Genomic DNA, 72,089 nt, shown 5'->3' with positions numbered 1-72,089 from the left:
TATTTTCTCTTTATATGCTGAACATCGCGTCGTTGTTCTGTTTGACGAGAGAACTATCATAAGCATCTGTTCATTTTGTCTCGAGTAGCGTTCACAGTCCTACAAAACTTTTTAAAACACATCACCATTGTAGTCTTCGGCTGTTGGCATTATTTATTTATAAACTTTGCGTTGCAATTTCAAGTGGAATATTGTCAAAATTCCTTGTTTTAGCACATGTCATAAATCATCAGACAGTGTACGTACTTCATCGTCACAAGAACCAACTCCAGTTGCTGTGCACATAACGTTTACAGTATACTTTGCATAAATATGTTTGAGATAACGAGGATGCTTGACGAGAACCTTCCTGTGAAGGCTGTTGCTTGGGCGCTGCACAATGGCGAGGAGCAGTGAACCACGTGACTCTCCGACCAACGGCTTCATCCTGCTGCGTCCACCTGCAACTTGCTCTTCGGGGTGCGCGTGTATAACATTTAGTGTTGATTTTGTTATTATTTTATGGATGCTGAAGGTACTTCTGCCACTATATTGCTAATTATGTGCGAGATAATGCAAGCGCTGCAAGTATTACGTTGACTGGGTCCACATACTGGGACCAACGTTGGTGCGAACAGTGTTGGTCCAATGTGTGGATCGATGAAATAGTGTTGGACCCAACGTTGCCGCCATTGTTGGTACGTCCCCGTTGCTTATCGGTATTTTGACCAGACATCAAAGGTAGGGTGACTATATTTTTTTCGGACAAAAGTGGGACTTTCATATATTTCCTTGGCCAAAAAGTGGGACAATTTTTATTTCTCGTTAAATATCACTTTTAATACTAACATTTCTTCTTCCTCTGCAAATATAGCCTTCACTTATATTTGTGTGTGTGTGTGTGTGTCTGTACAAAACCAAACAAAGAATGGAAAGACTGGAAAGAACTACATTTCAAGTTTTCAGAAATTTAATTATTAAGAAATGTAACATTTATAACACAGAATGTAGAAAGACGTACAGTTACAATCACTACAAAAAAAGTTCTTAGTGAACACAAGGAATTTATGGTTTTGTGGATTCCACACTGCAATCATATTTCTTCGAAGATGAAATTTCGTTCAGCAACTCAGGTTTGCCTAATAGGTATGAATAGAAGTCAGTGCAACTGTATTTACTGAAATTTAAACAGGTCAGTAAAATACACTTAACGCTCCTCACCGTAAATCTACTCCTCTCATCTGTCCCCTGTGACGATAGTAAGCTGAAAACTCTTTCAACATTTGCATTGTGGGCAGGGAGTGAAAAGAAGTACTGCGCTATATTAAGCGATACTCTGAACTGTTCATTACTCTGGCAAGATCTGAAAAACCTACACCATTTCTCATCTGCCATCAACTGGTTCCATTGTTCACTGCCTGTTTCCACCTGTTGTTTTACAAATGACTGTATATGAACTATTTCATCGAATAAGAGGCTGTCATTTACTAGAATGTCCTTTTCATTTAGCCAAATTAAAGTGTTTTAAACTACTGACCATTCTGGTGTTTCTGTGAGCATCATCCATGAGAATACAGAAAACTCAGCTATTCCCTGTAACCATGAGGATAAATAGTTGACTGAAGCATCATAAAACGTTGATACTGGTATGTCAAATTTCTTAACATACTGTTCATCACAATCATTCAGCAGTTTCTTTACACGTAGTGGTACAAAATGTTCATGTTTCCTTGAATTTAGACTTGTCAAAGCTTTATTTAAGACTGCTAATACTTCACATATGGAATTATTATGTTTCTCAGTGCTCAGAATGGATTGTTGGAAAACTCATTTGTGAATGTACAAAAAGTAAATAACATTCATTTATAGGATCACTGAAAAAACTCTTTAAGATTGCAGGGCACTTTGAGTTAGACTGTGACAAAAAGTAAGATTTCAAAGGTTCATACATTTTCAAGATCCTTTCTATAGCTGGCAACAATGAAAGCCACCTTGTTTTGGAAAAGGAAAGTAAATTTTTGTAAGTGACACCAACAAATTCACAGAATTCAGTGACTTCTGCAACACGAATAGAAAAAAATATGAAAATGGTGGTACAACTTCATGGCAATGCAGTCAATGTCAACAGGTAAAACATCACAAGCACTTTGAAGTGTGTTATGAACAACATGTGCTGGACAACCTATGCCAACAATGTTAGAGTTTTTTAATTTTTCTTTCAGATGTGTGAAAACATTATTATCCTCTTTCTTCATTAACCCCCACAATTACACTTAGTCTTGTCTGCACCAAATGCAACACACTTTGAGATGATACTGAATGACTGTATAACATGAGAAAGATAATTGGAAATTGTTTCGAACTTTTCGTTCTGCAATTCATCAAGATCAAACAATTTCGTCTGCAGTCCACCCTCACTTACAGAAAAATACTGAACTATCACAGGAAAAATTTTCTGATGCCCATGGTTGCTAGCATCAATAGATATTGAAAAGTATTTTGCACTGTTTACAGCAGCTATTACCTGTTTCTGGGAATGTGGAACTATAACATTGTTGATAATTGCTTCACACTTTGTTCTTCCACACGAAACATTTTCTACAATCTTAGAATCAGGAAATTTTTTTTGTTTAGTTGAACACTGCAGTCATTAGAACGATAGCTTTGGTGGTGTTTAACAACATGGAATGACAGGATTCCTTCTGCTGCAGCTACGTTTTTCTGTTCCTGTATATTCGAAGTTACAAAATATCTCGTCATTTTTTGCGAGGAACCTGCCGATCGAAGTTTCTTCCTGTGTTTCTCTGATTCCATATGATGCTTGAGATATGCAGCACCACCATGAGACGCGGATACAGCACAGTTACATACGTTACATTTTGCTGAACAGTCATTGTCTGTAGCAGTGAAGCAAGGAAATTTCCTCGGAAACTCTTTCGAAAACTTTGATTTTCGTTTCGGCATCGCGACGACGACTTCACGAAACTGATACTGAGTGCTGACAACAATAGCAAGCAAAATCAAAGAAAATAGAGTACGCAACAATTATAGTGCTTAAGCTGTACATTATCAGGGGGTACCAACGTACGGAATGTCAGTTTCAATTGATAGTTTATAAAATCGACACTCGGAAAATATTTTAACCACTTTGTAAATGTCTGAAAATAATCCTTGAAAATAGGGACAAATTGCTTGTTTTTTTAAAAAAAAAAGTCAGGACAAATTTTTGAGCCTCAAAAAACAGGACAATCCCGATTAATCGGGACGTATAGTCACCCTAAGCTCAAAGGGTGGTGGGGTCAATACCAGTACACCGACCACATATTGGCGCCAACGTAGCTTTGGTTGCCGTTGTGAAACCAGAGTTTGTTTGTCGCTTGTACTTCCAGGTAGGATTTTTGAAAACACACTGTCTCAGGAAGAATGGAGTAACATGCAAGTTTTTGAGTTTTTGTAACATTAACAGCAGTAAATAAATTTTTGGAATGCTACTATGAGGAACCACAAAAATCGCAATGTCACTGCGGATGCATGACAACCAAAGAGTTACACAGTTGCTGAATCTCTTTTCGGAATCGTACCTTTTAAGGTACAAACATACGCACATATCTAAAAAAAAAAAAGACTTATTATTGGTCTATATATTTTTATTCATGTTCTGTGTCTGTGCTGTGTTTTTCTACGTTGATGTATTTGTTTACTTGCGCAATAAAGCTTGATTCATCCAAGTTCTTCCCATAAACCTTACGCCATTTCTCATTCCGAGAAATTTACGATGATGGAGAATCCTGATAAAGGCTTGCATTATACTTTAATATTTCCGAAACGTCAGGAGCGTAAGTTATCGAAAAATGTTCAAATATATGTGAATTCGTAAGGGATCAAACTGCTGAGATGACGGTCCCCAGACTTACACACTACTTAAACTAACTTACATTAAGAACAACACACACACCTGTAACTTCCTATTAGCAGATAGTATCTAGGCAAAGTAAAAAATGTGCAAATTACTCTATGAAAAACAATGTCGGTAGGCATCTTTTTCTTCGTGGATAGTCATTTTCAAAATTTGTATCTATACAGTGCAACTAATTCAGGAGGAATCTAATGTAGCAAGGCTGTATATTAAGTCTTAATTCCATAAACTTAAGATCACGCAAAAACTACGTTGTATATTCGATTTTCTGGTTGTGTTAGGTCGTAATGTATCTTATCCGGGAGTCAGAGTCCCCGTGTTTCATCCACGTAACACACAGTTTAATTTAAATACATATTTAATCATATTCCACGAACTATTTATATGAATATATTTCAGAATGTTTTTCTCTTAACCTCGTTCTCCGAAACTAATGCCGGCCGCGGTGGTCTAGCGGTTCTAGGCGCTCAGTCCGGAACCGCGCGACTGCTACGGTCGCAGGTTCGAATCCTGCCTCGGGCATGGATGTGTGTGATGTCCTTAGGTTAGTTAGGTTTAAGACGTTCTAAGTTCTAGGGGACTGATGACCACAGATGTTAAGTCCCATAGTGCTCAGAGCCATTTGAACCATTTTGAACCGAAACTAATTTTGGAATTTTTGTGCATTGAATTTATCATACGAAAAACAAAGGAGGTTTTTAAATCATACGAAGACTGATCCTACACTGAATTTTCCAAATTTTCTTATTCTGAATGCCACGCAAGAGATCGTCTGATACTGGAGTATTTGTATGTATTTGTTACAGTTATTGCCCATGATCTTCTTTCAAATGTTTCCGTGTTTTGTTCTCCAGTAACAAAATATAATCGTTCACGTTCAAAACCGCAAATACATCGGTCGGGGTGTGTCCGCCAGACATGCTTACATTGGCTCCTGATGAATTCAACTGAATGTTGGCTCCAGTGTGTGGGGGTTGTCCTATAACTATTCCCGATGCTGGCGCCAGCTTTAGCACCAATGTGTGGACGAACAGTAAGAAGCAGCAGCGATAGTTTTCGAAGCATATAAATTCTTGAAACTTCCTGGCAGATTAAAACTAGGTGCCGGACTGAGACTCGAACTCGGGACCTTTGCCTACCAGTTTCATATCAGCACACACTCCTCTGCAGAGTGAAAATCTCATTCTGGAAACGTCCCCCAGGAAGTGGCTAAGCCATGTCTCCGCAATATCCTTTCTTTCAGGAGTGCTAGTTCTGCATGGTTCGCAGGAGAGCTTTTGTAAAGTTTTTAAGGTAGGAGACGAGGTACTGGCAGAAGTAAAGCTGTGAGGACGGAGCGTGAGTCGTGCTTGGGTAGCTCAGATGGTAGAGCGCTTGCCCGCGAAAGGCAAAGGTCCCGAGTTCGAGTCTCGGTCCGGCACACAGTTTTAATGTGTCAGGAAGTTTCATATCAGCGCGCACTCCGCTGCAGAGTGAAAATCTAGTTCTGGATATAAATTCTTGCTGGATATAAATTCTTGTAGGGAGAGCGAGGAGTAGAAACAGTGGCCCAATGTAGTGCTCACCCCAGCGCTGCCAGTTATCGGCTGGAGGGTGTGGCCTGGAGAGAGAGAGAGAGAGAGAGAGAGAGAGTGGGGGAGGGGGAGGGGGGGGGGGGAGAAGGGAGGGTCGCAGCGTCTCTCTGTGCGCAGAATGCTTCATGTAGCTACCTTGTGTGGTGTACACACCATTATGGCAGCGTTTACATCCCTGCGCGAATGTGGACAGCAATATTGACTATACGGATAAAAGCCTGCTCCGATTCAGATATTCGCGACTGTATCTATGCGTGCGTCCACGAAAATAATTACTTTCTGGTTACGAGGAACAATGTCGATATTACACACTTGTCTTTTTTGTATTACAAGCGTAGATAATATTCTCATTGCCCATTCCGGTCGGAATGCCGCTATATTGGCTTAAATGCGCAACATCCTGGCGATGACGATCTTTTCAAGTTTTCAGCATATGTAGAGATCTGTTTCCTTCGTACCATCAGCTGCTTACATTTCAGTCATTCCTGTTTCGTTTACATTAATGAAGGTCACTTGTGGAATTGCCGAAAAGAGGCAAAAAGCGACATTAAGACCGTTCTAGGATACGAAGTCTATAGAAACAGGTACAAATGTGGCATCGGTTTCCACCCTGTTCTGTTCATTATCTGTCCCATAATTAACATACATTGAATCTGGCAAACCACTATCATTTGCTTGTGATACATTAAAACTGCACACACACACACACACACACACACACACACACACACACACACACACACCCCAAACGAAGTAGAATACTACTTAGCTTTTCTCTATCGTCGTCAGCCGGCGAGATGTTCCAGCGGGTCCGTTCGCCAAGCTCAGCCCCCGCAGGTGTAGTTTCTGCGTCCACACACCAGCCACTGGTGCCAACTGCCGCAGACTCCCGGCTGCTGTTGCTCGTTGCCTCGCGATGTTCAGCTGTCGCCGACTGTCTGACTCTTCTTTGTATGTGACAAGCAGCATAAGTATTCAGTATAAAATGGAGCACACGGGAAACATGTGCCATGCAACGAACTTCTGTCGTCACGCTAGTTGCGTTGTCCGACATAAGTGCGAACACTCACCTATGTCCGAGGCCAGGCAGGAAAACAGTATGTCAATGGAAAGGTACCAAATAAAGTCGTCAACTTTGACATACGTTCTCGAGAACTTTAACGTAGCAGGTTATTACAGGTATAGGAAATAACATTCGATGCAGTAAGGCACACAGCCGTATAGCACGATGGCTTCAGAATGGCTACGTTTTTTTCTTCACTCTGACCCACAGCGTAGCTGACGCTATCAGCCGTGAGAACGGTCTGAAGTAACATTCAGTCGGTACGCAAATTCATACCCCCCTACGAATCTGAATAAACCATAGTAATTACCGTCCGATTTTGTTCAAACTTGGTACGTAATCTTCTGTTATTAAGGAAGGGATCCTGTCCAAATTTCAGATTTTTATCTATTGTAGTTACGAACATTGAGAAAATTACTTAAATGTCCTAAAACCGACACTTATGTTTCAAAACTCAGTTAGGAACAATAACCAAATGACTTTTATTATCATTTGAAGTCATAACAAAGTTCTCAGAATATAAAACCACTTAATTGGAATTTTCTTTTCAAAACTTTAATTACTCTACGTTATATAGTATAAAAATCATTGAAAATTATTATTTGCTTATTATTTTGTTGTGTGAATACATGGGAATGAATGAGTGTGTGTATGTGGAATATACGTTAAAACTTAATGTCATTTTATGTAAAACCTTATCAAACTGAACCGTGGGAGAATTGTGTTGCAACCACGATGCTGATGACGTATGTCGATTAGTGCTTGCTTTTGTAAGAGAGCAGGCAGAATAAAAATCTGAAGCGGAAAAAGTTTCTATATTAATCTAAAGAATATTTTGCATTTCGCTCTATTTTATTAAACAATATATTAGAAATTGAAATTGTAATGACGACTATCTGATTAGTGGTTGGCTAAGGCAAGTTTTGCCGTGAGAATGATCTGGAAGGATCATTCTGATTGGTCATTCAGATCAATAGCCAATCAGAATGAAGTGGTTCCCGCAGACAGATAAATAGGCAGAGAGAAGCATCGAGAGAGAGTCGCTCGCTAACCTGCTTCCGAGTAACACCGTGCTAGATAGATGTCTCCGCGAAAATAGTATGTGAAATGAAGAGCTAGTGAGATCATTTCAAATAGAATGTATGGTGACTAATGCGGTTTAAGTTACGGACTTTTTGAGGAAAGTGTGATGTTTCGGAATTAATTAGTTGAAGTTTTGTAAGCGTGTGATCTTTCGGTCGTAAAGACAATTCCGCGTGGCATATTCCGTGTCCTTTATGGAATACTTTGGCGAGCACTTCTACCATAGAAGACCACTGAAACGAGCGAATGTTCAACTCGCTAATGGTGGTGGGTTAGTGACTGTTAGATCGCAAAATTAATCGGGTCGGACTTGCGGGAATTCGGGCTGATTTTACGTGTGAAATATGTTGGATAAACAGTGAACTTGGAATGATAGAGCATTTGCATTATTAAATACGGACTTGATAGCCATTTCATGTGCTTCCTTATGAATAAAAAAAGACGTTAATAGAATTGTCAAATGCTTACTGCTATTAAACTGCATTCTCCTACCGCCTGAAATTTGTGAAAATGAGCTTACAGGAAATGATTTGCAACTTGAGCTACGCGGCCTCTGTGTGGTCGGTATTAGGTAGTGGTTTCATCAACGCTGCTTTACACTGCCTAGCGTGTATCTACTACTGCAGAGTGAAGGGACGTCGGTAGGTGAACTGTCCGATAAAAGTGACTTTATTTATTTTTATTTCATCGTATGGCAAGGGCCCCCCGTCGGGCAGACCGTTCGCCGGGTGCCGGTCTTTCAATCTGACGCCACTTCGGCGACCTGCAGTTGATGAGGATAATTGGATGATAATGAGGACAGCACAACACCCAGTCCCTGGGCGGAGAAAATTCCCCGACCCAGCCGGGAATCGTACCCGGGCCCAGAGGATTGACAATCCGTCACGCTGACCATTTAGCTACCGGGGGCGGACAATAAAAGTGACTGAGAGAGAGCAAAGGAGACCAAAAGACGACAAGACCGAACCCGCCCCGCCGCAGAGCGTGGGTCTATTTAAACGCGCATCTACGAAGTATTAAATTGGTCTCGAATAGTAGCTCTCTTCCCACAGGAGACGATTCCTGCAACTCTCAAGATGTGTAACGTTACGTGCAGGGCCCATATTTCTCTCGATCCCGGTATGAAATCAGTGACGCTGTCAACGTTTCTCTTAAAAATGCTAACAAGTACATAGCGCAATGGTTATTACATTGACAAGTGTAGCACGTTAACATGATTTAACATTATTTAAACAAACTATATGGCTAACATGTAACAGAATGTACGATGTTATGGCGATTGTAACACGTCTACATTTCACATACCAGTGCTGAAGAACTTATGTTTCAGAAAGTTTTACACAATCCATTTTAGCAATTCGACTGGTAGTTGTAACATAAGGAACGTATCAATAATGAATATGTATCGCTAATCATTATATTTATATAGCATTATGTACAGGTTGATTATAATTTAAGTCAAACTTTCAAACTGCTGTAGAAATAACACCACTGGTCAGAATGACGTGAAATTGCAACGGAATGTTATTGGAGAAAGGGGACAACGTACGGCAGAAGAAAAATAAACAGTTACAAAATGTAGCAATAGAAGGCGCTGTAAGCATCGTAATTTAACTGTAGTAGACTACAAATGACAAATGAATCATACAACAATGCCTAAGGTGTAGCCGGCCGGAGTGGCCGAGCGGTTCTAGGCGCTTCAGTCTGGAACCACGCCACCACTACGGTCGCAGGTTCGAATCCTGCCTCGGGCATGGATGTGTGTGATGTCCTTAGGTTTGGTGGGTTTAAGTAGTTCTAAGTTCTACGGGACCGATGACCTCAGATGTTAAGTCCCATGGGGCTCAGAGCCATTTGAACCTAGTGTGATGTGGACCGCCTAAAAACCACATCCAAGCCGGCCTCCGTACCAGTCCTCGTCGTTAATCGGCGAAGCGGATTCAGACTGGGCTCGGCTAATCGAAAGGATATGAAGATGAATCTCTTAGCATCCTGAACACACTGGCGCAACCTCTCCAGAAGATGAATTCGAGATTGCGTTTTTATTGTCGAAAGGAATCGGATTCCGACTGCTATTTTGATTTTCTGCTAGGTTCCTGGCGTGAAGTGATGGACCCATCAGTAAATATTATGCGTCTACAATCAGTTTGAATTCTTTTTTAAGACGTTCCAACCGTTGTGATTCTACAGCTTCTCCCGACGTACTTCATGACGCGATGGAGCAGACAATCAGAGCGAGAGGGGGAGGAGATAAAAGCGCGGTGCCGGTTCTTCAGCACAGCCGATGATGGCAACGTGTTCGTTTGCCGAAGTATTGTGCCAGTTGGACACTGACAGCCGGTGGTTCACCCGTGAAATATTTCGCTCGAAACACTGCTCATAATTTCGTTTCCGCATTAATTTTTTGCGCAGTGTTCAACAAATCAGGCACTCATCTTGGACAAAACTTTGTCCTCTTTCGTTTCTCACGAAAACTACGGTACCCTTTCTGGTGCTACACGTCAAGTGTTTAACACATTTTCAACCGCTGATCTACAAACACCCTTTTCTACTTTGCGTCAGCTTTTTTTTTTTCGTTAGTACATCTTCATCTACATCCATACTCCACAAGCCACTTGACGGTGTCTGGGGGAGGGTACCTTGAGTACCTCTATCGGTTCTCCCTTCTATTCCAGTCTCGTATTGTCCTTGGAAACAAAGATTGTCAGTATGCCTCTGCGTGGGCTCTAACGTCTCTGATTTTATCCTCATGGTCTCTTCGCGAGATGTACGTAGGAGGGAGCAATATACTGCTTGACTCCTCGGTGAAGGTATGCTCTCGAAACTTCAACAAAAGCCCGTACCGAGCTACTGAGCGCCTCTCTTGCAGATTCTTCCACTGGAGTTTATCTATCATATCCGTAACGCTTTCGCGATTACTAAATGATCCTGTAACGAAGCGCGCTGCTCTCTGTTGGCTCTTCTTTCTCTCTTATACCAACTCTATCTGGTACCGATCCCACACTGATGAGCAGTTGCCATTTTAGGATGTCTGTCACATGGAAATATCGTCAAGGAAAATATAGCACTTTCAGATTAGACCATTTATTTTTTAAACCCTGAAAATGAGGAAAGAGACCGATAAATTACACTACTTGCCATTAAAATTGCTACACCACGAAGATGACGTGCTACAGACGCGATATTTAACCGACAGGAAGAAGATGCTGTGATACGCAAATGATTAGCTTCTCAGAGTATTCACACAAGGTTGGTGCCGGTGGCGATACCTACAACGTGCTGACGTGAGGAAAGTTTCCAACCGATTTCTCATACACAAACAGCAGTTGACCGACGTTGCCTGGTGAAACGTTGTTGTGATGCCTCGTGTAAGGAGGAGAAATGCGTACCATCACGTTTCCTACTTTGATAAAGGTCGAATTGTAGCTTATTGCGATTGCGGTTTATCCTATCGCTACATTGCTGCTAGCGTTGGTCGAGATCCAATGACTGTTAGCAGATTATGGAATCGGTGGGTTCAGGAGGGTTATATGGAACGCCGTGCTGGGTCCCAACGGCCTCGTATCACTAGCAGTCGACAGGTATCTTATCCACATGGCTAGGCATCTTATCCGCATGGCTGTAACGGATCGTGCAGCCACGTTTCTATTCCTGAGTCAACAGATAGGGACGTTTCCAAGACAACAACCATCTGCATGAACAGTTCGACGACGTTTGCAGCAGCTTGGACTATCAGCTCGGAGACCATGGCTGCGGTTACCCTAGACGCTGCATCACAGACAGGAGCGCCTGCGATGGAGTACTCAACGACGAACCAGGGTCCACGAATGGCAAAACGTCATTTTTTCGGATGAATCCAGGTTCTGTTTACAGCATCATGATGGTCGCATCCGTGTTTGGTGACATCGCGGTGAGCGCACATTGGAACGGTGTATTCGTCATCGCCAAACTGGCGTATCACCGGCATGATGGTATGGGGTGCTATTGGTTACACGTCTCGGTCACCTCTTTTTCGCATTGACCACACTTTGAACAGTGGACGTTACATTTCAGATGTCCTACGACCTGTGGCTCTACCCTTCATTAGATCCCTGCGAAACCCTACATGTCAGCAGGATAATGGATGACCGCATGTTGCAGGTCCTGTACGGGCCTTTCTGGATACAGAAAATGCTCGACTGCTGCCCAGGCCAGCACATTCTCCAGATTTCTCACCAACTGAAAACGTCTGGTCAATGGTGGCCGAGCAACTGGCTCGTGACAATATGCTAGTCACTACTCTTGATGAACTGTGGTATCGTGTTGAAGCTGCATGGGCAGCTGTACCTGTACACGCCATCCAAGCTCTGTTTGACTCAATGCCCAGTCGTATCAAGGTCGTTATTACGGCCAGAGGTGGTTGTTCTGGGTACTGATTTCTCAGGATCTATGCACCCAAATTGCGTGAAAATGTAATCACATGTCAGTTCTAGTATAATATATTTGTCCAATGAATACCCGTTTATCATCTGCATTTCTTCTTGGTGTAGCAATTTTAATGGCCCGTAGTGTAAATCAGTTGGCACTGATCATAAACCATCGAAAACTAAGGATTTTATGATGCTACCATAAAGCAGTTAACCACTGTGAACAAAGAGAACCCAACACGCTTACTGTTCAACAAATACAGTCCCCGCAAATTAAGTTGAAACTCGGGGCGGCGGCTGATGTGGCGAGCGGACAGCCATTTCCCATGTACGGTTGTTCCCATCAGCCACTGCGCCGCGAGCGTCAACTTCCTTCGCGCAGAAAGTATATAAATGAAACTGTTGCATATATCAAGCTCACTTGCGCTCTTGTGTAACATGTAGTGGAACAACAGAAACAAAATTTCATGTCTTGTGGTACTATACGAGGCCCGGCGAGAGGAGCTTAGAACAATATAAGAACGCGCCCAGTGATAGTTACATTTTAAATCTACCTGAAGGTGCTCACTTTTTCGTACATACAGAATATTTGCTCTGTTTGCGGCAGATTCTCTCTCCTTCCCTCCCTCTCTCTCTCTCTCTCTCTCTCTCTCTCTCTCTCTCTCTCTCTCTCTCTCTTTCTTCTTCTTCTTCCTTCTCTTTTAACAATTCTTCAACGCACCGGGTCACGACACGCGAGGTTGGTTGATCCCCATTCCCAGTTAACGTAAGCTGTAATCCCCAAAAAACAGACACACAACAGATTACGGGACAACGCAACACATTCCACAGAACTGGCTACTGAAGTCTATGACGACCGTAGGTGTGGCTGCTCAAGGTACCACACGATTAAGCCGAGCTGTAAAACTGTTACTAACAAGATTTTATGTAACCGAGCAGTTTAGTATTAACGCTGGGATGAGAGAGTTAGGAGTTAGTAGACTGTAGTCAGATTATTATTAGATTCTACATTCCGTCCTTTGCATTATCTGACAAAAAATAATTAAAAATATAACGACTTTTCACATTTATAAACACTAGCGTGAGGCTGTGGTAAGAAATCAGAAGGCAGGGAATAATGACAAGAATATCGGAACTTGGCGATTGATACTACAGATTATTTTACTGTTCGTTGTTACCATTAGGCGCTCGCCCGGTTAGCCATGCGGTCTAACGCACTGCCTTCCGGGCGGGAAGGCGTGCCGGTCCCCGGCACGAATCCGCCCGGCGGATTAGTGTCGAGGTCCGGTATGCCGGCCAGCCTGTGGATGGTTTTTAAAGCGGTTTTCCATCTGCCTCGGCGAATGCGGGCTGGTTCCTCATATTCTGCCACAGCTACACTATGTAGGCGATTGCTGCGCAAACACTGTCTCCACGTACGCGTACACCATAATTACTCTACCACGCAAACATTTGGGGTTACATTCGTCTGGTGTGAGACGTTCCAAGCGGGTCCACTTGGTGCCGAACCCCACAATAACCCTGTGTTTGGTGTGGGGCGGCGGTGGGGTGAAGTGTACTGCTGTAGCCTGTTGTGGGGTTGTGAACCATTAGGGGTTAGGGCGGAGACGAAGTCTCTCTGTCGTTTCTAGGTCCCCAGTCACGTAATGTTTCCAGACAGTTACGAAGTCGTTACAAATTCACTGCTTTATCGGGATGACACCAGGCTCCTTTCGTGTGATAAGGACACTACGCGGACACACTTCTGTAGTGTTGTGAGACTTAGGGTCGCAATTAGTGGCAAATTAACTACAATTCATGAGAGAGAGGTACCGAACCACCGTTTACTAGATACTATTATCACACTCAACACCAACACTTAACGCTTGTTTCAGATATCCTCTTTCTCTAACTCTTTGTCGTTATTAATATGTTTTGCTTGTAAATTGTTTGCCTGATAGACTTAGTTGCAGAAACTACTCAGAACTATAGTAGATTTGTTTGCGTTACACCTTGGAAGCAGAGCCTGTAAATCATTTATGCACCTGTCGCTCACAAAGAGGAACATCTAGTTTTCTATTCTCAAGTGAAGCTAATAACTGGCGCACAGGTCTCTTAATTCCAAGAAGATTGATGGCGGCGCTCGTGAACAGAAGACTTTTCCATTTCTAAACCAGACACAGCGTACATTTATGATGTACTAAATTGATGTAACTGCTTGTGTGTCTTCGAGCATGCAGTCGTGGTTTGAACGGCTTGCCAAGTTATTACCCGCTGTATATTGAAACATCATAGTGGACATTTTAAATAAACAGAGTTTGTGAAGCCATAAGCATTTAGTCCACTCTAGTTGGAACGCACCATGATTCGCGACTATTTTAATGTTTCCGTCAAGTGGTGCATTTATATTATTTTAAGAAATACAGCAGCCAGACAGTTTTTAATGTATTTTTCTTTATGCTAATACCCGTTTCGGCTTTCACGCGTCTTCAGTTGGCGTAATACATAATTCAAACTTCAATTAGTACATCGTTAAAACATTGACTGCAGTTTGGATGCTGCATCTGGCCTGTGCAAAATAACAGTTTTGTTTAGCTGCTGTACTTCGCGCCATATATATTTACGATGTATTACTCGTTAGATGTAAGTACTATCTACTGTGGTTGTTGTTCCGATTATCGCATTTACAATCGTTCATTTCTATGTTGCACAAAAACAGTGCAGTATCCAGCGTGTTGCCGACTGACATTTTTGTTTACATCGGAAAATTATATGTATAGGCGAAGTTACATTTTACATATTGATTCCGAAAGTACTATTTTTAATTTAAGCTTTTATATGGCAAAAAATTAAAATTGCATAGCATGAATGAATGTACTGAATTTATACTTCACGCCTCGAAGAAGACACGTCAGTCACAATCCGATGATGTCCAGAATGATAATTCAAATTATGCTGAGTGAATGTTTGACGGCTGTTTATGTTATCTGGAGAGTCAAACGGATATTCTGCTGACCTCCAACCAAACGGACCGGCGCAAGATAAAGATTATACATTTATTACATTTAATTACAGTGAGGACAGTCTATGTTTAAGAATATCGTGGCGCTGTTGCACACAGCAACAAATTTTTACGATTACTGAACCATTCGGAGTATATTCGATATATTTCTTTCAAGACAAGGTTAATTATTATACTGCTAAACAGATTACTTTCTTCTCTTTGCCAAGTAAATTCCCTGGATAAGTAGATGCACTGGATTCTCAAAAGGATTTTTTTCATGTAATGAACTTATACATTCCCACATGATCATCTTTTGGAGTTCAAAATATGAGAAAAGGCTGTGTAGGTAGGTGGAAATATTTTTACTGCCTACGAGGAGATCGGTGTTTGAAACAGTAAGACTAGTAAGTGATCTCGTGGTTTCGAAAAGAGTTACTTTGACATAGAAAGGGAAAAAAAAGCGATGCTTTCAGATTAAGAATACTTTTTACTCCCGCTGACAACGATGCATGTTGCCTGAACTAACACATTTTATTATGTAACGGTGACGTCGTCGTCTTAAACACTTAATACACTCGGGATTGACTCTTAATTGAGGCAAAACCGGTTTGGAGAGGAAAACCTCAACATGACTGCAGCATCTGATTTCAATAAACATGCAAGTCTTGCGGAAGAACGCTGTCCCTAGAGGTGTGGCAGCTCTTTCATGAGCAAGATTACTTTAGTAAATTGCTGAAAACTAGAGTTTGAACACCATACAGGCGGCGTGCAACCAACGTCTTTTGCTGAACTACGTGTTTAGATATGCAAATGATAAGCGTTTCGGAGCAACCACACGAATTAGATGGGAATAACGGAATCGTCATTCTGTTGTTGTTGTTGTTGTGGTCTTCAGTCCTGAGACTGGTCTGATGCAGCTCTCCATGCTACTCTATCCTGTGCAAGCTTCTTCATCTCCCAGTACCTACTGCAACCTACATCCTTATGAATCTGCTTGGTGTATTCATCTCTTGGCCTCCAGTACTAAATTGGTGATCCCTTGATGGCTCAGAACATGTCCTACCAACCGATCCCTTCTTCTAGTCAAGTTGTGCCACAAACTTCTCTTCTCCCCAATCCTATTCAATACTTCCTCATTAGTTATGTCATCTACCCATCTAATCTTCAGCATTCTTCTGTAGCACCACATTTCGATAGCTTCTATTCTCTTCTTGTCTAAACTATTTATCGTCCACGTTTCACTTCCATACATGGCTGCACTCCACACAAATACTTTCAGAAACGACTTCCTGACACTTAAATCTATACTCGATGTTAACAAATTTCTCTTCTTCAGAAATGCTTTCCTTACCATTGCCACTCTACATTTTATATCCTCTCTACTTCGACCATCATCAGTTATTTTGCTCCCAAATAGCATAACTCCTTTTCTGCTTTAAGTGTTTCATTTCCTAATCTAATTTCCTCAGCATCGCCCGATTTAATTCGACTGCATTCCATTATCCTCGTTTTGCTTTTGTTGATGTTCATCTTATATCCTCCTTTCAAGACACTATCCATTCCCTTCAACTGCTCTTCCAAGTTCTTTGCTGTGTCTGACAGAATTACAATGTCATCGGCGAGCCTCAATGTTTTTATTTCTTCTCCATGGATTTTAATACCTACTCCGAATTTTTGTTTTGTTTCCTTCACTGCTTGCTCAATATAGAGATTGAATAACATTGGGGAGAGGCTACAACCCTGTCTCACTTCCTTCCCAACCACTGCTTCCCTTTCGTGGCCGTCGACTCTTATAACTGCCATCTGGTTCCTGTACAAATTGTAAATAGCTTTTCGCTCCCTGTATTTTACCCTTGCCACCTTCAGAATTTGAAAGAGAGTTTTCCAGTCAACATTGTCAAAAGCTTTCTCTAAGTCTACAAATGCTAGAAACGTAGGTTTGCCTTTCATTAATCTAGCTTCTAAGATAAGTCGTAGGGTCAGTATTGCCTCACGTGTTCCGATATTTCTACGGAATCCAAACTGATCTTCCCCGAGGTCGGCTTCTACTAGTTTTTCCATTCGTCTGTAAAGAATTCGCGTTAGTATTTTGCAGCCGTGACTTATTAATCTGATAGTTCGGTAATTTTCACATCTGTCAACACCTGCTTTCTTTGGAATTAGAATTATTATATTCTTCTTGAAATCTGAGGGTATTTCGCCTGTCTCATACATCTTGCTCACCAGATGGTAGAGTCATTCTGTATGTGCGGAAAAATTGCGTAGCATTGTGAGAAGACGGTGGTTAGGCCTCTTGTAAGACGAGACACGTTTCCCTGCACGTGCCTGAATTCGACAGCGGCAGGGTCGTGGCCTTTCCAGTCTGTAGTTTTTCGTTCCGCAGTATTGCTGCTCGTGCTTTTCGAGGTCCCGCGACTGTCTGGCAAATATGGAATCGATGGGTTCGGGAGAGCCACCGTCAACGCCATGCAGCGTCGGCAGGGCCACAAAACTAAAATACGTACACATTTCTGTTTTCCTAAAAAATGAACGCGCGAGCGCATTAACTGTTCAGAACACATGTACTCTCTGGGAAGAGTGTTCAAATAAATTGTTGTTACATTAACCAAAGCGCTAATATACTGATGGATTGCGTGGGAGAGATGAAAAGTAATTCCTGGGTTTGCTGATAGCTAAACTTACAATGAACAATGAAGAAGAGGATTGGTTGCTCTAGACTTACGCGAATCTCAGAGAAACGGTCAGCAATATAAAACTTCCTGGCAGATGAAAACTGTGTGCCGGTACTTTTGGCTTTGGCGAACAAGTGCTCTGCCAGTTGAGCTACCCAATCAAGACCCACCACCCGTCCTCACAGCCTTACTTCCGCCAGTACCTCATCTCCTGCTTTCCAAAGTTCACAGAAGCCGTCGTGGGAAACTTTGCTCCTGGAAGAAAGGATAATGCGGTGTTACGGGTAGCTCATTTGGTAGAGAATTTTCTTGCGAGAGGTAAAGGACCCGATTTCGAGTCTCGGTCCGACACGCAGTTTTAGTCTGCCAGGAAGTTTCATACCAGCACACTCTCCGCTGTAGAGTGAAAATCTCATTCTAGACAGCAGTGTGTTTTTGACACTGCGTCAATTAACAGTTTATCTTTCTTGGCACTGAAACACACTTCTGGCCTTCTAGCGCACTTTGTAGTCATATGTACGCAACCTTTACCTGACTTCCAAGCTTTGCTTCACCAGAACGCGGGTTACAACTTATTAGACGCGTCCAGAATCATCTGGTGTGTCGCGCTTGATGTAAAGCGCTGGCACACATAGCGTTCTTTCGAAAAAAAACCATCACTATTTGTCACCGTGGGGACGGCTACGCTCTACGACGGGTGCATTACGTACTAAGCGGCTCCCAGGAAAAACTCTGCTTTAGCGCCCGAGAGGACAGACGTATCGTTCACTCGGTCGTGGATGATCGTGCCTTGACTCAAGAAGTGGGCTTGTTTTGCAGCAAGACAAGCATCCATATCAACTGTAAGACTACGTCTGCAACGTCACGGACTATAAGCACGGCGAACATTTTTCCGGGTTCCCTTGACACAGCAGAAAACACACTCAGAGGGTGCCATTAGGTACAGAACACGATTGTCTCTACTTGACATAGCTAACAATTTGGACAGCAGCCGCTACATCTCGGACGTGTTAAAGCTGATGGCTGTGGCCTTACTTCGAGGGGTTCATGACGTTACCTTCCAAGGGGTTCATCTCGTTATCCTCAAAATAGATGACGCAAGACCGCATGTTGCCCTTGCTCTCCTGACCAACTCGATACAGATGGTGTTTCACTCTTACCCTGGCCAGTTTCTCCACATCTGTCACTTATTATAGTTGTCCTGTCTCTCTCTTTCATTGACAAGATACAACATGAAAATGTGAAACTTCCTTGAGACTACGAACGGGTACCCAAAAGAAACCGAACTTTTTTTTCAGCTTATTTATTCACACTGTAAGCACAAAGCATCAGTTCCCTTCAAAGCACTCTCCATTTGCACTAATAAACGTGTCTAATCTTTTATTTCATTTTTCAAAGCATTGTTTAAATTCAACTTTTGTGGTGCTTGACAGCGTCTCCGTCATTTTTTTCCTCACCTCAGCAATTTCAGCTAAACGATTTCTATTCAAATCTGTTCTTTCTAGGGAAAAAAAGTCGCAAGGGGCAAGGCCAGGTGATTCTGCTGTGTGAGGAACGGGTATCATACCATATTTGATCAAGAATTGTCGTACAGACCGGGCTGCGTGAGCAGAGGCATTGTCACGATGGAAAAGCCAGTCACCCGACTGCTACAAATCAGGCCGCTTCCGTCGCACACTGTAGTGAAATCTTTTCAAAACTTTCAAGTAGAAAGCCAGTTTAACTGTCTGACGCCGGCCGCGGTGGTCGAGCGGTTCTAGGCGCTTCAGTCCGGAACCGCGCGACTGCTACGGTCGCAGGTTCGAATCCTGCCTCGGGTATGGATGTGTGTGATGTCCTTAGGTTTAAGTAGTTCTAAGTTCTAGGGAACTGATGACCTCAGATGGTAAGTCCCATAGTGCTCAGAGCCATTTGAACCACGAACTGTCTGACCCTGCAGAACAAACTCTGAATGGACGACTCCTCTCACATCGAAAAAACAAATCAACTTCGTTTTAATGTTTGATTTCACCCTACGAGCTTTGTTGCGGCGAGGCGAACTTGAAATCTTCCACTGACTTGATTGTTGCTTTCGTTCAGGATCGTAAGCATAATACTAAAATTCATCATCTGTGATAATTTTTGAAAAAAAAAGTGTGAATCGTTTCGCGTCTGAGTACAGAAAGCTTCCACAGGATCTTGTTTTTGTTCAGCTGTCAGCAGGCCATTTCCAAATCTTCCGTCACAATTCGCTGCACTGAACTCCAAGTCACACCCGTCAGCTCCACGATTTCTTCAGTGGTCCGTCATCATCATTGTTGATGATTGCACCAATGCTTTCAACATTTTCTTGTGTTTGGGCCATGGGAGGACGAGCAGAATGTGGTCTGTTATCAACTGACAATGCACCATTTTTGAAACTGAAAAACACTCAGACACTTAAGATTTTCCCGTAGCATCGACACTGTACGCCATTTTTAACGTTTTAAGAGCTTCTTTTTCACTTTTTACGAGCAAAAAGCAGAATTTCAGGGCCGCACGCTGTTCACGAAAATCAGCCATTGCTAAAACGACAATCACACAAAATATGTGATGGTATCTGTTCTTTCGGACGGGTTCGAGTACCGGTCGGGGCACACATTTTCAACTGTCCCCGTTGATATTTATCAACGCCTGTAAGCAGCTAAAGGTCTGGATTTCATTGTATTTTCAGTCACACAAAGTAGTTGCAAGTTTAAATTCTGCCGAAACTAGTCCTGACGTCCGCGTGGGATTAGCCGAGTGGTCTTAGGCGCTGCAGTCATGGACTGTGCTGCTGGTCCCGGCGGAGGTTCGAGTCCTCCCTCGGGCATGGGTGTGTGTGTTTGTCCTTAGGATAATTTAGGTTAAGTAGTTTGTAAGCTTAGGGACTGATGACCTTAGCAGTTGAGTCCCATAAGATTTCACACACATTTGAACATTTTTTAGTCCTGACGTTCTCGGCTTACGGACTCTGGAATGTTCGCTCTATGCGTTCCTAGCGGCAAAACGCAGCGCTACAAAAGCTCTGCTCTCTCCCTCCTCCTCCTCCTCCTCCTCCTCCTCCTCGTTCTTCTTCTTCTTCTTCTTCTTCTTCTTCTTCTTCGCGTTTAAAGTCCCCGAAGCGACGTAGAAGACGCTGAGACAAGTAATATAACAAAAGACTCATGGGGTCGCAAATATCGGGAAAAATGTAGAACATGTGACGTCAGCAGATGACGTACCTCCCCGCACTTGCAGCGGTTGGGCCTGGACGTGAAAGCATGATTGAGCGATGCAGTACACTTTTTGTAAATGTAAAGGCAGAAGATACAAAAGTATTAGTCTCGCTGTAACCAAGTAAAAGCTGTTCTTATTTTGTGTTTTTTTTCTTTTCGTCGCTGTTTTGTTTACACATATTATTTAGTAAAGAAAAAGTAGGTCAGTTACTGATAACGAAGCAGTGCTTATACTCATTTACTTGTGATGCAATACGGCTGGTTTTTGTAGTACTATACTTTGCAATAAACCAGCGGAGATAAAATAATAAATCTTACCTCACTGTAAACACACAATTCTCTAGCTGAATGAAAAAATGTCAGATGCAAGAGTCGAACCGTGAGCTGATGTCGCGCAGTTGGATCCAGAGCCAAGCTGACGTGAATATTGGACTAGTGGTGGGATGGTACGGCGAGGTACGTCATCAGGTGACGTCACTTGTCGGACATTTCACATTCCCTTTTGGGGTGTTTCCCCGTCCCCTGCGACCCCATGTGTCTCATATTAAATCACTTGTCTCAGAGTCATCTACATCGCTTCATAAGATTTAATACTGCCCAACAATAATCGTGAACACAAGAGAAAGACAAATTACGTTCAAATTCGCCAGGAACATATTCTAGAGGCTACAATTTTTAAATTCACAACACTTTATTACAAGTTTTACATCAAATAAATAGCTGTCACCAAAAAACATTATTAATTACAGAGGTTGTTACAAACGGGCTCAACACTCCCCCAGGCCCCACGTTATGCCAACAGCAGCCCCCTGCAGTATCATGAACACACAGATTACAGGTTGGTACAGGAAACTTCTAAAACGAGCGTATATGTCACAACAAAAATGATTTCACGAACCCACAACCCACCCCCGAGCTCGGGGTTATACAACAAAGTGACAGTAACTATCATTAATAAAATATATTCACCAATAAGAAATCTTTTTAAAACTAATGGCGCCGCAAAATTACAACCGTGCAATAGCAAACAATTAGTGAATAGTCGCTGTGACAAACTAATGGCCCAATGATTGCAAACTGAAGGTTATTAAACAAAAGTTTTAAAAGAAATTTGCACGTATATGAAAATAAAACACCTTTAAAAAATTGCAACCAGCACATTGGCATACCAAATTAACGTAAGGCTAGTAAAGCTCAGTGCTATTAGAAGCAGTGCAGAACACCTAAACAATTGAAGTGTGGGCACTGAACAAACTTTTACGGACTTGCAGACGCTCACCCGTATCATGCCGGAGCAAAGCTGAATCCTGTTCAACCACACATAATGTCTTTCCAGCACTTCCATCAACGCACAACGCCTTTTCAATATGACACCAATTAAAGGCGCTTGGCATTGGTCGTATTCCACTTTTAGCGAGCCACCAAATGCCACCGCCAAGTGCGGTCACAGCAGCCAACTCGACCAGCTGCAACGAGTAACTTCGGCCACGGCGAGCGCCGCAACGCCAAGCAAGTCCGTACACGAGAGCTTAATAACGCGTCACGACACTGCTCGGCTTCCAGTGCTGTGTACCACAAATTTTTAAAGTGTACTTCGGAATCAAACCACCTCTTGCCTGCCATAAACTCACGTTCGATGAAGCACTGCAACCAGCTCGATGGTAAACCAGCAATTCACTTGCCCGTGTACAACTGCCTCCTGCGGCGTTTTTTATTTTATTTGTGTGTGTGTGTGTGTGTGTGTGTGTGTGTGTTTGTTTGTTTGTTTGTGGTGAAATTGAAATGATACAAACTTAGTGGCTGGACTTCCATGCGGCAGGTTGAAGGGTAATTTACATCTTACGAGGACTGCGGGCTAATGGTCCTTAAGCCCTTGTACGTTACTAGGGTTGACGTTATTGAGGGACTTCAGTGACGGCACGAGGCACCCTAATACGGTGCCAGCACAGAGGCGTGAAAGAGCCCATTTATTCCAAGTGTCCCGAGTGCAGACGCAGGAGTTCGACTTTATCCAGCAACTTCTGTGTGGTGCGTATGATCATCTACATTGGTTCAGTTCAGCTAGTAGAACCAGGACTTGTGCCCACCTCGGTGCCCGCAGGATGAGACGCAAGCACCGGTTCTGAAGTCGCTGAATGGGTCGGAGATTGGAAGGACTTGCTGTTCCCCACGAAGAACAGCCATACGAGATCGCTGGGAGGACTGTTACTCGGCGAAGTTTCGTGTGGATTAGAAAACCAGTGGTGGTAAACAGGGGTTACTGGTCTATGGCGAGGCGAAGGATCTGCACCCGTTTCTCCTGGACGTATTGTTTAGAGAGGAGATCCAGGATGACTCCCCAAGTTTTTAACATAGTCAGCCCATTCCAGTTCTCTATGATGGAGGATGAGGCTGCCGCGCAGATCACGGCGCCGGCGTGTAAACATTACAGCTCGGGTCTTGGGAGCATTAATGGTGATGGCATTATCTGCATCCCACAGTTCGGTGGCATTGATCTGTTGCTGGAGACGCCCGATAACCGCAGTTACTTGACGACTGCTCGTCAGTAGACGGTATCATCAACGAATTGGGCCAGTACCACCCGCGGCAAAGTTGTGGAATCGTTCACATAGATGACGAACAGCAATGGTGACAGTACCGATCCCTGGGGGATGCAGTCCATGACGTGTTTCAAGCTGGATCTATGCCTCTCGACCTTAACAGGAGTCGTCGATGCTGGAGAAGCTGTCAGTCAGACGGAGGCAGTAGGGCAGAATGGGGACGGAGGCTGTAGGTTGGAATTGTTCCCAAGTCATAAATTTTGACCAGTAATTTGTCCTTCCGTACAAGATCATAAGCTTTCTTCATGTCAAGAAAAACAGGGGCCGGCCGCTGTGGCCGAGCTGTTCTTGGCGCTTCAGTCCCGAACCGCCCTGCTGCTGCGGTCGCAGGTTCGCATCCTGCCTCGGGCTTGAATGTGTGTGGTGTCCTTAGGTTAGCTAGGTTTAAGTAGTTCTAAGTCTAGGGGACTGATGACCTCAGATTTTAAGTCCCATAATGTTTAGAGCCATTTGGAAAACAGGGGCCGTATAGTTAGACACGTTAAGGTTGTAAGCGATGTATTATGTCACTTGTAGAAACTAGAGCTCGGCGGACAGTTTCGGCTGGAAGGCAAGCTGATCGGGTCTGATAATGTCACTGCCCAGAATTGCTTGTTTCAGTATGACAAGGATGATAACGTGGACAGCAAACTGATTGGTCTGTAGTTGGTCGGTTGCGTCAGATCTCTTCCAGGCTTTGGTAGCGGTACTGCGCTAGGACATCCTCCACTGAGGTGCGAAATATCCCAGCAACAGACACTGGGTGAGGACCTGGCTGAGAAGTACCGCCTTCAGCGGCCCGCGCTTTTCTTCCGTAAGCTCCGGCGCTGCCCTCTCGCCACCTCGCGGCCGCCTCTCGGCAATCCAATCGAGTGCGGACCGCCTCTAAGGGGTGCCGAGGGACTGGCGAACCACTGCTCGCCAGTCACGACGACTTATGAACTCTGGCACAGAGTTGAAGCAGTATCGAATGTAAAGCAGTATGGAATGCGCTGCCAGACCACAGCCGTCACTGCTGCTGTATAAGTGGCTAGTTCACGTATTAATTTACACATCCTATATAATCCTCAAAGTTCGTCTCCGTAGCTGACTAGTCATCGCATCTGTCATACCGAGGACCCTGGTTCAGTTCCTGTTACTGTCAGGGATTTTTCCTTGGTGGGAAAACTGGAACGGGTTCCACTAGTAGCTTCTTGAATGAGAATTAATGTCTCTAAGGCCTTGAACTGATCACAGAAGTTAGTTTTTTTCGTTATTATGCTCCGAAATCACGTACCAATACAATAACGCATTTTTCGTACTATACTGTGCACGCACGATAAGTAAAACTACATCAATTGCTATCCTTTTGGTGTTGCAATTTTAATGGGCACTGTACATGTTTACCTCTAACGTCAACTGCTGAACCATTAAATTTAATTAAATGTAACCAGGCAACCTCTGTGCGGTACTTTCATTCAGTTAGCAACGTAAAAAGAAAAGAGAGATAGCGAACATGAAGTAAAGATCAGCAGATGGACATGAACTTCTACTATATGCCAGATTGCTCATCTTCCACTAACACATGAAGAAACTTCACGATTTCTACTTAACATCGATACTAATAACGGAAGTTACGTTTATACAACAACATAAATTAAGAAAATAATTGCTTATATCTCAAAGAGAGGAAAAAAAACCTCTCCTTAAAATTTCTGTCCCTCCGCAGGAAATGAAGCTGTACGTATACAAATTTAGTAAGAGACAAGCGAATTGATATTCGTGAAAACTTGGCATGAATGAACGACTGTCCACATTTGAATAACATTTGATTGTATGAAATCATTAATAGCTGTCTACAACAATTATGCTAGCCCTTCTGTTGACTTGCGTCAGGGTACGCAAAGTGAGTAACGTTAATACGTTTAATACGCGAACACTATGAGATTTTTGCTTTGTAGCATCATAACTTTACTTTTAACAAAACAAACAAACCATGACCAAGCGTTATAGTAGGTTGTATGTCCCATAAATAACAGCATAAACTTCATAAACATTACGTAAAAAATTCTTTAACAGTACGATGTTAATAAAATTAGATCCTATTTTCACGTTACGTTTTCTGACACACCCCGTTCATCACCGTCTGTCGAGTGAAGGTTGCAGTCTTGGAAGCGCTGCGGCTAGCGCCTTGCCGAGGCAGATCGCCAGCGACGTGTCCAATACTCGGAGAGGCAGCCTGTTCCTCTGCACTACCTTGTTTGTGGCGCAAGTCTCCGAGCAGGAGCGCCAAGTCATCTGCTGTATTCCGCCGTGTGCCAGCATCTTCTCACAGTCCTAGATCACACCGTATTTAGTACAGCCTTCCTGAAGCCTTCCGGTTCTGTCACAGTCAGCCTGACCAGGACAGTTCAGCAGCGAAATCTCCAAAGTTACGGTGTCAGTCGCGTCCACGACCTCTTGAGTTGCCGTGACTGACGAGCATATAGCCGCCACTTGTTTTTCCACATAATCCAGGTTGGTGGTGGTGGTGGTGGTGGTGGTGGTTAGTGTTTAACGTCCCGTCGACAACGAGGTCATGAGAGACGGAGCGCAAGCTCGAGTTAGGGAAGGATTGGGAAGGAAATCGGCCGTGCCCTTTCAAAGGAACCATCCCGGCATTTGCCTGAAACGATTTAGGGAAATCAAGGAAAACCTAAATCAGGATGGCTGGAGACGGGATAATCCAGGTTGTTATCCGGGTGTTGCAGATCTGACGTCAGTGCGGTTGTAAACCGAACAGTCTGGTGCATTGCCGGCCGAAGTGGCCGTGCGGTTAAAGCCGCTGCAGTCTGGAACCGCAAGACCGCTACGGTCGCAGGTTCGAATCCTGCCTCGGGCATGGATGTTTGTGATGTCCTTAGGTTAGTTAGGTTTAACTAGTTCTAAGTTCTAGGGGACTAATGACCTCAGCAGTTGAGTCCCATAGTGCTCAGAGCCATTTGAACCATTTGAGTCTGGTGCATTAACAGGCTGGCAGGGACGCCGCACGGCCAACTGACGTCGCTCCGGGGGCGAGGGAGTTGCGGCGCCGACTGAAGCATCGCCGGCGTGTTAGCCGGAGTGGTGACGTCACTAACAGCCGCGGTTACGGAACGGACAGCGCCGCGGCTTCGCGACGAGCGCCGCATACTCCATTTGCATTTCCTGAGTAGCTGGAAGCTGTTAACGCCCAACCAGATCCTCTGTAACTGCCTCACTTCCCAGCGCTGAATTTCGTCGTCGTGTACACATACTGGCGCGCTCGTGGAGAACGAAAGACGCTTTTCTGCGGGGAGCATCGTGCGAGCTATTTGCAACGCCTTCACGTCGCGCGCTCCTGCAGCCCGTGCCTCGTGCCAGCTCACGTTCATTGCTTCCGGCTCCCTCGCTCTCGGTCCCGCCTGACGCTGCGCTCTGATGCGTGGCTTGTTCTTGTACGCCGTGCTTCAGACGTGTTATTAGCAGCGTTAACAACGGCTCCGTTGCAAACGTCCCCACTGCATCGCTTAGCTTCTTACGTGAATGGAATATCTACAAAACGGCAGTCACTTAAGGTTTCAGCAAAAATGTTCCGTTTTGTCAAATAGGTGAGTGGAGTGACCCAAAATATTCATGGCCAAGGACATCGTACGACATTATGTAGCGACAAAACACTAGAAAGGCTGTTCCGCGATTAGTTATACCACTGAACTTCATAAACACAATTTGTATACTGAGCACTTGTATTCTATTCGTTCTGGCTCGTCATTTGGACTTAATCCCTTTGATTACTCAAGTGTGCCCCCGCTCTCTCCCCCCTCCGTGTCCCCCCCCCCCTCCCACCCTGTCCACTTTTTGCGTTGGCCGCTTGTGTAGTACACTGGATGCCGCCCGTAGCTACTAACGCAGAGGTTCCGGATTCGATCTCCGATGACAGTCTCAATCATTTCTGTGGTGCGAAGGTCTGGAACAGTGACCACTGGGCCTCGTGAGTCCAAATAAGAAACCACTTGAGGGAATAAGCAGCCACACTGGCACCCACACTTATCGGTATGATGTTGCACCCTCCTCTGGCCTGGATACATCCGCTTACTTGCTTGGGAAGGGTGTCCTAAAGGCATTGTAACCACTCGCGGAGCAAGCTGACCCACGTGTGCTCTAAATGGCCTTTGATATCCTGGATATAGTCATTGGGCTGGTTTCATTGTTTATCCCACATACGTTCTGTCGGGGACAGATCTGGGGCTCTAGCTGGCCACGGGCGTATCTCAACATCATAGACAGTACACTATACAAGTTCCTTGTGTGTAAGAAAACTCCCTGTTGAAAAATGACACCACACGCTGCCTCGTGACAGGTAAGCCATCAGGACACAGGATGTCAGCGACATGTGGTTGTGCCTTCAGAGTTCCCTCAGTCACTACCAGCCGTGACCTGAAGTAACAGCCACTGGCTGCCAACACCGTGCTTCTGCAAAACATTGATCGCATGCATATTCGCCGACGGTGGTCGTTCCTGGTCGTGCAGAACAGCAATTAATCGCTGAAGACAGTGCGACGCCATTCATCGGCAGCCCATGCTTCCCTGTCATGGCACCTCTCCACAGCCGCTTGTATAGTGTTAACGGCATCCTACACATGAGACGGTGATTTCTTAGTACGACTGCTGCTATTCTCTGACCGACGGTGCGGGATGGCAGAATGATGCAGGCAATCCACTACTTGTTCTCGGTTGGCAGGCGCACATGTGGAGGAGTTACGACGTGCTTGGTGCACAGTATGGCGATCCTCCCTTGCCATGGTCATAAGTAGTAGACTGAAGCTTGACGACGACTTTACCTGTCCTCGCATTCCCATACACCAGGTCTTCTAGGTGCTTCCCTTTTCTTGTCAGGCAGTGTGTACAGGCCGGCAGCAGGCTGGTAGCCATACGACATGTATTTACTTTTTGTGTTGTCTTACTGTATACGTTCTTTGGTGCTTCAAAAGAAGGAAATAAGTAAACCATAATAGAGCACAGAAACAATCGGTCGTCAAACAGAGAAAAACTTTAATCAGTATTTTACAAAATGTGCATTAAACTGTCCAAATTGTTTGAGGGATAACAAAAACCAATCTCGTTTAAAAAGACAGAGTATACCTCTTAAATAATAAAACTGTACAGTAATTAATTATTTAGGTGACACAAACTAGGTGATGGTGAAAATGTAACAAATTAATAATAAAAGTTCCCGGTCATGCTGCAGTAGACTCTCACACTGTAGTAATAAAAACATCGTGTTTTCAAAGTTGCATCGTTGTGCCTCTATCGGTAAGACAGGCATGTACTTACGATAACATGAACAACTGTAAGCGATCACAAGATATTTTCACGCAGCTAAATTACGGTGATGAAACAGTGATTTTGCTAGCTCGCAAACTACTGTAACATAAACAGTATATAGTTGCAGATCACAAGCTATATCCTAATTTAATGGAAGTCCTAGAAAGTCTAACATTTTAGAGACTGACGTAAAAGGTAAGAATAGCAACGCAAAAGATAGTTTTAGTAAAATTTTCACTCATTCCGTATACGTGTATTTTCGGACCTTAATAAAATTTGACGCATTGATTTTGGCACAAATACGTCTAAATATGCTTGGATAATAAGATGATTTTTGTTGTTTGCGTAATCAGGCGAACCAGATTCCCATAATTTAGTCTCCAGACACGGCTGCTGCTAGAGTATCAAATATGAAAGGGTGATACAATCGTGATAACCGTACACACACACACACACACACACACACACACACACACACACACACACCTATTACTGGGATGATTGTTCAATAAATAACGCAAACCTTTTTTTCTGAAAGTAGTGTGGTTTTATTCAGGTTAGGATTCCAATACACCGTATTATTCCCCATTCTCTTGGCTAAAAAATCCTGTTTTGCAACATAAGCTCCGTTCAGTGCGACACTTTATTGGAGGGGCCTGTTAGACCGTATGGTACCACTCAACTGATCGACTCGGAGCCAACGTCTTGCTCTATCAATAACCTTCCCATTATCCACGTAATGCTTCTGGCGGAGTGCATCCTCCATTGGACCAAACAGATGGTAATCAGAAGGTACGAGATACGGGCTATAGGTTGGATGTGGAAGAACAGTCCCATGAAGCTTTGTGACATCCTCTTGGGTGGCCAAACTTATTGCACGTTGTCTAGTAGAACAGCGAGGTGTTTGATTGTGATTTGTTCATTGCTCGGAATGAGTGTATCCACACGTTCCAACACTGCGGGAGTCACAGCAGTGTGCGGCCGGCCGGCACGCGCGGGACTTCGGACAGGTTTGCGAGATCTTGTTACACTCATGACAGACGCCTCGCACAACGACTCATCGTGCTTTTGTTCACGTACAAGTCTCTGTAGACATTCCGCAAGCGCCTCTGAATATCTGCGATGCGCTAGTTTTCCGCCAAAAGAAACTGAATGACAGGTCGCTGCTTGGAACGCACCTTCGTTACAGACGCCATTTTGAAGGTTATGTTTAGTGCCGCCAAAAATCGAACGTTATGAAACCATAGTGGCTGAAACGGCAATATTCCACGATGTCTGACAAGTTCTGCATTTTTCAACCGAAATTGGCCTAGAAAAAAAAGTGTCGCTTATTTATTGAACGTCTTTCGTATATCCCAAACTTTCATTTACATTCATACATGTACCAAAGAGTGCGCAGTCCCAAAGAGAGTTCAGCTTGTGTTGCTGACAGTTGACTAAACTGATACGCTTGCCACTGATGTAGATGTGTTCAGACTGGTATCAGAAACGCCTCGTAGGAGATATGTGAAGAAATCCTGTATTTCCGTAGTGAAACAAGTAAGAACCACATTTCAGTTCTTGATGTTGTCCTGGTACTCCGTTTCATAAGTTATACACAGAATAAAAGAGCAAGTTTTAAATCTTGACTGCATTTTGAAAGACTGGCTTGTAATCTACCGTACTGCATCCGCATGTTTTGCAAACGTGAAATGTCCTGCCACCTGTTGACTTCGCTTGGAATCATTGTTGTGCGAAAGAGCGCGCGTATAATGTCCTTAAAGAGTGCGTACATTCTCCTTAGGGCTGGTCGGTTGGTTCTTTTTGGGGAGGGGACCAAACAGCGAGGACATCGGTCCCATCGGATTAGGGAAGGATGGGGAAGGAACTTGGCCGTGCCCTTCCAAAAGAACCATCCCGGCATTCTCCTGAAGCGATCTAGAGAAATCAGGGAAAACCTAAATCAGGATGGCTGGCCGCGGGTTTGAACCGTCGTCCTCTCGAATGCGAGTCCAGTGTGCTAACCACTGTATAATCTCGCTCGGTATCTCTTTAGGGGACGACTGCAAATTTGTACCTCTTGAGTGCGTTGTGGTGTCCGAAGGATTGGTTTTACAGGAAGCTCATTAAACTGAAGAGTCGTTAAGTGACGCCAGACAACGAATTGAAAATGGAGAAAGCAAACAAAGTTGTCGCTGCCCTTGGTACGAAGAAGTCTGCTTTAAGGAAAATAGTGAAAGCTGTGAGTAGAGAACACAGATTTTGGTGTTTCCAGAGGACCGGACCCAGTACATTATGTATGAGAGATGGTGGGCCGGCCGGAGTGGCCGAGCGGTTCTAGGCACTACAGTCTGGAACCGCGCGACCGCTACGGTCGCAGATTCGAATCCTGCCTCTGGCATGGATGTGTGTGATGTCCTTAGGTTAGTTAGGTTTAAGTTGTTCTAAGTTCTAGGGGACTGATGACCACAGCAGTTACGTCCCATAGTGCTCAGAGCCATTTGAACCATTTTTTTGAGAGATGGTGGCACGAACAATGCTCTTCATTTAAGGGAGATATTGCGTTCGTTTGTCACATTTGCTAAACGGGTACTCTTTGGGCATGTTTTGCGTATTCTTAAGCGCAGGTGAAGGAAAAAGTACGCATTTACTGTTTTTTTGTATTTTTGAAAAATTCGACAAAAGTATTAGCTCTCTACTGCTGTAGTTTTCTGAACATGTAGATTTCGCGTTAATAAATATAAACATAAAATGATTTTGTTTTCCTGTTGATGGTAACCCAGATATTTACGGTTATTCCATAACTGCGCACTCTTAGGTATGGTTCCCCTATCCATTTTTGATAAGTCAGTACACATCCACAATAAAGGCAACGTTGAGCTTATTCATTGCAGTTTTCGGGGATAGAATTTTACAGTATCGTGTATTATAATGGTACATTACACTTTCAAAAACATCTTTCATTACTAGTTTATGTTGCATTTTCGTTGCTTATACTTCGTGGTTTGTAACTAGCCTTTACTGTACAGATATTATTTAGTAGATGTACGTTAACTGTTGTTTGCACAGTCTTAGACCGAAAAACATACAGTGGCATTGCTGAATTTGTACAGAACTAAAGAATCCCCCTAGAATGTAAACAATGAAGTGATAAAATTTGTAAATACAGCGTCCCTTGCGCTTCTGTTTTATGTCAAGTTGTCATATGGATGTCAGATTATGTGTTGCATTTATGCTGTTGGATGTAGTAATGGGTTACAAGAATTTTATATCTGTTTTATCTTCTGTTCTGTTTCTGCATTGTTAATGCAAGTGTATAACCAGAATGCTATTTCTGTTTTATACACTGACATATGATGCAGTAATGGTCCGGATATCACCGTCAGAGGTGTCCATTTATTTTATGTACTGATATATCTTGAATGTACAATGAGAGCATTGTCTTTTTAACTTTTAGTGAAACACATTAGCGGATCAACGTTCCTTGATCACAAAAATTTTATATCAACTCATGCTATGCAGCGTACCTTTACAATCATTGTGGATAGCTCACTCCTTCCAGAAAAAAATCCATTTAAATCTCTGTACAAAGAGGCTCGGTTTTTTTTTTTTTTTTTTTTTTTTTTTAGTAAAGAAAGACAAGTTTACGAAGTTCTGAAGTCAGAAACTCAGAACAAATTTTCAAAATGCCCTCCAAGTACATATACACGTGCATGGACCTGTCGGATCTTGTACTGTCACACTCTTTCAAACATCTTGGGATGATGCTAAGTGGTTTTAGGAACGTCTGCAGTACAAACAAATCGAAATTGCCTCACAGATTATAATCCAAAGAATTGTATGAGAAACGTGCAGGCCATGGGACTGTTCGTCCCCTACATGTGCGTCTGCTACGATATAGATCACTCAGAGCACCTTCAACAACACAATATCGTTGTTAATTTTGATTCATTTGTTGCGCAAATGTGTGTGTGTTGCACAAACCGTTGTCAAACCTTCGCGTGTAGTCGCTGATGGGCAAGTGAAAGACTGCACACACTATGACACAAGTATGTGATCTGCCCTAAAGTACGCTCCAGGTGGAACTGTGAGAAGTACCACTTGCTACTGTGACGTGGTGTGTGCTGATACCCGATGTTCACCAAGCTGCAGAAAGGAGTCTTCCGGGTCACACATACGAGACGCAAGACAAAGAGTTTTCGGACATAGGCTTGTGTGAACTATTTTTCTTGTTTTTTTTTTTTTGTGAATAACGTGCCCACAAATTGAATAGAATTGTTCCTTACAGACCTTGCATAGTCCTTCGTGTGGTTAAATATAAGAATTGTGGGTGGGGGGATAGAAATCACGGTACATGGTCTGGCACTTAAGTGGACATGTATAGAATTGGCGAACGCAGTATTTACTAATGCGTGTTGTGCGGAAAATGAGATGTGGTGTAATATTCAAGTCCTATTTTCGTATTTCAGTAGCAGGCAACTAGGATATCTAATGCGAAAAGTGCATGGGCTTTTGCATGCTGCTAGACTGTTAGATTCAATCACGTTTTTTGCGTTATATCTACAGTTAGTAAGAGACCGTAAGCTGTGTGGCAAAAATGCTTCTGTAGTTAATGTTCGTCCAGTTCTAATCAAGCTGGTGGAAAATCCGAGAGACGCGCAGTAGCGCCGCATGTGTGCCAAGTCCTCTGGGCCGAGCACGCTAAGCTAAGGAATGTGAAAATAAGTACCATTAGGCTTTGAAAACATTACTAAATGCGTGTACAATAACTAAAAAGTCATTTACGTGTGTCCTCTCATACACGAAAACCTAGTGACAGCCTAGAAGGCATCGTCAACATGGTGCCAAGTACCAGGTTAATATAATAAGTGTTGTTCTGTGAAATGGCGGTTGTTGTATACATACGGGATCGATACACTGATTCCCATAATCTGCTTACCATAGGGACAGCCAAGTTCGCCTTGGTAGATTACGTAAATCTGCAGGAAGGCAACTGGCCTCGGAGATGTGTCAAGTGGTTGCGTGCCAGCAGGCGCATAGTACACTACTGGCCATTAAAATTGCTACACCAAGAAGAAATGCAGATGATATCCGGGTATTCACTGGACAAATACATTATACTAAAACTGACATGTGATTACATTTTCACGCAATTTGAGTGCATAGATCCTGAGAAATCAGTACCCAGAACAACCACCTCTGGCCGTAATAGCGGCCTTGATACGCCTGGGTATTGAGTCAAACAGAGCTTGGATGGCGTGTACGGGTACAGCTGCCCATGCAGCTTCAACACGGTACCACAGTACATAGAGAGTAGTGACTGGCGTATTGTGACGAACCAGTTGCTCGGCCACCATTGACCAGACGTTTTCAATTGATGAGAGATCTGGAGAATGTGCTGGCCACGGCAGCAGTCGAACGTTTTCTGTATTCAGAAAGGCCCGTACAGGACCTGCAACATGCGGTCGTGCATTATCCTGCTGAAATGTAGGGTTTCGCAGGGATCGAATCAAGGGTAGAGCCACGGGTCGTAACACATCTGAAATGTAACATCCACTATTCAAAGTGCCGTCAATGCGAACAAGAGGTAAAAAATGTTCAAATGTGTGTGAAATCTTACGGGACTTAAGTCCTAAGGTCATCAGTCCCTAAGCTTACACACTACTTAACCGAAATTATCCTAAGGACAAATACACACACACCCATGCCCCAGGGAGGACTCGAACCTCCGCCGGGACCAGCCGCACAGTCCATGGCAACAAGAGGTAACCGAGACGTGTAACCAATGGTATCCCATACCATCACGCAGGGTGACACGCCAGTATGGCGATGGCGAATACACGCTTCCAATGTGCGTTCTCCGCGATGTCGCCTAGCACGGATGCGACCATCATGATGCTGTAAACAGAACCTTGGTTCATCCGAAAAAAATGACGTTTTGCCATTCGTGCACCCAGGTTCGTTGCTCAGTACACCATCGCAGGCGCTTCTGTCTGTGATGCAGCGTCAAGGGTAACCGCAGTCATGGTCTCCGACCGAGCGAGGTGGCGCAGTGGTTAGCACACTGGACTCGCATTCGGGAGGATGACGGTTCAATCCCGTCTCCAGCCATCCTGATTTAGGTTTTCCGTGATTTCCCTAAATCGCTTCAGGCAAATGCCGGGATGGTTCCTTTGAAAGGGCACGGCCGATTTCCTTCCCAATCCTTCCCTCACCCGAGCATGAGCTCCGTCTCTAATGACCTCGTTGTCGACGGGACGTTAAACTCTAACCACCACCACCACCACCATGGTCTCCGAGCTGATAGTCCATGGTGCTGCAAACGTCATCGAACTGTTCGTGCAGATGGTTGTTGTTTTGCAAACGTCCCCATCTGTTGACTCAGGGATCGAGACGTGGCTGCACGATCCGTTACAGCCATGAGGATAAGATGCCCGTCATCTCGACTGCTAGCGATACGAGGCTGTTGGGATCCAGCACGGCGTTCCGTATTACCCTCCTAAACCCACCGATTCAATATTCTGCTAACAGTCATTGGATGTCGACCAACGCGAGCAGCAATGTCGCGATACCATAAACCGCAATCGCGATAGCCTACAATCCGACCATTATCAGACTCGGAAACGTGATGGTACGCATTTCTCCTCCTTACACGAGGCATCACAACGACGTTTCACCAGGCAACGCCGGTCAGCTGCTGTTTGTGTATGAGAAATCGGTTGGAAACTTTCCTCATGTCAGCACATCGTGGGTGTCGTCACCGGCGCTGTGTGAATGCTCTGAAAAGCTAATCATATGCATATCACAGCATCTTCTTCCTGTCGGTTAAATTTCGCGTCTGTAGCACGTCATCATCGTGGTGTAGCAATTTTAATGGCCAGTAGTGTAGTATTTCGTCGATTTTATCTGTACAAGCAAATTTTTAAAACAGTACTATGGAAGTTAGCGGGAGCTACCGAAGGTTTTGCCGAGATAGGGGGCTGCGGGGGTTCTTAGAGGAGTTCATTGGCGGGGGAGAGAGAGGGGTGTCTTAGAAGCGTTGGCTGGCTTTTTTTTCTTTTTCTTTTTTTTTCGCATGTGTCAGTGTCGCATCCCTCGGTGATCACGCCACGGGAGGACGTAGAAGAGGTGCACAGAAAAAAGCGTGAGGATACATTGTTGCTTCGGATCACATTCAAATTTCGTCGAATGATTTTGACGGTCTCTAGTGGTTGCAACCCGTACACGGGGGCAAGAACTGCTGTTGTGCTGCACTCCAGAGGTATGAGATCATGTTTAATGGGGATGCAGCCCTACAATGCCCTTAGAGAAAGGTGCCAGCAGTGTCGCCCAAAGGTCTGACAAGCATGTCGTCCTGTTGCTCATGGGACAGTGACATGTGTAGGAATAGACACCTCCGCGGAAGGGATCGTTTCGTTGACGTTCCTTGCGCTTTTTCGTCCTGAGTCTGAGTGCCGGTGTGCCTGAAACGTTTTTTCTCGGCCACACAGAAGAAAACTGCGTGCTTTCAACGCTGGCCGTCGCCGTTCTAACCTCCATCGTGGAGGCGTCAAAAGATGGAGTGAAATGTGCGTAAGAGGGGGTGTGATGTCCTCTCCGGCGTGTGAAACGTCCACGGTGGCATTGGGCAGAATTGTGGTGAAATTTGGTGTCAATGTGACATCATTAACCCACCTTATACGTCACATGAACCGAACTCTGGCCTTTTTTTCGCATATGTCGACATCTTGCTGTTGAGGCGCCGCCGAAACCGAGGGTGAGATCACAGGGCGCCACAGTTTTGCTCCCTTACAGAGGAAGGTTGTAGGCACTTTTGAGCAAAATTTGAAACGTCTGCGTCGCAGTGGCTTAGTGGCTTTGGAAAAAGCGTTCCTTTAATTCTGCTGCGCAGTGTAGTTTTGACTGTGTAAATTTCAGAAAGTATCTCGTCAACTAATGTGCAGTAATATCAGATCGCCTATTTTATTAAATGTTTGCTTTCTTGTTTTCATGGGACTTTATTTGTCATTAAAACTGTTCCCATAAGAACTACTGGATAATGATAAATGAGATAAATGTAGAATATTTTTCTATAGTAGTAAGTGTCTTGTCCTAATGTGATTAATACAAGACTTTTTCCTCTCTCATTGCCATCTGTGTCAGGCAACACGCTACTAAAAACACGCAGGCGACAACTCGACAGCTGCGGCGTAGGAACGTTGCCAAGCACTTCCCCGCAACTGGCTGGCTGAGCCGCTCTCAGTTCTGTAGCTGAAGACCTGTTTATTCAGAGCGTTTTCGTAAATTCACAGTGTACGCTTCGGGGGATTGTTTGGCAATCCATTGCGTAGACAATAAAAATTCAAGTTTGTTTACATTGTCAGCTTTAGAGACGAGCGATCTGTCACATTTTATTATGTATTAACGATTAAAAATCAGGAAGTCAAGATCGCGAAAAAAATTTCTCTGTTTACTGGTCTCTTTGTTAGTGTAATGGCCGTAACGACTTAACATATCGTCTCTCTCTCTCTCTCTCACTCACACACACACACACGCACACACGCACACGCACACACGCACACGCACACACGCACACGCACACACGCACACGCACACACACACACACACACACACACACACACACACACACACACACACATTCCCTCTCTCTCTCTCTCTCTTTTTTGTTTTTACTAACAACATTCATAAAAAAAGGATGTATAGGTTCCATAATTTGTCACACAGTTCACATACTATCAGTTAAAACGTAGTCATAAAACTAATCCATTATGTCGTTAAAGCTTTGTAACTGACATGTTTAGTCAGTATTTGTGTCGTCTCATAGAAGAGATCATCGTGAATACGTTTCACATCGTGGTATAAGAAGATAGTGTTATCAAAAATGGTTCAAATGGCTCTGAGCACTATGGGACTTAACATCTGTGGTCATCAGTCCCCTAGAACTTAGAACTACTTAAACCTAACTAACCTAAGGACATCAGACACATCCATGCCCAAGATAGTGTTACCGTTGACGACTAGTGCAGCGAACAAGTAATATAATGTTTGTAAAACACGCCATGTAAACACGTGTGGCAGGTACTACAGTGAACAGAAATCACCCAGGTGTTCATCTTTTAATTATGGTATCCCTGAAAACTAACCTAATTCGTTGATTAACCTTATTTTTTGTACATATGTTTACGGATTTTCGATTGGATTGATACCATTATCTACCTCTTGTAATTCTGTGCAAATATTTTTATTCCCACGTTATTATTACACCTAAAATATACAACCACTTTTACATTTTGTAATAACTGCCTAGGCCTTCAATTTTCTCTTCTGGCGCTCCTTTCGTGATAAGTACACTTGGATGCTTAAGCAGACATCCCGGTGATCTGTCCCTTCCCCTGGTAGAGATTTCCAGGGGAGTTGCTATATCCACTACTGATACTAGTTTTTAGCAATTTCCTGTTTTGCGTATCCATTTAATTTTTACCATCCTTCCGACTCTGCTTTCGAGCGCTTCCCATTTCTTCTTTGCATTTTCCACAACCTGTTTTCAGTTCCATTCAATAGTCGTAGTGAATTTGCATAAATTGTCACACTTATGAAGAAGCGTTGCACTGTCTCGAGTGTAATACAGCCGGTCCATAACTTCAAGAATACAGATAATAATACCTCTCAATAACAAGGAGGAAATGTATGCAACCTTCACCACAGTCAGAACTACACTACTACCAAGCTTCGGAAGTGTGCGATCCATTCAGACTACCACCTTTATATTACTCCCTATCCCTACTTTTCGTGATAATAATTACCTCAAATTTATAAAAAAAGTAAACAGTTTCTTGAGTGAGAAGAAATAATGATCAAAACATTCGTTCTTACTTATCAGCGGGACTCTACATGAATTGTTTTTCACTCTCCGTCACTGCTAAATCTCTCTCTGCAAAATATTACACAGAAGAGCCAAAGAAACTTGTACACTTGCTTAATATCGTATAGGGCACCCGCGAACACGTACAAGTGCCGCAACACGACGTGGAATGGATTCGACCAATGTCTGAAGTAGTGCTGGAGGGAAGTGACACCATGAATCGTGCAGGGCCGTCCATAAATCCGTAGGAGTACGACGGGGTAGAGATCTCTGCTGAGCAGCTCGTTGCAAGATATCCCGGATATAACCAGTAATTTTCATGTATGGTGGCCACCGGTAGTGTTTAAACTCAGAAGAGTGTCCTGGAGTCACTCTGTAGCAGTTCTGGACGTGTGGGATGTCGTATCGTCCTGCTGGAATTGCCCAAGTCCGTCGGAATGCACGATTGACATGAAAGGATGCAGGAGATCAGACACGATGCTTACGTACGTGTCATCTGTCAAGAGTCGTATCTAGACGTTATCAGGGACCCCTTTCAATCCAACTTCATACGCCCCACACCACTACAGCTTTAACAGTCCCCTGCTGACATGAAGGGTGCATGAATTCATGAGGTTGTCTCCATACTCATGCAGGTCCATGCGTTCCATACAATATGAAACAAGACTCGTCCGACCAGGCACCATGTTTCCAGTCATTAACAGTCCAACGTCGGTGTTAACGGGCCTAGGCGAGGCGTAAAGCTTTGTGTCGTGCAGTCATCAAGGGTGTACACGTGTGGGCCTCCATTCCGAAAGCCCATATCGCTGATGTTTCGTTGAATGGCCCAGCATTGAAATCTGCTGCAATTTGCGGAAGGGCTGCATTTCTGTCACATTGAACGATTGTTTTGAGTCGTCGTTCGTCCCGTTCTTGCAAGATCTTTTTCCGGCCGCAGCGATGTCGGACATTTGATGTTTTACCGGATTCCTGATATTCGCGGTAGTTTCGTGAAATGGTCGTACTGGAAAATCTCCATCTTATCGCTACCTCGGAGATGCTATGTCCCATCGCTGGTACGCCGACTATCACACCGCGTTCAGACTTACTTAAATCTTGATAACGTGCCACTGTAGCGGCAGTAACCGATCTAACAACTGCGCCAGACACTTGTTGTCTTACATGAGCGTTGCCGACCGTCCGCAGCTCGTGGTCGTGCGGTAGCGTTCTCGCTTCCCACGCCCGGGTTCCCGGGTTCGATTCCCGGCGGGGTCAGGAATTTTCTCTGCCTCGTGATGACTGGGTGTTGTATGATGTCCTTAGGTTAGTTAGGTTTAAGTAGTTCTAAGTTTTAGGGGACTGATGACCATAGATGTTAAGTCCCATAGTGCTCAGAGCCAGCCGTTGCCGACCACAGCGCGATATTCTGCCTGTTTGCATATGTTTGTGTTTGAGTACGCACACCTATACCAGTTTCTTTGGCGCTTCAGTGTATTAGGAACACCATACTGGAGGCGTTCCGTTGTTTGTGTCACAACCAGTTAGTGAAAGCGCGGGTTGAGCTCGAAGGACTCGCTTTAACGGAGTGCGACTGTCTGTCCCGTGGACAGGACCACCGCCAGACAGCGGCGCTGTCCTGTCGCCGTTTAATTGCACTAGAGCAAATTTACGGTCGACGCCGAGCCCGAAGTAGCATCGACCGGCGAAACGAGATAAAATTAGTACTGCTTTACTACGCGAACACAGGCCGGGACTCATTTAATGCTGCTGCTTTTGTCGAATTAAGATCACATTTAGCTTCATTTCATGTCTGGGCTGACCGTTAAATGGGTCGTAGTGTTGGTTCCGTGTACAAGGCTGGATTTATTACTTTCGAAACAATGGACAGTACTTTCCTTGTTGAGAAATTCGTGCTCTCAAATATTTACTGGGCTTTCAAAGCGAGGATAGTACCTGCGCCGTTTTGCTCCCTGGGGACTAAATACCCGTGCGTGCGGCCTTGCATAATAAGCACATCGGACAAAAAAAAATTGCCACCATCAAAAGCCATCACGCCGATACTGTGTCACGCCGCTTCTACCCTTGATGATTGTCTAAATTCAGGTATGCCACATCTAGCTGTAACCACTCATTGATGGCCGGACACCTAGTGCTACCAAATAACGTAGATTTTGGTTGCTATGTTTCATCCGCTGTTCCAAACAGCTCTGTACATTTTCTGCGGGATTAAGATTTCAGGATACAGTCGACAGCGGGGTTGTCGTGGTGCGATTGGGACGAGTTCCTAAAAATCGGAAGTACGTCCGGCACTCGGCTGAAATCGGAAAGCGGTCACGTGATATACGTTGCTCCCTTCGTATTGGGTTCATCATACTTCGTTGCGAGAAATGAAAGTGTGCCATTTTAAGGCGAAGGCGCAATGAAGGTGCGATTCGGTATAATTAACATCGTCTATAATACTTTAGTACGCGCACTATCGACAGTTTTAAAGGATTTTGTAGTATACGTTAGTCGTGGACATGTTGTTAATGTGCAGAAGGAAGTAGGTTCGAAACTCGGTGTATGCAACTTTTTCCCCCATCTTTTTTTTTTTTTTTTTAATTCATGCAACATGATATGTTCTGGATTAGACTAGTCTGTGATCTCTCAGTAATGGGTTCCTTCCATTGTGTGAATTCAGTGTGATTAAAAAACGAAAGATGAAATTGCTGCTAGTGAAACAACGACCAACGATATATTCCTAATAGCCAGAAATATGTGATCTTTTTTCCGAATATGTCGCAATTTCCAATGATGTGGTTAGGCAGGAATCTAAGAGTACAGCTTAAATTTCTGTGAGTAAAGCGAGGGTCAATCATGTTTATAGTCTTGCTTGTCACAAATCTTCAACTGCGACGACTTCTTAACACCACTTTCCTAAATCTGTCGGCCGACACGAAGATAGCTTGACACGAGCGAGGGGCGTCACGTGACCGCTTTGCGATTTCAGCCGAGCAACAAACGTACTTCCGATTTCTTGGCACTCGTGCGGTAGGCTGCCTGAGTGTTCGTCAAACCAACTACAGAAATGACCAGCTTAATGAACACGGCATCTTGGAAGTCGGGAGTGCCCATAACATTTATCATGAAGAAGCCAATATTTGCTGATCAAGACTCTTGAAGTGAACGTCCTGGTCCGCACCCATAGCTGAGTGGTCAGGAACTTTTCCTTGTTAGGAGAACTGGAACGGGGTGCATTCAGCCTCGTGATGACAATTCAGGAGCTACTTGGCCGTGTAGTAGCAGCCCAGCCCCAGGCCACGATAACTGACAACGGCCGGGAGTGCTGTGTGATGACTACACGCTCCTCCATACCGCTTCCAGTGACACATTCGGCGGATGTTGGTGGCTATCGACGGGCCCGCCACGGCTTACGGACTCGAAGTTCACGGTACCGGTGGTTGGCCCCAACTCGTGATACGAAAAACAGCCCCAAAACATTATAGAACCAATCTGTACTTAGTATGGGGCCGTTGGAGCACTTGAAAAGAGGCGAAATGAAGAATCATTGGATTCCAGTCAGCAGATGTCCAGTTTCTGTGTTGTTTGCCCCACTGAAAATGTGCAGCTTTATGTGCCTGTGTGACCAATGGCCTTATGCTAGGAAATCCACTCCAAACGTTCCTTCGCAACGTTCGCTCGGAAACTGGTTGATATTGAAATGTTTTTCGGGTTTGAAACCGATTGTCATTGACAAGGTGCGACACTCGCCTCTACCGTCGTCAGTTAAGATCTTTTTTACGACCTCTATTCTTACGCCTTGCTACTTGGTTGCTAGTGTTACACCTTGCCTTGTTGACACGTTGAACAATCTGTATTGAAACGCGAACAGACCCGACAGCTTCCGGTCAAAAATGGTTCAAATGTCTCTGAGCACTATCGGACTTAACATCTATGGTCATCAGTCCCCTAGAACTTAGAACTACTTAAACCTAACTAACCTAAGGACATCACACAACACCCAGCCATCATGAGGTAGAGAAAATCCCTGACCCCGCCGGGAATCGAACCCGGGAACCCGGGCGTGGGAAGCGAGAACGCTACCGCACGACCACGAGGGCTTCCGGTCACTGTGCAATACCAGACACAACTCTTCTCTGCCATTCTGCCACGTCTGCATGCCGGCCTGACTTACTCTGATTCCTTACGACCGACTGGCACATAACGTTGCCTCGGTACATGCGGTGTGTGTGTGTGTGTGTGTGTGTGTGTGTGTGTGTGTGTATAATGAACAGCCTAGCCTTGGCACCTGTTCCATGGGAAACTGCTGCGTCCTGCGGCGCGGCCGTCGTCGGCGGGGCGCTAAACGGCGCTCTCTGAGAGGTCTCTTGTCCGCGGGGCCTTTTCGCAGGTGGCCCACTAATGAAGCGGCTGAGGCGAGGCCGCCATGTGGGACTGGGAACCCGGTAACCGTGTTCCGCCGCTGACCACTCGGCTCGGCTCAGCTCAGCTGCCGAAGACTGCTCACAGTTGCGTTGGGCAGTCCCACAGTCCACCAGTTCTCCAGCTCAGCGCGTTCTCGCTAGCCGACGTCCAGTGATCGAATACCGCGCCTGACAGCAAGAACATCCGCTTCACGTTGCGGATCACCTCGTATCGGCAGCACTCGGGACCAGAGCAAGAACACTTGTTCGTCGTTCCCGTAAAAGTTCTCGGCCGTCGGACATTTAGTTTGTTTGCAACTGCCTCTTACCACGGGAATTTTTGAAAATCCTTCGTATTACATTACTTTTGTTGCCCCATAATAACTTTAACCTGTTACGAGAAGGTAGTGTAATGTTCCCAATTCTTCACTTACTTTGAGCATGTTTATTTATCGATGTGGAAATGGAAATGAGCGTTTGGCGTCATTGGCCGGGAGGCCCCTTGCGGGGCAGGTCCGGCCGCTTTGGTGCAGGTCTTATTACATTCGACGCCACATTGGGTTACCTGCGCGCCGCACGGGGATGAAATGATGATGAAGACAGCACAAGACCCAGTTCCTGAGCGGAGAAAATCCCAGACCCACTTTGAGCATGTTTATTTATCGATGTGGAAATGGAAATGAGCGTTTGGCGTCATTGGCCGGGAGGCCCCTTGCGGGGCAGGTCCGGCCGCTTTGGTGCAGGTCTTATTACATTCGACGCCACATTGGGTTACCTGCGCGCCGCACGGGGATGAAATGATGATGAAGACAGCACAAGACCCAGTTCCTGAGCGGAGAAAATCCCAGACCCAGCCGGGAATCGAACCCGGTCCCGTAGGACGGCAATCCATCACGCTGACCACTCAGCTGTCGTGGCGGACATTTATCGATGTATTGATATATTGAGCTATAGTCATTGAATAGTATTTAGCTCGATAATTACTCGACCGTGACGACGTAACTTTCTCAGGCTACTTCTCTTCTGTAGTATGTAAATATTGCTGGATTGAAATGCTTCATAACATCAGTTTCTTCGGAATAAATATGAAGAGTTTCTTCAGTGACATTTTCCCTTTGTTCTTAGAGCATTAATAAACCGAACAGATCGTTCCATCGAGGAAGGTGGCGCAGTGGTTAGCACACTGGACTCGCATTCGGGAGGACGACGGTTCAAACCCGCGTCCGGCCATCTTGATTTAAGTTTTCGTAATTTCCCTAAATTGCTTCAGGCAAATGAGCGTATGGTTCCTTTGAAAGGGCACGGCCGATTTCCTTCCCTATCCTTCCCTAATCCGAGCTCGTGCTCCGTCTCTAATGACCTCGTTATCGACGAGACGTTAAACACTAATCTCCTCCTCCTCCTCCTCCTCAGATCGTTCCTAATATAAGAACATCCCATGTACGAATACTGCCGGCCGGTGTGGCCAAGCGGTTCTAGGCGCTTCAGTGTGGAACCGCGCGACCGCTACGGTCGCAGGTTCGAGTCCTGCCTCGGGCATGGATGTGTGTGATGTCCTTGGGTTAGTTAGGTTTAAGTAGTTCTAAGTTGTAGGGGACTGATGACCTCAGATGTTAAGTCCCGTAGTGCTCAGAGCCATTTGATTTTTGTACGAATACTATTTGGTCCAGATCGAACATAAGACTTCTAACGTCAGCTTGACATCTCTAAATAATTTACATTGAAATATTTCTCTGTTTCTTCAGTCGCTTTCAGTATTATAGACCGTGGCGCTTGCTCCAGTGGCGATGTGTTACTGCGATCTCGAGCGAAGGTCCTTGCAACTTGCAGGAACGCCCCCGGAGGAACCGTGTTCTCGCGACGTTAAAGCGATCGTCGTCTCACCTGGAAAAGATGCCATTGTCCGCCGAGATGACTCGCCGCATGCAAAGCAAAATCGCACGACAGTTGCGCGCTACAATTTCTTCGACTATAATGTAGTTCGCCCAGCATCAATCGTCGGAGAGATAGACGTAGAATTACGCATCACTCTTCGTAAGTGATAATGTAACACAACAACAGCCAGTTCATTATAAGAGTAAAATACCGTGGAAACCAGTTTTTTTTTTTTTTTTTTTTTTTAACGAACAGTTTCATGAAAATCGCATCGGAAAGACTGCACAACAAAGAAACAACGCTTAACCAAAAATAGTGGTGTCCGTTTGTTATCCAAAAAGTAAAATGTTATCTCCGAAAAACTAGCTTCAGACATGGATGTAGCTCGCTTTATGTGCAAAAAAATGTATTTTCATTTAGGCATAACAGACGACGCGACATCTCTACTAATAGGCTTAGAGAACCGAGGATTTTTTCGAGTGCAACCGGCTACGTGGCTGAGGCATACGATCTCTTAGCAGCTACACTATAGTCGCCAAAGCTCCCTGGTATGTTTTCGGTTGGTGGTGGTTTCCGAGAACACAGCTAACGGGTAAAATGTTTCGTTGTTTCTTAATTATTCTCAGTTTCCACGCAGTTTAAAATAGAACCTGTCTTCTTCAACATGTCTCCAATTGTGGGCTTTCAAATAGAAATGAAATGGTGTACTGGTGTGGTGCTCAACTAGGTACCCTCTGACTCAGTGATGAAATATTAAAAGTTTTGGCTGGTTTCGTGGTCTATGGGGCTGGTATACGTGGTTGCCGCATTACAGGCCAAATACTACTGAGTCTACAGTATACCATATACACATGAATCGAATGGTCGAAGGTTCCTATCACTCGGCAATTGCGAATTTAGAACGTAACAAAGACGCTTGTAAATGAAAGATTGCAATTAAATAAAATCTACAGGTACTATCTTAACGAATGGTTCAAATGGCTCTGAGCACTATGGGACTTAACTTCTGTGGTCATCAGTCCCCTAGAACTTAGAACTACTTAAACCTAACTAACCTAAGGACATCACACACATCCATGCCCGAGGCAGGATTCGAACCTGCGACCGTAGCAGTCGCGCGGTTCCGTACTGAGCGCCTTAACCGCGAGACCACCGCGGCCGGCTATCTTAACGACTTTAAATGATGAGTACAACAGTAGAAGTACTTTTGAGAATGCGGTATATTTCTGCGAAACACTTATTGGTGTCGATTGTCCAGCAATTAAATAAAATATAAGTTGAATAACAGGGAAACAATAGATTCCTACTGCACGTAATTAGTAATGAACAACAACATAGCTCGCGAGATATTCACCTCTAAACACACACTGTCTTCACTGTAGAAACCTCGGAAATCTCACAAGTCCCCAAGTCGGCACTACGGAATGTTTCTACCTCTCGCGTCCACGCGCAAACTGCTCCACTCAAAGTCGTTCCGGGACTCCGCGTCCGTCGCCGTACTGCCCCGTGTCCTGTGCCGTACTCCCCACAACTGCCCCCTGTCCTCTTCTGAAACGATGCTCCTCCCCACTTCCATGCAGTCTCTCCGCGTGTCCTTTTTGCAACGATCGCTGTGATTGACTAGAGCGCTCCCGCCCTGTCTTCAAGCAAACGCACACTCACAAACATAATGAAACATATTCGAAATACTGGATTTTCATTTAAATACTTGAAATTAAATAAATATTCCTACGCCTGGACCATAAACACGCTCTAACACACATTATTAAATACATAAACAAATTAAATAAACATATACCAAAGGAATAGCAACAAAAGGTAGGCCAGTAGCTTAATATCCTTGTGCTTTCTAAAACACAGTAAATTTTTAACCAATTTCTTCATGAATAGTATATATCGGATATAAACAAAGACATAGATAAATAAATAGATTTATAAGCATGCTGCTACCGTTTTTTTCGTGTAACTGTGGAGTACTTATGGCCTGCCGCGATCGATAGTAATCGGCCGCTTTGACCTCCAATAACTCATGTACTATTTATGTTACATGCCTGTAATTCATACCAATTTAGCTTTTCACTAACTGCTTTCTACAGAGCCGTAGATCGACGAGATAGGAAGAACCATTTAGATTTTGGAAATTCGTTGCTGGGTGTTACTTGTATAATTTATCATGAGATACTAAACTTTAAACTAATAAATATATTGAAAACCTGATTACACCATCAGAATCGTCGTGCAGATAATGGTAATGTACATGTTTCTTTTTGAGGTATCATGATCCATCTGGCTACTATTAATTTCTATACGAACTGCGAAATGTCTGCCGTTAGGGTTTCACAAAGTCCGCCATCTTTCTCACTCCCAGCTTGTCTCCTTCAACGACACAGCGTCACAATGGAATTCCCAGCCACGTAGCTGGACCATGCGCAGGGGGGGACCCTCTCGTCCGGCTAACGTTCGCCACCACGTGTTTGCTGCCTGGCCCCGGCTGGCCGAGCAAATATTTTCAGGGCGCCACAAATGGTTCAAATGGCTCTGTTCACTATGGGACTTAACATCTGAGGTCATCCGTCCCCTACACTAAGAACTACTTAAACCTGACTAGCCTAAGGACATCACACATATCCATGCCTGAGGGAGGATTCGAACCTGCGTCCATAGCAGCTGCGCGGTTCCGGACTGAAGCGCCTAGAACCTCTCGGCCACAGCACCCGGTCAGGGCGCCCCAACCCGCCTGTTACCACACACGATGGAATAATATGGCGTGACGATTCACACCATCGTGGAGAAGGCACCGGCAGTCTCCAGAGGAAAGTTCCAGCGAAGCAACTGCGATGTGCCGAAGGGCCACCGCTATTTCATGTGTGTTGAGGTATGGTTCCTTGCTTTCATCCAGTGAACAGGCCGTGTTTTCGTGTGGACGTGGTTCGAACTCTCGGTTTACAAAATCATTTGTCGTTTTCAATTGCACAGTGCATGTGAGAGATGTTCACAATCGCGTAGCTCAGTTCTCGATAATGACATCTATGCGACGCAAATATCCAACACACATACCGTGTAGAGTTATCTTTTTATTTTATATTTTGTATACCAACGTTTCTGAATATCAGGAAATTCAGAATGGAAAGCGAAAGAATACAAACTTCGAGGATATGTGTTCCAGCAGTAAATGATTACACATTGTCGCAGCAGCGCTCTTTGTCAAGCTCGGGCAGCGGAAAGTGGTCAAAAGAAGCGGAATGTGAAAAGAAGTGGCAGTATGATTAACCGACATCAAAGTGCGCAGTACCAGAATTTTTTGCTTTCGGGACGTGTCCATAGAGGCATCTCTACAGTCGACAATTCAGAACATTCATTTGGGCCAAGTCGTACTCTGGTAAGAAATTACAAAGGCTTACAATTGTCAGGTGACGCCATGTAGGACACTTTCGTGTCAGTTATGACTGTACGAAGATAAGTGCAACACTGAGTACCCGTCCGGGAGTCGAACCACTTCGGTTATCAATGTGCCTCGCTGATTGCGCAGCTGCGGAGGCGGATAGTTGTGCCAGCCGTCGAACGCTGAAAAGTGATCGGTCTTTCGGTAATGGGTTTGTCAATCCATGACGATTCGTGTCGTACCGGGCGTGCCGACAGTGACACGTTTCCAGAACGCATGGATAGAGGAGAGTCGCAACCGACATTCAGGTACTGGTTCAAATGACTCTAAGCACTTGGGACTTAACATCTGAGGTCTTCAGTCCTATACACTTAGAACTAATTAAACCTAACTAAGCTAAGACAATCTCACACATCCATGCCCGAGGCAGGATTCGAACCTGCGACCGTAGCAGCAGCGCGGTTCCGAACTGAAGCGCCTAGAATCGCTCGGCCACAGCGGCCGGCTCAGGTACTGGACCACGAAATATGAACACAGCATTGGCTGGTCGTCATACTACCTCAAACACAGCGTTTACTCAGTGCTCCAGTACTACAAATGTGGACCTAAAAATTATTCCATTCCATTCCATCTTGCCGTCGTGATACAGCAACCTTATTATTGCTACTACGCAAAAAAAAAGAAAAAGAAAACACTCTAGAACGACCCGTTTCGCCCGAATAGGGCTTCATCGGGTTATGTTAAAAAATCTGAAAATGTAAAAAGTTTCCAATTTTTTAAAATAACGTGATGACGTCCTATCCGAGCAAAACGCGTCGTTCTTGAGTTAATAAAGAAAAATGTGCAACTTACGACTGTTTTTTCTTAAATAGTAAGTGTTGACGTGTTTGCGAAGACTGTTTGAGCCGTCTGCTGCTGGTAGACTGGTGCCACGCATTTTCTTCGTCGGCCTCCAGTAAAGTAACCAAATTGTACAATACATTGCAGAGAAACTTCAAAGTTACGGTATTAATTTCCTTTATTACGTGATGAATAGCTTCGAGCCTGAGCTCATTGTCAAATCATCCAGTAAGCTATGTAATAACAAACACTACGATAGCCACATGAATATTCGTTGTAGTTAAACATATCTTCAGAATAAAGCAGAACTTCATTTCTTCTCGACATTTGACATGAGTAAGAGACGCTTCGCTTTCTGCATCTGTTATTTTTTAATTTTTTTCTATGACATGCTCGGTTAGGCAAACCTGAATTTGCTTATTTTAGTGCAGCTTTATACACACACTACGCGCTGTACCGATATTGTAGTATAATTTTCTCCGAGAATTTCCTTACCTTGTCAACAAACCTGAGCCTGTAACTTGCTTTACACAGGACTGAGTCTGTGCACCTCTTCGATTTCCGATCCCTACTCACGGAATTTGCCATGATTGTCACCAAGCTGATGCAATGGTAAGACAGTGGACTCGCAGTCGGGAGGATGGAGGTTTAAGCCCCCTTTCGCCCATCTAGCTTTAGGTTTTCAGTGATTTTCCTAAATTCCGGAAAAGTTATTTTGAAACTGCGCCGATTTCTTCTACATCCGTCCCCTACGCGTCATTGTACTTCGATTATAATGACCTCGTCGTTGGCGGAAGGGCCCTAATAATCGTTCTTGTCTCGCCGTGGTTTTCTCGAATCATAACTCCTTAATCGTGTAGTCAAAACCACTAGAATGTTACGTTTCATTAACTGCACAGCATTACAGTTCTCCTCACGTAGAGCTAGGCGGCAGTCTTAACACCAGCCGGCCGGAGTGGCCGAGCGGTTCAAGGCGCTACAGTCAGGAACCGCGTGGCCGCTACGGTCGCAGGTTCGAATCCTGCCTCGGGCATGGATGTGTGTGATGTCCTTAGGTTAGTTAGGTTTAAATAGTTCTAAGTTCTAGGGGACTGATGACCTGAGAAGTTAAGTCCCATAGTGCTCAGAGCCATTTTCTTAACACCATGTTGATATCTTGCTGTGAGAGAGAGTATGTTCGAGCAGATTTATTCACGTAATACTATTTCAGACGACTGCCACGTCCGAGATTGCAGCTGGTATTATCCACTAGTTTCTCAATAATTATTTAAGATGAACAGAGAAGTCCGTCAGTTCCCTGATCATATATGGGCATGATGGGCATAGAGATGAAAACATAGGCTTGAAATGGTAGATTGTTAGCACATAAACCTTTGTATGCGTCAGTCATCACTGACAAACGCGACTGTAGAACACAGAGTGGGTCCGATGGCTGTAAACTGTCCTTCACTGGATCGTGACGACCGTGGTCAACCGAGGACGTAGAGAAGATATTAAAGCTAAACCTTCGTTAGCGTGCAGACTCCGGGGGCCCCTGCGTGTACTTCTTTTTTGTTTTTTAATTGGGGTTACGCAGATAGGCCTAGCTCCGGCTTGGTTGACTAATATTTACATAGGACCAAAATGAACCTTTTTTTAAGTAAACGGACGCTTCTCTTCCATTGAACTGCCGTACTCCTGCCCAACCCCAAAGCACAGCTTCAGATCTCTGCTGATATAGCTATTTGTTCGGGAAAATATGACATGTTATAGATGATAGTATTGAAGACACTGTTTCGTCATCAAGACTGGTAAAGGGAAGTTCGAGAAACTTATCTTCTATACACGTGAAAGGATGAAACTCGCGGTGAAACATTTAAATTCTCATTAGCACCGTGAGCCCGCCAAATGGCGGGGTAGACTTAGACCACATTTCCTGGTCGTTAGTTGCAGCTCTCGTCGAGTGACGTCACGGTCTAAAGTTGTGTATTTACGGTGAGTCATTTACACGCCTCTTTAGCCGAGGCCAAGAAAGCATGTTTTTGCTGTGACATTCGATTCTGAGGTAGCTGGTTTGAATAGTAGTGGTGCAAATGACTGGTAAGGTAAGGAGAATCGATGGCGTAAAGTTTCTGCTAAGCAGACTCAACACCAGTGCTATTGGTCTAATTTCAAACCTTTCTACACTTCATCACGGAGTGAGACCATGGGAAACTGTTGATGGTGATCCGCTGTCAGATTCGGACGTTAAACTCGAGGGCTCACATGGTGACTTTAGAGAGGTATTGGCTCTGCTACCGACGAGTCCCAACATCTTTCTACCATCATTATCTTCATCAACACCATCACAAGCTTAATGATTGCACGGAGCAGTGAGCTACTTCATTAGAGTAAAGAGAGCCTCATAAGCGTTTCACATTTTCAGTTCGTGAAGTCTTAAAGTTCCAAACATGCGATTAAGTCCTTTGTTTACCACTGCAGTTTTCTATTCGTTCCATTAAGAAAATTTTAGCTTCTTTACTTAGGTAACATGACTGCTGTGACGCATATCCAATTGTCTGGCTTATGTCGCTCCGCATTAAAGGGCTGGTGATTTTAATTTTGACAAAAAAAAGATTAGTTGACATTACTCCTTTAGTGGAACGAGAAAACATACCTGCTAAGTGGCTCACATATTCGGAAGTCAGCTTGTGACAGAGTAGCGTTCGACCACTTAAAAGATAATTAGTTGTAGAAAAGCGAAAGAACAATATATCATCAAGAGAAAAATTTGAAATCTGCGTAGGACACGCGTTCTGTCTTGTGAAGATGTGCTTACGCCCTAAACTAGTTTTGGAAAAATAAGTAATTCATTCAAATCGTAATGGGGCTGATTTAGTGTGTTTTCTCGTTAATACATTCATAAATACCTGCGTGAAAAGCACTCGTGGATAAACAAGCACAGCATTTTTCGTGGTGCTTACGTCACTTCTCGTCGCGCAATCGTGGACTGTTGGATACAGATTTCTTCGGTACCAATATACATTGCCAGACGCCAGCTGTCCTTAAATACGTATATGAAAACCACTACAGGGCTAAATTAATTGAATATGCTTGGACTTGTGATAAACTGACATTTCTCAAAATAACCATATTATAAAAGCGACGAGGTAACATAAGTAGATGGCGGGTTAGCATGCTAATCCCGTCAGACAAGTTTAGCATCAGCGCAGTTGCTGCGTGCGGCTCGTAGTGTATTTTTATTTCTGCAGACTTACACACTCTAAGTCGCTCACGTTTATCGTTACATTTTCATTAGAAATTATTTGTCAGTACTTCAGCTGTTCTTATTACCAACAGTTTTGCATTGCTATTTCCGTGTTTTGCTAGCATGTCTCCAGGTACAGACTAGTTGCCTTTCTGCCTTCTTATTGTTATGAGTCTCAGAGGTGGCAAATGGACAGAGATGTGATTTCAGTTTGGTTACTGAACGTCACTGTTTAATCTATATTATCATGTAAGGTTTACCAGTGGATGCAGTTGATACCAATAATTTCCTTCATGAACCAATCAGCTGTTTATCATTCCAGGCTGTTCATGGTGCTCCGTGGTGACTACAGTGTCGACATGAAATTCCTGAAAGTTCCTGCAATTCGTGCGAACTGCGAAGCACCCTTTGTATAAATCGATTATCATTCTTACCGATGGGCGCATTACATGCCTGAAACAGGGGGTTTGCTTATTAAGATAGAGAGAATCTATCTTGAAAATTATTGTCGTCTGTATTTACTGACTCACTACGATATCTACGTCAGAAGTATTCATTATTAACTTTCGAAATACAGCAGTTTATATCATGAGAGCCTGGTTGATTTATGCCGTCAGACGATATTATTCTCGAATGTCACCCGGGTCATTCCTGCTAAACTGTCAAACCATGGTTCAAATATTCATCGAGTGAGGCAGCGCATACCGCGTGGATAATACACTGAATTGGTACCTGGAGAGGCATTGTTCATTTCGGTGGAGCTATCGTGGTTTTCTCCCCAAACGTCGTCCAGCAGAGTTGGTGCTCCGTGCCCTGTGGCCTTGATATCTGTAGAGCGTTCTCAAACTGACATTATCCATTCTTTCTTCCAAAACACTCCTGGCATTCATGTGATGATATCTCTGAAGAGTTCTTAGGCTTATGCTCATGTGAGAGAAGGCTGCATAGTCCGAAAGAAGGCTATGTAGTCCGTTGTTTTAGCAAGTGAACTAACTGCATGTTTCACTCGCATTATTACAGCTTGTACAGAAATCAGACGGCAGTTACAAGAGTCGAAGGATACTAAAGGGAAGCCTATGTATTGTTATTTTTCTTACTGTTATTATTATTATTATTATTACTACTGTTGTCATTTGTAATTTAGAACTCAATCTTTGCGGGAAAGACAATAATTATTTGTATCAATATAAAAGCCTCCGCGTTAGGAATCCACGCCTTGAGGGTACTGTATGCGACGTTTGTTATCTACTAATGCAGCAATGTTAACAAAGACATTTAAGACAATCGAAAGAAATTTCAGAAGCTAGTTGTAATGTTGTGGTCTTCAGTCCGAAGATTAGTTTGATGCATGTCTCCATGCTAGTCAATCCTAAGTAAGCCTCTTCATCTGTGCATGACTGCCGCAACCTAAATCAATTTCAGACTTCTCACTGTACTCAACTTTTGGTCTCCTTCTACAATTTTAACCCCCCCCCCCTCCCGTCACCCCCCCCCTCCCCACACACACACACACACACAGACACACACTTTCTCCCAGCACCAAACTGACTATTTCTTGATGAAGCAAGATGCGTCCAATCAAATTATTCTTTCTTCTAGTGGTATTGTGCAATGAAGTTCTTTTTCCACCAATTCGATTCAGCATTCTTCTACAGCACTACATTTCAAAAGCTGTAAGGGAGACAAAAGGGATATGTGGATAAAAACTACAGAAAACTTAGATCTGAAAAGAGACAGCCATAAAGTTTGGAGACTTTGAGACGCCTAAACAATGACCCGACTAAGACCATTATACATCATAATATCACTGCCAGTCAAATAGCACATTAGTTACTGATGAACAGGAAGCCAACACACGAACCACAAAAACCGAAATTGCAAAGAGAAGAGCAAGAGGAGAGTAATGGCCTTACGTCATCACTGAGCATGCAAGAATTACAGAAGGCTATTAAACAAAGTAAAAATGGCAAATCAGCTACCTTGGATGATATACGAACCTAGCAAATCAAACACTTCGGCTTAAATACAAAGAAATGGATTCTCCTACTTTTCGATAACTGTGTAAGGAGAAACCAAATTCCAAAGATATGGCGGAAGAGTCGAATGATTGCTTTGCAGAAACCTGGCAAAGAAGAAAATGATCCAATAAATTTTAGACCGTTGCAGTACTTTGTCATCTCTACAAATTGCTGGAAAGATTGATTTTAAATCGCCTATCACCTGCAATTGACCCCTCACTTATACCTCAGCAATCAGGATTTCGTCCAGGTAAAAGCTGCGCTGGACAATTTCTAAATCTCACACAGAGTATAGAAGATGGCTTTGAAGCTCGGAAGGTGACAGGAGTGGCATTTGTCGACTTATCAGCGGCGTATGATACAGTCAGTCACCAGCTACTACTAGTCAATGTCTACAGTTTGGTCAAAGATTTAGGTCTAATCAGACTCATCGCCTCCCTTCTGCAGAATCACAGGTGCTTCGTCGACTTCCAAGGACAGAGTAGTCGATGGAGACTACATAAGACTGGCCTCCCGCAATGAAATGTTTTGGCTCCAGTTCTATTTAATCTATACACGAACGACCAACCTATAGCTCCAAACACCAGGAGCTTCTTATATGCTGACGACCTCGCTCTAGCCACCCAGAGCACAGATTTTGAATCAGTTTAGAACAATCTCACGAATGCCCTTGAAGATCTATCCTGATACTACAACACAAAGCAGCTTAAACCATACCCTTCAAAGATCCAAGTGCGTGCGTTTCATTTGAGAAACAAGGAAACCACTCGCAAGTTGAAAGCAGTATGGTCGGGGGTCGAACTGGAACACTACGAGACTCCAAACTACCTAGGAGTGACACTTGGCAGATCTCTCACTTTCAAAAAGCACTGCATGAAATGCAAGTCGAAATTTTCCACCAGGAACAATCTCCTACTGAAACTGGCCGGATCACAATGGGGCAGTCAACCTGAAACAATCCGAACGTCTGCAGTGGCACTATGCTATTTTGCGGCAGAGTATACCCGTCCTCTTTGGTACATTTTTGAGCAGGAAATTACCCATCCTCTGTACGGGCATGAACCGCATCCGCAACGACTGAAGTCAAGGACGAGTTTTCTTAGGACATCAAAGGAACTTAGAACCACTGCTGAAAAAGCTAGGTTTCAATTATGGAGGGCTACGACCTACCTTCCCCCTGGTTGGAAAAGAGTTGGAAAAACTTCCTGTTAGATTAAAACTGTGTGCCGGACCGAGACTCGAATTCGGGACCTTTGCCTTTCACGGGCAAGTGCTCTACCATCTGAGCTACCCAAGCACGACTCACGCACCGTCCTCGCAGCTTTACTTCTGCCAGTACCTCGTCTCCTCCTCGGTTCGGCACACTGTTTTAATCTGCCAGGAAGTTTCACATCAGCGCACACTCCGCTGCAGAGTGAAAATCTCATTCTGGATAAGAGTTGTTGAAGCTTTGCCTCCAGGCCATGACGGGGACTGGACAACTTGGAAGTCCCTGAATAAACTGAGATCGTGAGTTGAAAGACCAAAAGTTAACTTGGCAAGCTGGGGATACACTGATCCAAATGATATTCGGTGTGACTGTGGAGAAGAACAGACAGTTCGCCACATGCTTCGGTGTCGATTGTGCCCGTCTCCTGTACAGAAGATGATCTTCAACAAGCAGCAGAAAATGCACTGGAAGTGGCCAAGTTTTGGTCAGAAGTAATTTAATCATAACTGTGTAAAATGTTTGTACATGTACCGTTATGTTTATGACACGAGAATAATAATAATTTTGAAAGCTTCTATTCTCTTCTTATCTGAACTGCTTATCGTGCATGTTTCACTTCCGAACAAGGCTACACTCCAGACAAATACTTTCAGCAAACACTTATTGACACTTAAGTTGATATTCGATATAATACTCTCCATCATGGACGTGAAGTAATGTTTGTTACGCTTTTACAGTAACATATTCGATGTTAACAAATACCTTTTTTTCACAAATACTTTTCTTGCTATTGCCAGTCTGCGTTTTATATCGTCTCCATTTCGGCCACCATCAGTTATTTTACGGCAAAACTAATCCATTACTTTAAGTGTCTTATTTCCTAATCTAATTCTCTCAGCATCACCTAATTTAATCTTGTTAATGTTTATTTTATAATCTCTTTGCAAGACCTTCCATTCAACTGTTCCTCCGAGTCCTTTATCGTCTCTGACAGAATTACAATGTCGTCGGCAAACCTAGTTTTTATTTATTCTGTGTGAACTTTAGTTCTGTTTCCATTATTCCTCCTCGGTTCCTTCACACTTTGTTCACTGTACAGATTGAATTACATGGGGAATACGCTGCAGCCCTGTCTCACCAATAAACCTTTGTTTTGCAACTGGTTGGCTGATTTTTTTCAACATCTTCAGATTTACACAGTTGCTGATTCGCAGCCATGTTCTAGATTTTCTAAAAAAAGTTAAATATTTGTGTGAAATAATACGACCAAATGCTTTGGACAAAGATCAAAGGCAAGAAAAATGGAAGTAGCTTTTTAATTCACAAAAAACCTGAATAAGAAGAAATCTTTATCTATAAATGCAAAACTCCCGCACTACAATATTGTCATTAGACCAGAACGCCTTTGTGCTTCAGAATACCTTTCGTTAGCTATACGCAGACAATTTGGTGAAATAGAAAAAGGAGGAAAGTAAAATAATAAGGGAAATCTTGGGATCAAAATACGACAATGTGAAATGGAAATTAAGAACTAATAAAGAAGTTCATGAAGAAATAGAACGAATATTAGACACAACGGGGAAGAGAAGAGTTGTATTCTCTGTCACTTAAAAAGGCTAGATGAAAAAAGAATAACAGAAGGAATTTTTAACTTTTGTGAAATAAACACAAAAACTCAATGACGTGGGTCAAGAGAGATAAAGCAGATTTGGGGGAAACGGAAATAACGGAGGAGGAAGCAGAATAAAGAGAAACGTTCAGAGCAAAAGTAAAAAAATTCATGGGCTTTCAATAGAAAACAAAGAAAAAGGCAGGTGTAATACGTACAGAAGAAAGAAGAGAAATACTTAGGGAAAGAATGAGGAACTACTGGGAAGAAAGGAAGGAGAAAAAGAAAGAATCCGTAACTTACTTCATGTGGTACTCAGTTGGACATATAAGTAATCAAAAATGTGTGTATCAGTTGTACAAGTAGAGTCTTGATGAGAATGCAACGCGTAGAAATTTACACTAACATTTATTATATTTCTACAGTCACAGCTTTTGCGTTTTAATGGGAAAAAGGACCATCCAACATAACCATAATTTATTTGACTTGCTCAACGTGCCGGCCTTCGGTGGCCGAGCGGTTCTAGGCGCTTCAGTCTGGAACCGCGCGACCGCTACGGTCGCAGGTTCGAATCTTACCTCGGGGATGGATGTGTGTGATGTCCTTAGGTTAGTTAGGTTTAAGTAGTTCTAAGTTCTAGGGGACTGATGACCTGAGATGTTAAGTCCCATAGTGCTCAGAGCCATATGAACCATTTTTGCTCAACGTAATAAATAAATCGAATTTCCATCTGACTAGAGAGATCGTCACTTAGGCGGCGAAATATTGGAGGTCCTTGTGGATAGTAATTATATACGTGGACGTTGTTCTCAAATTTTCAGTTTCTGTTTCCAGTTATAAAGGAAATTTCCTAATAACGGCAACGTTATACATATAAAGGCTTCTATAATGTATATTCATTCTGCTTTCTTTCTTCTATCAAGACGTATAGATAACCTCACTGAACTAATGAGATGAGGCTCGTGCATGATAAAGATATAAGGAAGGAGAGGCACACAGCAATCAGTTGCTATCCCATTAGCTTTTATTGCTCTTGCCTATCAAGATTTTTGCTACAAATAGCCATCTTCGGTGCTAAAGTACAGTAAAAGGTACAAAATCAGATTTTATTTACTTTCCATAGAACAATAGCCGGCCGCGGTGGTCTAGCGGTTCTAGGCGCGCAGGCCGGAACCGCGCGACTGCTACGGTCGCAGGTTCGAATCCTGCCTCGGGCATGGATGTGTGTGATGTCCTTAGGTTAGTTAGGTTTAAGTAGTTCTAAGTTCTAGGGGACTGATGACCACAGATTTTAAGTCCCATAGTGCTTACAGCCATTTGAACCATAGAACAATAAGTAAAACACAATGTTATCCAGTAGCTGCTATTCATTCTGGTCAAAACACCATTTGAGTTACAATCCAACAAACTCCCGGCAGTACATGTCACGATTTGATCATACTGGTGTACAGGCAGAAGGAAACTGAGGCAGTTGTTTACAGCAAGTACAACAGCTTTAGTTTACAATAGGTAGTGCAAGTAACATCCTCTATGTTACGAATTAACTAACTGAGTTTCATTTGAATATAGTTGTCTAAAAACACCTTTTTTAAATATCTAAAATCAACAATCATATTTGCACACCACTTCGAAATATTCAAGAAACGTCAACATGTAACGTGCTTGTTCATATCGTAGTGGTGGAGCAACCTATCAAAACCTATGCAAAGGAACAATTAACAGGTTCGTACAACTACTATATACAAAATTGCTACATCACTTTAGGAATAATAATTAAAAAATTAAAAAGATTTTGTTTAAGATCATCTTGAGAAAATACAGTTACATACCAAAGTGAATTTTGTCAAATGCTGAAACATAGCATAGTCAGTAATATCATAGTGGTTGAGTGATCCACTAAACATTCAATACAAAAGAAATATAAAAGTCCTTATCAAAAATTTTTATGAAGATCTGTTAACATCGTAGTAAAATAATGAAGATCAACAAGACAAGGTTGATTTAACGAGGTAACTCAATAAAACATACATTTTATACGTAATCGTGTTGTGTAGCTCCAACTGCCTTGCTGCGTTTGCAGAAAGACGACAAAACAAGCTGCCATTATAAGTAGCCTTGAAGGATAAAATTGAATATTAATTTACTTGTTTGGGGGTAAAACACATATAGCATTCGATAGTACCAACAAAATGGAAGACAAAGCGATCCACTAACAACAATAAATTATGTTGTCACATGTTACTTTGCCAAAATTTTGTCTTTTTAAAGGCAGACCGAAATTTCCATATTACCCTTCCTCCTCCCCCCTCCCCCCCCGTGAACCCTCCCCTCCCCCCCCCCCCCCCCCACACACACACCTCTCTGACTCCCCTCCCGTGGCACACCCTTCACATTTTAATGCAGTTACTTCTTCGAGTTTTGGTGCTCGCCGTGTATGTAACGTAAGTGCAGTATGCGTTCATTTTCGTCGTCCCATAGTGTGAACGCCGTTTTTAATTGTGCTGTTCGTGCGGCCAGTGTTTACGTGCTACGTCTTCTTCGAGTGCCATTTTAACTCTATGTGGATTTTATGTAAACTTGCCTCTTCAAACTACCCCTTTTTTGTATATTTTATCTCCAATTGTTTCCCCTTCTCATTTGTAAATTTTATCTTTTCTCCCTGCATTTTATATATGTACTGTTCTCCTGTGGTATTTTATATAATCCCTTGCCTGAATAGTGGCGAATTGTGCCGCTGCCAGTCCACCCCCTACCCCCATGGGTCAAGGGAATGAAATGACAATAAAGGGAAAAAAATCCATATTAAATCCCTCTTGTGTCGTGATGCATCTTAACCCGAGCGGAAGACCTTCGAAGAACTCCCAAAATCGGCTGTCTTCGCCAACACCTGCTCGTTATTAGGTGAACGCCATATGACTTCAGGTTTTAGTATATCTCCAGGAGGTCCATGAAGCTGCCTTTCTCAGCTTTGTGCAACAATTTGACCCCCGACCTCAGAGAGGGGCCGGTGTGTCACTCTAAACCAGGTGGGCAACGAACACGGGTCTCTCAACTATATTTTGCCTTTCCAAAGTTTGAATGCTCACCAAACCTGATCTCAACGCTTCTACCTGTCTGTTCCACGTGACAGGCGTCTTAGTTTGGACATTCCATTCTGTACACACCTGATTCGTGTTGTATATTTCTTTAATCAACCCCATTAGCCAAAATACGGCCAAGGCTGTTCGTACTTTGTATCTGAGAAAGAAGCTGTTATATTTTGTGTTTTCATAGCCGATGCTATTTTTGTACTAAAGATGCCATAGTATGGCAAGCAAATGAACTGGTTTCTGTACCTTCCATTTCGTTGCTACCTACGGTTTCTCTTACATTTTGGTATTTTTTTACAATCATTTTGGAAATTTTAACTACAAAAATGCCCTGGCAATGTATTAAACAGGATCTCAGTCTTTTTCATGTTCAGCTGGAGAGAATGGGAGCTTAAGAAGATGGTTAGTAGAAATAAAAGAAGTCATTCTTATGTTGATTTTGTTAATTTGAATGGTAGTCAGTAATAATATCAGTGTAAGTGTTTTTTCTGAAAACGCCGTTTCTGTGTTTCTCATTATTATCATTCCTGATGTGTAACTCTAGGAAGCTAATGGAACCATTGGTTTCCGTTTCGCAGATGAACTTTTTTTTTTAATGTAGTCCATTGAACCTGTCTACAGTTGTGTGAATTACGTCATCGCTGGCATTAACAAGCAGCTGTGTGTCAGCAACGTACCTGGTACATATTTTCAGGATGGTTGATGAGTATGTCCCCCAGTAAGCCGGATATGGAGGTTCCTATGCTGTGACCATCATTTTGAACATACATTTCTCTGTTAAAGTAATTGTACATCAAAACTAGCGACAACAAATCAATAAATTCGCTAATTTCATCAATCGACAGCCTACTTTCATCGCACAAACTTCCCTTAATAACTCCAGTAATATTGGTAGCCGGTAAATGCGTATAAAGATTCACTGTCTAGAGGCACACGTTTCATACAGTCTGCAATTTGTATGTTACTAATGCTGTTGGTCAATTCGTAACCATTTTTGGTTGAAAATTGCCTACTGAAGTGATGATGTTTCTTTAAGAAATTAAGACATTTGCTTCCCGGGTTCGATTCCCGGAGGGGTCAGGGATTTTCTCTGCCTCGTGATGACTGGGTGTTGTGTGATGTCCTTAGGTTAGTTAGGTTTAAGTCGTTCTAAGTTCTAGGGGACTGATGATCATAGATGTTAAGTCCCATAGTGCTCAGAGCCATTTGAACCATTTTTAAGACATTTGCTAGCGACTTTAATGAACGCGTCCCACCTCCCAACGACAGTTGGTCTTATCGCCAGTGAATCTTTATGGGCCTAATCTGCGCCCTAAGTATGTGGGTCTGTGGGTTCATTAGCTTGAGTTGTTGTAACTCTACGGGCGAAAAGATTTCTTTATATGTTTTTAACTCAGCGTTCAGTTTTTTATTTGGTTCTCGTGTTGGATCCCTATCTTTCCTTGTGATATTGTTTTCAACGAAAATTTTTTTACTCTTAGTGATGTATTCATCCTTCCCTAATATCACCACGAAGCTCCCCTTATCCTGATTTCGTAACGATAGCATCGTCATCATTAAGCTGGGGGATGTACTACCATCTGAGGTCATCTGGGGTTCACCTATTCAAGGAGCAGAGCAGCCGATTTTGGAAGCTCTTCGACGATCTCGTGCTTCGGGGCAAAAGAAGTCACGACCCAAGAGGAATGTAATACCGGGATTTCGGGCTGCCTTTAAAAAGACAAAAACAAAGCTTGGCATGGTGGTATGTGAGAACGTAATTGTTTCTGCTATATCTAATGTATTTTACCACTAAACAAGTAAATCAGTAATCAGTTTTAGCCTTAAAGACTAGGTGTCATGACAGCTTGTTTTGTCATCTTTCTGCAAACAGCGTAACGCCGTATTTCTTTTTTATTAAATATTTAGTTGATCACGTAACCACTGTGATGTGAGTGGCTACGCTATGTTTTAGCCTTCGACTAATTTCAGTTTGGTATGTAACTGTATTTCATCAAAATGATCTTCAACAAAATCTTTTTAATTTTTACTTCTAAAGCGATGCAACAATTTTGTATAGGGCGGGGCAAATAAAAGTGGCCCGAGAACGGATTTCCAAAAAATCGTTCAAGTGGTCCTGAGCGCTATGGGCTTAACATCTGAGGTCATCAGTCCCCTAGAACTTAGAACTATTTAAACCTAACTAACCTAAGGACATCACACACATCCATGCCCGAGGCAAGATTCGAACCTGCGAGCGTAGCGGTCGCGCGGTTCCAGACTGAAGCGCCTAGAACCGCTCGACCACCAGCGGCCGGCACGTTGAGCAAGTCAAATAAATTATGGTTATGTTGGGTGGTCCTTTTTCCCGTTAAAACGCAAAAGCTTAACATCTGAGGTCATCAGTCCCCTAGAACTTAAACTACTTAAACCTAACTAACCTAAGGACATCACACACATCCATGCCCGAGGCAAGATTCGAACCTGCGACCGTAGCGGTCGCGCGGTTCCAGACTGAAGCACCTAAAACCGCTCGGCCACATCGGTCGGCCACGGATTTCCAGGATACATCATTGACATGATATGCCGGTCTGTTGCGACAAGCGTCAGGTTGATTTGGTAGGACTCAGGTTGATTTGGTAGGACTCAGGTTGATTTGGTAGGACTCTGAGGCATTTCCTGGAGAACTGCATCCACATTTTCTGGTGTGCGGTCACGTTTCGGGATATTTTTTTGACTTGTTCAAAATAGGTCCCGCCTGACGCCATTTTCGGACTAAGCGTTGCATTGCATTCTTTGATGGCACTTTCAAAACATTAAACTTCTCAGCAAACAACTGACCAAACCGTGCCGCGCGGAGTGGTCGCGCGGTTAGAGGCATCATGTCACGGATTGCGCTGTCGCTCCCGCCGAAGGTTAGAGTCCTCCCTCGGGCATGGGTGTGTGTGTTGTTCATAGCATAGGTTAGATTAAGTTAGTTTAAGTAGTGTGGTAGTCTAGAGAACGATGACCTCAGCAGTTTGGTTCCTTAGGAATACACACACACATTTGAACATTTAAACCACACCGTTTCCACGACTTTCTTGTCACGTGACTTTCCGCAACGAACTCCTGCCGCTCCTCCGTAATTACCATCGTTCCTTTGCACTGCTCCACTCGCATTGGCGCAGCCCGCACTACACTCAGGACCGGTGCGGATCACGTAGAGGGCGTACACGTGGAGTGCGCGTCACGGGGTGTGGTTATATGTATACATTCAAATCCAATCGTATCCTCTCGTCCGGGCCACTTTTATTTGCTCCACCCTCTATAACAGAGCTGTAAGAACCTATTAATGATCCGTCTATGAAACTAATTGAACGTAGTTTGTTTATTGCCATACGCGTTTCACTTTTATGAAGCATCATCACTGGCGATTTCCAGCGCTGTTAGCTCGTACGTGTGCTCCTGGAGATGTATTGGTTAGTTTCCATGCTCCAGTTCTCCGATTTCCGGCGTTCTTTCACCCGCCGGAAATCGGCCAACTGGAGCATGGAAACTAACGAATACATCTCCAAGACCACACGCATGAGCTAACAGCGCTGGAAATCGCCACTGAAGGTGCTTCACAAACAAAAGAAGCGAAACGTTGTTGGCAATAAACGAACTGCCTTCAGTTAGTAGCATAGACAGAACGTACCTCCACGAATTCTAAAGCAACTAAGGAAAGACGGAAAACAGAAAAAAAGACTATTGATGGTCCTTTGCACAGGCGTCGACGGATCTCTTCACCTCTAACATATGAGCTTTGTAAGCTGGCATTTCTTGAATATTTCAAGGTGGTAAGCTAATATGCTTGTTTTTAGATATTTAAAAAAATGGTTCAAATGGCTCTGAGCACTATGGGACTTAACTTCTGAGGTCATCAGTCCCCTAGAACTTAGAACTACTTAAACCTAACTAACCTAAGGACATCACACACATCCATGCCCGAGGCAGGATTCAAACCTGCGACCGTAGCGGTCGCGCGGTTTCAGACTGTAGTGCCTAGAACCGCTCGGCCACCTCGGCCGGCTAGATATTAAAAAAAGCGTTTTTAAACTACCGTGTCAAATGAAACTCTATTGGTTAATTTGTAACATTGAGGACTTTACTTCCACTACATGCCGTGAACTAAAACTGTTTTTTACTTGTCAAACGACTCAGTTTCCTTCTGCCTACACATCAGTATGCTCAAATGGTGACACATACTGCCAAGAGTTTGTTGGATTGTAACTCAAATGATATGTTGACCAGAGTGGATGGCTGCTATTGGATAACATGGTGTTTTACTTATTATTCTCTGCCAAGTAAATTAATTCTGGTTCTTTAAAGTTCTTTGTAATTTAGCACTGAAGATTGCTATTTATAGCCGAAATCTAGATATACAGGAGTAAGAAGGAACTATTTGGACTGCGATTGATTGCTCTGTACCTCTCCTTCCTTATAGTCTACGGTCGCTGTGGTGATGGAATCAATGTTGATATAGATATATCGGATATGGTGACAGACTTTGAACAAACCCTTCAGTCGTTATTTGTACATGCAGCGTTTGGAGGCAGTATTGAAAACGTTTTGCAGTTTTAAATGTGTAAGAAGTCGTATTTTGTTGTTAATGAAAATTTGACAGTAATAAATGAAGTAGTTGTGAGAAAAGTATGTCTTCCTTCAAGTATTTGTAGTGTCCGAGAAGACTCCTTTGTTTTAATTCCACTGAAACTCAACAAAATTTGTGACCTTCGGCGCATCACGATAGATCTCAGTTGCTCGTGGTAACAATTACTTCGTCAAGTTTACAGTGGCAGATTCAGTGAAAAGTGTTAGATATGATGCCCTGTGTCAGTCAAGCGATTTAAACGAAAACTTCAAAGTATTTTCTCGTCGAAGATAGCATGTTCGAAATGTTCGTTGTTTCAGGAAATTTTTTGCTTTCAAGGAAACAAGGAGCGAATCATTTTGTGGTTGTGGGTTGCATATCCTTGTTAACAAGAAAGTACTTGAATGTCACTTGAATTTTTGAGACGACTGCACCCTCATCGTGCAAGATTTAGAAAAGATGTATCTCATATAAAGTTTACATGCAGATCTAAGCGTGGCTCCTTTTCACCGTCCGCGATCAGCCTTCTGCCATCTGGTTGGTGGCTGTTCCGTCGAACTGGACGTTACCACGTAACATCCGCATTCACTGAAAGTAGGAAAAGGGAAATAGCGCGTTAGGGCCGGATAGCTAGCATTCCTTGGCGCTGATTCGTCGACCTCGAGTCTCCGTATGTCACGCAAGCATTCGTTTCGGATCGAAATGTACTGCTGACTCAGCGGCCAGCTTCCTTCCACGATAGCCACTGCGCGGGCTGAAAACTTTGTGGAGAGCTGACGACCTTCCTGTTCTTCGAGGAAGACGGTAACGAGGTGAGCCACTGTGCAACTGTGGGGTCGACAACACGCAACGTGTAGAAAATGTATGTAGGTTGCAGTAACGAAGTATCGCGCTTACGGATTCAGTACTAGCGCTGTTGAGATGCAGTTTCAGAACGACGACCAACAGATATTAAAATTCTACTCCGACTATAAGAGGGTGCAGGCAGTGGACGTCCAGCCTTACAAGTGAAACCACAAACACTGGTTTATGTTGCCAGCTGTCAGCTAGCCAAACAGCGAAACACAGTTAAGCTTTCCGCTGTAAGACTTAGTAAGACGTCCACCAAGCACAGAAGCCCTTCATCAATGCAGTGATGGAGCGGTAAGTCGTTAGGAGTCCCTGAAAACAAGTTCTAGAACAACTCTGGAATCGAGCCACGGATTATTGGAATCGTAGGCCGCAGCGTACACGTTGGAGCAATGAAGGCGCTGCAGCGCTAATTCTCTCAAAAGCAGGGTTTTGTTTAAGGAAGAATCAAAGGGGTTGTTCAACCGGGAGTGTAACTATTTCCGTAGATAGAGCACCAAATTAGTTTTGGTGTTACGATGAGCTGTGAAAGCAGGTACTCATTCAGTCTTCTCCTTTCCAATGGACGGATCACCGTGAACAGTTTCATATGCTCTCACTTCATGAAACTTTGCAGAGAGGTCCGAGATTTAACACAGACAAAATGACACAACTCTTTGTTAAAGTGGGCATGGACGGTACCATTTTGTTTTGGCTACTCTAGCGACATGCTCCGTTGATTTGGCGCGAGGATTTCATTGTGTATCAGGACAGCAGACAAACGAACAGACAAATTAATTACATATCTTTTACTGTTTGAGGTGGTGATTAAGACTTTGACTTTCCTTGTAGCAACTGAAAGTATCATTGGTACTATGTGGCGGCGTTTCTTATAAGTTGAAGAAAGAACTGCAGCCCGAGATGTAAGCCAAGTTTTTTTATATGTGTGTCGTTCCCATGTTGATTCACACTTTATTTTTCCCACCATTCATGGTGCGCCATTTGACTTATCATTAGAGTTGCAAGCGTTTTTTTTTTTTTTTTTTTTACGTAGGATGTTTTATTATGTGACATGGCCAAAAGCTGGCGTTAAAATTGTATGATGAGAGCTGTTATGCTCAACTTCTTACGTATGTAAGTGCATCTTTATATACGAATATTAATTATTACTGTCTTGTATTTTTCGTATTCATGACTAACTAATTCGACGGTCACGAATGTCTTTCTTGAGGGTTCCAAAAATATGGGAATCGCATGGGGAGAGATCAGGACTCTATGGAGGATGTGTACGGGCTGCACAGCGGACCCACGTGTTGTCAAGGTTGTTTCGACTACGCTGCAGAAGTTTCGCTAGGTAACCCTTAGACATTCCGCATACAGCCCTGATCTCTGCCCAGGTGATTTCCATAGTTTTGGAGCCCTGAGGCAAGGGTACAATCATGGTTCCATAAGCAACCGAAAACTTTTCCATGAAGGCATTGACCGTCCCGTCTCACAGTGGGATAAATGTATTAACAGCAGTTAAGATTGCTTTTGAAATAATAAAGTTTACTTATTTTTTCCATCTGTTTCATTTTCATTTGACTGGCCCCGTAACAATGTTCCGCCCCTCGGGACGTCGCTCAGTTGCAAACAGTACTAACTAATAAAACTAAGACAGACCTCCTGTCCCAGTTCCATGCAGCGATTAACGAAAAAAGAAACTGCACAGTATGCAATTGTCTTCATTTAGTTTGTAAAGAAAATGACGTAGTTAACAACAAATATAATTTTATATTCTTTTAGACAATTACGGGTACTTCGCCACATCGAACTAGCTCCCTAAACGTTTATATTCAAATACTTTTAGTAATAATAGCAGTAGCCCGAGACTGGCGAACCGCTGTATAAAATTTCCTTGTTTGAGCACTGCGACGGAGAGATGCGGACTCTGTGCTGTTTGGTTCTTTGCTCCCCGCTTCGACCACATATTCATCATTCTTGCGGGAACTGCAGGCCCCCGGAAATCGAAACTTGGTGTCGGCTCAGTTCTTAGTTTACGACGTGAAACAGATTTTTTTTCCAAAAATATTAATGGACCGATTTTCCCCCATTTGCTGCACTTCTGCCGTCATTCAGCAACTTATTTCTTTTTTCTTCTTCTTCTTCTTCTTCTTCTTCTTCTTCTTTTTTCTCTAGAACTTGTTCCACCTGGTGCCAGGTCCATTGAGTGGATTTGCTGTCTCCATTTTGTTCGATCGTGGGTCAAGTCTGGATGAAGATTTACAGCCTTCAGGTCGCTGTGCAGATATCGGCCTATCGCTGTCTTGGTCGTCCCTTGGATCTCTTTCCTATCACTTCCACTGTGTAAGCTGCCCTTGCTATAGTAACTTCTTCTGCGCGCACCACATGTCTTAACCATCGCAGTCGGCTTTCTCGTATTTCCTTGTGAATCGGCGCGACCTCAAAACGTTTCCTGATAGTATCGTTCGAGACGTGGTCCAGTCGAGTGACCTGCATCTTTTGTAGCTCTCGGTGCCGTAGACAGCGACAGGTAGATCGCTCAAATCTTCTTCTTCCGAGGAGCACAAGTGAATCCTGTTGTCACTCGCAACTTCATGTAGACTACCAGTGTCCTTGCGTTGTTATCGTCTATTAAGTGGCCTTCGCCAGAATTTGTAAAACATAGTTAAATTTTGTTAATCATGGTAGACACCCTCAGGCAACGTTGATGGTGCCAGCTTCTCTTGTACTCAAGTTTTCTTTTTTTTAAGCCGCCATATGGCGTAAGTCAGTCTTTCCACTGTTGCGTTTGTCGCTGTAAACCAAACTTGTTCTCCGCAGCCAACATGACATCATCAGGATAGAGAAGTAGCCATGGTAGTAGCATGTGGAGGTCCGATGTGACAATGAGAAGAACGAATGGTAGTCGTGATACTGAAGCACGATGTAATTTTTTTTTTTCCTAAAGCAGACGCATAGAAGTTTTACTCTAGTTTCGTGCAGTAGAAACGTGAATGACTGCGAAGTATCATAATACAATTTTAAACATGGCTGTGAGCCAGCAACCGCACACAAGATTATGATTTGTATAATACAGCCAACCGATTACAACAAGATTTAACTTGACCTGGTTTCGACACCGACTATGGGTTTCTTCATCAGGAAAAAACAAAAGCAGTTACCTATAAAAGGTTAAGAACTCATTAATATAGAGAAGAAAACGAAAAATATATGGTTATTATACAGAAAAAAATTCATGAGGTGACTATACTCATATGTAGTAACAGTTGGAAACAGGTTTATGAGCAAAATGCAGTCATACAAAATAACTCCTTACAATCATATTTAAAACCATATAAAATTACAGGTATTGGATCTGACATAACAATGGTACATTGTCAGTAGGAACAATAGCTACATGACGTAGCACAGTGTACGCCGGTAAGGGCTGTAAGAGGAAACAGCCACTGGAATTGGTATCAGACTAAGCGGCTCGCGGGCCACAACGTGGACACGAAAGAAGTCGCGCTGTCTAGTAACAACCGGAATAACCAGCTGCTTACGTTACAAAAATATTTTCAGTAGCGTATCACTGTTGATCTTCCAAGTCAGCAGCTCGTATAGCACAAACTAAAAATTTATATACGACCATGCAGTAGCAGATATTTTATACATTTTGTGCTAAAACGAACTATGATGCAATAAATTAAAAGGAGAGAGGAAGAAGATATTTTAGTGTATACTCTTGAGAAAAATGCGGAGTCAATTTTAAGCATTTCTATGTGAGGGCTTTATATCATTACAAGAAGTTTTTATTACGTAGCCGTAACTATTCATTCAGAATGAAACTGCCATTAAGACAGAGATGATTGAAAATTTCCAATTCTTCAAGGATTCTGTAGCCTGTCTTTTCCGTGTATGGGATACTAATGCCACGAATTTCTTTAGGCTTATGGCCTATAATTAATAAGTGATCATCAAAGGACGAGTTATATACGCTGATCGGCCAGAACATCATGACCACCGATCGACTATCGATACCAGCGCCACCTGGCCAGGAATGACTGCTAGTCAGACACACTCACGGTGCATGTAGTATCAGCAAGCGTGCTGGCCGTGTGTAGAGCGGCGAAGGAACGCGATCTATTAGAGTTTGATCGAGTGCAGATTTTGATGGCCCGGAGGCTCGGCACAAGCATTTCGGAAACTACACGACCTGTCGGGTGTTCGAGGAGTGCTGTGGTGTCTTCAAGACGTGGCGTAAAGGAAGTGAAACCACGTGCAGGCGTTGTGGGGTTGGGCGGCCACCCCTCATTATAGATGTTGGACGTCGCTGGGCAGATTGGTAAAATAGGATGGTTGCAGACTGAGGCAAACTTTAATGCTGGACAGAGTACAAGTATGAACAATCAGTGCACCTAACACTTCTAACTATGGGCCTCCGCAGCCGACGACCAATGAATGTGCCAATTACGACATCAGCCGGCCGCGGTGGCCAAGCGGTTAAAGGCGCTACAGTCTGGAACCGCGCGGCCGCTACGGTCGCAGGTTCGAATCCTGCCTCGGGCATGGATGTGTGTGATGTCCTTAGGTTAGTTAGGTTTAAGTAGTTCTAAGTTCTAGGGGACTGATGACCTCAGAAGTTAAGTCCCATAGTGCTCAGAGCCATTTGAACCAATTACGACATCGGACATCGGCAACTACGACTGAAATGGGCACGTGACCATCGGCACTGGTTGGTGGCGCAGTGGCAGTGCGTTGCATGTTCTGTTGAATCCCGATACCGTCTTCATCATGCCGATGGGAGGGCGCGAATCTGTGTGTTCCGGGGGAACAGCTCCTTGACACTTGTCTTGCGAGCGGAGACAGGCTGGCGGCGGCTCCATTATGCCCTGGGGAACATTTACGTGGACATCTATGGTTCCCGTGTAGCTCGTACAAAGTACCATGACGGCAAAAGACTTTCGTACATTGGTTGCAGACCACGTACACAACATCATAACGATCATGTTGCCCGATTGAAGTGTCATTTTTTTTGTCCAGGGAAGCCTAAACCCGCACTAATTTTTTTCCAGAAATAATTCATTAATAGTAAATGATTTGGAAGAGCAGTTGAACGGAATGGACAGTGTCTTGAAAGGAGGATATAAGATGAACATCAACAAAAGCAAAACGAGGATAATGGAATGAGTCGAATTAATTTGGGTGATGCTGAGGGAATTAGATTAGGAAATGAGACACTTAAAGCAGAAAAGGAGTTATGCTATTTGGGAGCAAAATAACTGATGATGGTCGAAGTAGAGAGGATATAAAATGTAGAGTGGCAATGGTAAGGAAAGCATTTCTGAAGAAGAGAAATTTGTTAACATCGAGTATAGATTTAAGTGTTAGGAAGTCGTTTGTGAAAGTATTTGTATGGAGTGTAGCCATGTATGAAGTGAAACATGGACAATAAATAGTTTGGACAAGAAAAGAATAGAAGCTTTCGAAATCTGGTGGTACAGAAGAATGTTAAAGATTAGGTGGGTAGATCACGTAACTAATGAGGAGGTATTGAATAGGACTGGGGAGAAGAGAAGTTTGTGGCACAACTTGACTAGAAGAAGGGATCGGTTGGTAGGACATGTTCTGAGGCATCAAGGGATCACAAATTTAGCGTTGGAGGGCAGCGTGGGGGCTAAAAATTGTAGAGGGAGACCAAGAGATGAATACAATAAGCAGATCCAGAAGGATGTAGGTTGCAGTAGGTACTGGGAGATGAAGAAGCTTGCACAGGATAGAGCAGCATGGAGAGCTGCATCAAACCAGTCTCAGGACTGAAGACCACAACAACAACAACAGTAACTCTACAATTTCTTGCATAATACAGACATATTCACATCAAGTACTACATAAAAAATATTCACATCAAGTAGTACATAAAAAAGTCTACGTTATCCAGCACATTAGAAATTTCAGCATTTTTTCACAGCTATCGGCATGTCTTTCTTTTGTAGGCTAGAGCCTTGATCGTCATCTTTTGTCGACATCTGAGCAGGATATCTGAGACAGACTCGGGTCTCTCTCCATATGACCATTTTAAATGGCTCTGAGCACTATGAGACTTAACATCTGTGGTCATTAGTCCCCAAGAACTTAGAACTACTGAAACCTAGCCAACCTAAGGACGTCACACACATCCATGCCCGAGGCAGGATTCGAACCTGCGACCGTAGCGGTCTCGCGGTTCCAGACTGAAGCGCCTAGAAACGCACGGCTACCCGGCCGGCATGACCATTTTAAGGGCGAAGTTACAATATATGTGATATTGACATTTCTGTTACAGAAAATGCGCATATAGTGAAGTTTCGATTTTGAGGTAGCTAATTTTCTACGGCAGTGAAATACCGGGTGTGACAAAAAGAATCAACCGATTTGGTACGTCTATATTTCTGAAACTAAT

This window comes from Schistocerca piceifrons, chromosome 4 (assembly GCF_021461385.2).
Source record: "Schistocerca piceifrons isolate TAMUIC-IGC-003096 chromosome 4, iqSchPice1.1, whole genome shotgun sequence".
In the NCBI taxonomy this organism is placed as follows: Eukaryota; Metazoa; Arthropoda; class Insecta; order Orthoptera; family Acrididae; genus Schistocerca; species Schistocerca piceifrons.
Note: the sequence above shows the minus strand (reverse complement) of the source record.